This window comes from Brienomyrus brachyistius, unplaced genomic scaffold (genome assembly GCF_023856365.1).
Source record: "Brienomyrus brachyistius isolate T26 unplaced genomic scaffold, BBRACH_0.4 scaffold38, whole genome shotgun sequence".
Lineage (NCBI taxonomy): Eukaryota > Metazoa > Chordata > Actinopteri > Osteoglossiformes > Mormyridae > Brienomyrus > Brienomyrus brachyistius.
The window spans coordinates 830,546-902,634 of record NW_026042313.1 but is presented as its reverse complement, the minus strand read 5'-3'; the positions used below and the strand labels follow the sequence as shown (position 1 = coordinate 902,634).

The following is a 72,089-nucleotide window of genomic DNA, read 5'->3' as shown; positions in this document are numbered from 1 at the left end:
AGTTCGGCTTAGTGGAAAAAGCCCAATTACTAACCCTGACTTCTACTTCGCAGGCAGCCCCAAGTCGCGTCCCGGCGGGCAGGCGGCCCCAAGTCGCGTCCCGGCGGGCAGGCGGCCCCAAGTCGCGTCCCGGCGGGCAGGCGGCCCCAAGTCAAGTCCCGGCGGGCACGCTGCCAGAAGTCAAGTCCCGGCGGGCAGGCAGCCCCAAGTCAAGTCCCGGCGGGCAAGCGGCTCCACCCGGCGGGCACGCTGCCAGAAGTCAAGTCCCGGCGGGCAGGCGGCCCCAAGTCAAGTCCCGGCGGGCAGGCGGCCCCAAGTCAAGTCCCGGCGGGCAGGCGGCCCCAAGTCAAGTCCCGGCGGACAGGCGGCCCCAAGTCAAGTCCCGGCGGGCACGCTGCCAGAAGTCAAGTCCCGGCGGGCACGCTGCCAGAAGTCAAGTCCCGGCGGGCAGGCGGCCCCAAGTCAAGTCCCGGCGGGCAGGCGGCCCCAAGTCAAGTCCCGGCGGGCACGCTGCCAGAAGTCAAGTCCCGGCGGGCAGGCGGCCCCAAGTCAAGTCCCGGCGGGCAAGCGGCTCCACCCGGCGGGCCGGAGGCCCCAAGTCAAGTCCCGGCGGGCAGTCGGCCCCAAGTCAAGTCCCGGCGGGCAGGCGGCCCCAAGTCAAGTCCCGGCGGGCAGGCGGCCCCAAGTCAAGTCCCGGCGGGCACGCTGCCAGAAGTAAAGTCCCGGCGGGCAGGCGGCCTCAAGTCAAGTCCCGGCGGGCAGGCGGCTCCACCCAGCGGGCACGCTGCCAGAAGTCAAGTCCCGGCGGGCACGCTGCCAGAAGTCAAGTCCCGGCGGGCACGCTGCCAGAAGTCAATTCCCGGCGGGCAGGCGGCCTCAAGTCAATTCCCGGCGGGCAGGCGGCCCCAAATCAAGTCCCGGCGGGCAAGCGGCTCCACCCGGCGGGCACGCTGCCAGAAGTCAAGTCCCGGCGGGCAGGCGGTCCCAAGTCAAGTCCCGGCGGGCAGGCGGCCCCAAGTCGCGTCCCGGCGGGCAGGCGGCCCCAAGTCGCGTCCCGGCGGGCAGGCGGCCCCAAGTCGCGTCCCGGCGGGCAGGCGGCCCCAAGTCGCGTCCCGGCGGGCAGGCGGCCCCAAGTCGCGTCCCGGCGGGCAGGCGGCCCCAAGTCGCTTCCCGGCGGATAGGCGGCCCCAAGTCAAGTCCCGGCGGGCACGCTGCCAGAAGTCAAGTCCCGGCGGGCAGGCGGCCCCAAGTCAAGTCCCGGCGGGCACGCTGCAAGAAGTAAAGTCCCGGCGGGCAGGCGGCCTCAAGTCAAGTCCCGGCGGGCAGGCGGCTCCACCCAGCGGGCACGCTGCCAGAAGTCAAGTCCCGGCGGGCACGCTGCCAGAAGTCAAGTCCCGGCGGGCACGCTGCCAGAAGTCAATTCCCGGCGGGCAGGCGGCCTCAAGTCAATTCCCGGCGGGCAGGCGGCCCCAAATCAAGTCCCGGCGGGCAAGCGGCTCCACCCGGCGGGCACGCTGCCAGAAGTCAAGTCCCGGCGGGCAGGCGGTCCCAAGTCAAGTCCCGGCGGGCAGGCGGCCCCAAGTCGCGTCCCGGCGGGCAGGCGGCCCCAAGTCGCGTCCCGGCGGGCAGGCGGCCCCAAGTCGCGTCCCGGCGGGCAGGCGGCCCCAAGTCGCTTCCCGGCGGATAGGCGGCCCCAAGTCAAGTCCCGGCGGGCACGCTGCCAGAAGTCAAGTCCCGGCGGGCAGGCGGCCCCAAGTCAAGTCCCGGCGGGCACGCTGCCAGAAGTCAAGTCCCGGCGGGCACGCTGCCAGAAGTCAAGTCCCGGCGGGCACGCTGCCAGAAGTCAAGTCCCGGCGGGCAGGCGGCCCCACGTCAAGTCCCGGCGGGCAGGCGGCCCCAAGTCAAGTCCCGGCGGGCACGCTGCCAGAAGTCAAGTCCCGGCGGGCAGGCGGCCCCAAGTCAAGTCTCGGCGGACAGGCGGCCCCAAGTCAAGTCCCGGCGGGCACGCTGCCAGAAGTCAAGTCCCGGCGGGCACGCTGCCAGAAGTCAAGTCCCGGCGCGCAGGCGGCCCCAAGTCAAGTCCCGGCGGGCACGCTGCCAGAAGTCAAGTCCCGGCGGGCACGCTGCCAGAAGTCAAGTCCCGGCGGGCACGCTGCCAGAAGTCAAGTCCCGGCAGGCAGGCGGCTCCAAGTCAAGTCACGGCGGGCACGCTGCCAGAAGTCAAGTCCCGGCGGGCAGGCGGCCCCAAGTCAAGTCCCGGCGGGCAGGCGGCCCCAAGTCAAGTCCCGGCGGGCAGGCGGCCCCAAGTCAAGTCCCGGCGGGCAGGCGGCCCCAAGTCAAGTCCCGGCGGGCAGGCGGCCCCAAGTCAAGTCCCGGCGGGCAAGCGGCTCCACCCGGCGGGCAGGTGGCCCCAAGTCGCGTCCCGGCGGGCAGGCGGCCCCAAGTCGCGTCCCGGCGGGCAGGCGGCCCCAAGTCGCGTCCCGGCGGGCAGGCGGCCCCAAGTCGCGTCCCGGCGGGCAGGCGGCCCCAAGTCGCGTCCCGGCGGGCAGGCGGCCCCAAGTCGCGTCCCGGCGGGCAGGCGGCCCCAAGTCGCGTCCCGGCGGATAGGCGGCCCCAAGTCGCGTCCCGGCGGGCACGCTGCCAGAAGTCAAGTCCCGGCGGGCACGCTGCCAGAAGTCAAGTCCCGGCGGGCAAGCGGCTCCACCCGGCGGGCACGCTGCCAGAAGTCAAGTCCCGGCAGACAGGCGGCCCAAAGTCGCGTCCCGGCGGGTAGGCGGCCCAAAGTCGCGTCCCGGCGGGCAGGCGGCCCCAAGTCGCGACCCGGCGGGCAGGCGGCCCCAAGTCGCGTCCCGGCGGGCAGGCGGCCCCAAGTCGCGTCCCGGCGGGCAGGCGGCCCCAAGTCAAGTCCCGGCGGACAGGCGGCCCCAAGTCAAGTCCCGGCGGGCAAGCGGCTCCACCCGGCGGGCAGGCGGCCCCAAGTCGCGTCCCGGCGGGCAGGCGGCCCCAAGTCGCGTCCCGGCGGGCAGGCGGCCCCAAGTCGCGTCCCGGCGGGCAGGCGGCCCCAAGTCGCGTCCCGGCGGGCAGGCGGCCCCAAGTCGCGTCCCGGCGGGCAGGCGGCCCCAAGTCGCGTCCCGGCGGGCAGGCGGCCCCAAGTCGCGTCCCGGCGGGCAGGCGGCCCCAAGTCGCGTCCCGGCGGATAGGCGGCCCCAAGTCGCGTCCCGGCGGGCACGCTGCCAGAAGTCAAGTCCCGGCGGGCACGCTGCCAGAAGTCAAGTCCCGGCGGGCAAGCGGCTCCACCCGGCGGGCACGCTGCCAGAAGTCAAGTCCCGGCAGACAGGCGGCCCAAAGTCGCGTCCCGGCGGGTAGGCGGCCCAAAGTCGCGTCCCGGCGGGCAGGCGGCCCCAAGTCGCAACCCGGCGGGCAGGCGGCCCCAAGTCGCGTCCCGGCGGGCAGGCGGCCCCAAGTCGCGTCCCGGCGGGCAGGCGGCCCCAAGTCAAGTCCCGGCGGACAGGCGGCCCCAAGTCAAGTCCCGGCGGGCACGCTGCCCCAAGTCAAGTCCCGGCGGGCACGCTGCCCCAAGTCAAGTCCCGGCGGGCACGCTGCCAGAAGTCAAGTCCCGGCGGGCAGGCGGCCCCAAGTCAAGTCCCGGCGGGCAAGCGGCTCCACTCGGCGGGCAGGAGGCCCCAAGTCAAGTCCCGGCGGGCAGGCGGCCTCAAGTCAAGTCCCGGCGGACAGGCGGCCCCAAGTCAAGTCCCGGCGGGCACGCTGCCAGATGTCGCGTCCCGGCGGGCACGCTGCCAGATGTCGCGTCCCGGCGGGCAGGCGGCCCCAAGTCGCGTCCCGGCGGGCAGGCGGCCCCAAGTCAAGTCCCGGCGGGCAGGCGGCTCCACCCAGCGGGCACGCTGCCAGAAGTCAAGTCCCGGCGGGCACGCTGCCAGAAGTCAAGTCCCGGCGGGCAGGCGGCCCCAAGTCAAGTCCCGGCGGGCAGGCGGCCTCAAGTCAAGTCCCGGCGGACAGGCGGCCCCAAGTCAAGTCCCGGCGGGCACGCTGCCAGAAGTCAAGTCCCGGCAGACAAGCGGCCCCAAGTCAAGTGCCGGCGGGCACGCTGCCAGAAGTCAAGTCCCGGCGGGCAGGCGGCCCCAAGTCGCGTCCCGGCGGGCAGGCGGCCCCAAGTCATGTCCCGGCGGGCACGCTGCCAGAAGTCAAGTCCCGGCGGGCAGGCAGCCCCAAGTCGAGTCAATTCCCGGCGGGCAAGCGACTCCACCCGGCAGGCTCGCTGCCAGAAGTCAAGTCCCGGCGGGCAGGCGGCCCCAGGTCAAGTCCCGGCGGGCAGGCGGCCCCAAGTCAATTCCCGGCGGGCAGGCGGCCCCAAGTCAAGTCCCGGCGGGCAGGCGGCCCCAAGTCAAGTCCCGGCGGCCACGCTGACCCAAGTCAAGTCCCGGCGGGCGGGCGGCCCCAAGTCAAGTCCCGGCGGACGGGCGGCCCCAAGTCAAGTCCCGGCGGACGGGCGGCCCCAAGTCAAGTCCCGGCGGACGGGCGGCCCCAAGTCAAGTCCCGGCGGACGGGCGGCCCCAAGTCAAGTCCCGGCGGGCACGCTGCCAGAAGTCAAGTCCCGGCGGGCAGGCGGCCCCAAGTGAAGTCCCGGCGGGCAGGCGGCCCCAAGTCAAGTCCCGGCGGGCAGGCGGCTCCACCCAGCGGGCACGCTGCCAGAAGTCAAGTCCCGGCGGGCACGCTGCCAGAAGTCAAGTCCCGGCGGGCACGCTGCCAGAAGTCAAGTCCCGGCGGGCACGCTGCCCCAAGTCAAGTCCCGGCGGGCACGCTGCCAGAAGTCAAGTCCCGGCGGGCAGGCGGCCCCAAGTGAAGTCCCGGCGGGCAGGCGGCCCCAAGTCAAGTCCCGGCGGGCAGGCGGCTCCACGCAGCGGGCACGCTGCCAGAAGTCAAGTCCCGGCGGGCACGCTGCCAGAAGTCAAGTCCCGGCGGGCACGCTGCCCCAAGTCAAGTCCCGGCGGGCACGCTGCCAGAAGTCAAGTCCCGGCGGGCAGGCGGCCCCAAGTCATGTCCCGGCGGGCACGCTGCCAGAAGTCGCGTCCCGGCGGGCAGGCGGCCCCAAGTCGCGTCCCGGCGGGCAGGCGGCCCCAAGTCGCGTCCCGGCGGGCAGGCGGCCCCAAGTCGCGTCCCGGCGGGCAGGCGGCCCCAAGTCGCGTCCCGGCGGGCAGGCGGCCCCAAGTCAAGTCCCGGCGGGCAGGCGGCCCCAAGTCAAGTCCCGGCGGGCAGGCGGCCCCAAGTCAAGTCCCGGCGGGCACGCTGCCAGAAGTCAAGTCCCGGCGGGCAGGCGGCCCCAAGTCGCGTCCCGGCGGGCAGGCGGCCCCAAGTCGCGTCCCGGCGGGCAGGCGGCCCCAAGTCGCGTCCCGGCGGGCAGGCGGCCCCAAGTCGCGTCCCGGCGGGCAGGCGGCCCCAAGTCGCGTCCCGGCGGGCAGGCGGCCCCAAGTCGCGTCCCGGCGGGCAGGCGGCCCCAAGTCCAGTCAATTCCCGGCGGGCAAGCGACTCCACCCGGCAGGCTCGCTGCCAGAAGTCAAGTCCCGGCGGGCAGGCGGCCCCAGGTCAAGTCTCGGCGGGCAGGCGGCCCCAAGTCAATTCCCGGCGGGCAGGCGGCCCCAAGTCAAGTCCCGGCGGGCAGGCGGCCCCAAGTCAAGTCCCGGCGGCCACGCTGACCCAAGTCAAGTCCCGGCGGGCGGGCGGCCCCAAGTCAAGTCCCGGCGGACGGGCGGCCCCAAGTCAAGTCCCGGCGGACGGGCGGCCCCAAGTCAAGTCCCGGCGGACGGGCGGCCCCAAGTCAAGTCCCGGCGGACGGGCGGCCCCAAGTCAAGTCCCGGCGGGCACGCTGCCAGAAGTCAAGTCCCGGCGGGCAGGCGGCCCCAAGTGAAGTCCCGGCGGGCAGGCGGCCCCAAGTCAAGTCCCGGCGGGCAGGCGGCTCCACCCAGCGGGCACGCTGCCAGAAGTCAAGTCCCGGCGGGCACGCTGCCAGAAGTCAAGTCCCGGCGGGCACGCTGCCAGAAGTCAAGTCCCGGCGGGCACGCTGCCCCAAGTCAAGTCCCGGCGGGCACGCTGCCAGAAGTCAAGTCCCGGCGGGCAGGCGGCCCCAAGTGAAGTCCCGGCGGGCAGGCGGCCCCAAGTCAAGTCCCGGCGGGCAGGCGGCTCCACGCAGCGGGCACGCTGCCAGAAGTCAAGTCCCGGCGGGCACGCTGCCAGAAGTCAAGTCCCGGCGGGCACGCTGCCAGAAGTCAAGTCCCGGCGGGCACGCTGCCCCAAGTCAAGTCCCGGCGGGCACGCTGCCAGAAGTCAAGTCCCGGCGGGCAGGCGGCCCCAAGTCATGTCCCGGCGGGCACGCTGCCAGAAGTCGCGTCCCGGCGGGCAGGCGGCCCCAAGTCGCGTCCCGGCGGGCAGGCGGCCCCAAGTCGCGTCCCGGCGGGCAGGCGGCCCCAAGTCGCGTCCCGGCGGGCAGGCGGCCCCAAGTCAAGTCCCGGCGGGCACGCGGCCCCAAGTCAAGTCCCGGCGGGCACGCTGCCAGAAGTCAAGTCCCGGCGGGCACGCTGCCAGAAGTCGCGTCCCGGCGGGCAGGCGGCCCCAAGTCGCGTCCCGGCGGGCAGGCGGCCCCAAGTCATGTCCCGGCGGGCAGGCGGCTCCACCCAGCGGGCACGCTGCCTGAAGTCAAGTCCCGGCGGGCACGCTGCCTGAAGTCAAGTCCCGGCGGGCACGCTGCCAGAAGTCAAGTCCCGGCGGGCACGCTGCCAGAAGTCAAGTCCCGGCGGGCGGGCGGCCCCAAGTCAAGTCCCGGCGGACGGGCGGCCCCAAGTCAAGTCCCGGCGGACGGGCGGCCCCAAGTCAAGTCCCGGCGGACGGGCGGCCCCAAGTCAAGTCCCGGCGGACGGGCGGCCCCAAGTCAAGTCCCGGCGGGCACGCTGCCAGAAGTCAAGTCCCGGCGGGCACGCTGCCAGAAGTCAAGTCCCGGCGGGCAGGCGGCCCCAAGTCAAGTCCCGGCGGGCACGCTGCCAGAAGTCGCGTCCCGGCGGGCAGGCGGCCCCAAGTCGCGTCCCGGCGGGCAGGCGGCCCCAAGTCGCGTCCCGGCGGGCAGGCGGCCCCAAGTCAAGTCCCGGCGGGCAGGCGGCCCCAAGTCAAGTCCCGGCGGGCAGGCGGCCCCAAGTCAAGTCCCGGCGGGCACGCTGCCAGAAGTCAAGTCCCGGCGGGCAGGCGGCCCCAAGTCGCGTCCCGGCGGGCAGGCGGCCCCAAGTCGCGTCCCGGCGGGCAGGCGGCCCCAAGTCAAGTCCCGGCTGGCAGGCGGCTCCACCCAGCGGGCACGCTGCCTGAAGTCAAGTCCCGGCGGGCACGCTGCCAGAAGTCAAGTCCCGGCGGGCACGCTGCCAGAAGTCAAGTCCCGGCGGGCACGCTGCCAGAAGTCAAGTCCCGGCGGGCACGCTGCCAGAAGTCAAGTCCCGGCGGGCACGCTGCCAGAAGTCAAGTCCCGGCGGGCACGCGGCCCCGAGTCAAGTCCCGGCGGGCACGCGGCCCCGAGTCAAGTCCCGGCGGGCAGGCGGCCCCTAGTCAAGTCCCGACGGGCAGGCGGCCCCGAGTCAAGTCCCGACGGGCAGGCAGCCCCGAGTCAAGTCCCGACGGGCAGGCGGCCCCGAGTCAAGTCCCGGGCGGGCAGGCTGCCAGAAGTCAAGTCCCGGGCGGGCAGGCTGCCAGAAGTCAAGTCCCGGGCGGGCAGGCTGCCCCAAGTCAAGTCCCGGGCGGGCACGCTGCCAGAAGTCAAGTCCCGGCGGGCACGCTGCCAGAAGCATTTCCAGATTTAGACGGGTTTCCTCCCCGGGTTTTATTTATATAGTATTATCACTGGTGGTTTATGTTCATACTGTTGACATTAGAGCTGCAACTACCGACAATTTTTCTATGAATTAATCCATCGACTATTTAACCAATTGGTTGATTCACTTAACGCAGTAATTCACTTGTAACAGCGGGAGCTGATATGCAGGTGAGGGGAGCCTGAGATATTAAACACGGTTTTTTTAATTCGGTTATGGGAGCACCACATGCAGCTGTTTTGGTAGATAATGGAAGCAGGAAGTACTTTTTGTAAACTAAAAATTTATTGTGGGTAAACTTGGTATAAAGATGGTGGAGTGACAGTACTTTTATGTTGATTTAAAGCCTGACGAGTTTATTAGCTATAGTTTCAACTTTTAGTCCAGTTTTTTTTTCATTAGTTTCCATCTTTCAGTTTTATTTTGCAGTAATATCACTGGTCCCAAACAATCCCAATGCATACACACACATACTGGTACTGTCAATCAATGTATAATAAGTCAAGCTGTTTTAGGTGAACCCCATAATGTCCTGTAATAAAGCTTGTGATGAGATATCCCTCTTGTTTCTCCTTTGCAATGTGGTTATGTATAAAAACATTCAGGAAGGAATCTTATCTGTATTCTTCACTTGATGTGGGTGTCACTATTTCAGTGATGGGTCTTTATTGTAAATATTTAGGTGTTTGTCACAAATACAGATGGATAGATAATAATTACATTAATTATTTAGGTAATACACAGAAGAAATGTGATTGAAAGGAGATTAATATGATGTAACATAGACCGCCAGGCGTAATGTTCTCGCTGTCTGTATGGGACCATGTTGTTCTTACAAGTGACCCCATTGAAGCACATCTCCAGGTTTTTAATGTTTACAGTCTTCATATCTAGATCAGCATCATTGCTTAATTTCAAAATTGCACGTAGGAGCTGCACAGTGGTTAGACCTGTTGCCTGACATATGTGGGAGGAAGGTTCAAGTCACGTCTGTGGATCTTGCATGTTCTCCAGGTGTCATGGGATTTCTTCCGGTTTCCCCCCACAGTCTAAAAATATTCCAAGGTTAACTGGAGTTGCCAAATTACCCATGTCTGAGTGGTGTGTGTGCCCTGTAACAGGTTGGCACCCCATCCTGGGTTATTCCGTGCTTTGTGCTCATAGCTTCCATGATAGGCTCCAGACCCCTTGTTACCTTACACAGGAAGTTCACCATTCCTGTCCAAAGCTTTGAGGAAGTTACAGGATCCCCGTGGATCTTTGAAAAGTATCAAAGTCTGTTTTTCCCCCCTTTTTTTTTTTTCCCACGCACGTCACTGCCTATAGCACAGGGGGCAGTGTGTACCCGATAGGCCTATATGCACGCCATAGAAAAGGAAGATATAGTGCTGCATGTGCATAGCTGGTGTGTAGCAGGTTTCCCTTAAAATGGTAGAAATGGTAAATGCAAATGATAAGTACTGTGGCTTGTTGAAAAAGACAACTAATGTCTAAAAAGCGCAATACAACCTTTGTAAAAAAGTTATCAAACTGGCAGCAATGGGCTCTAAAGCCATCGATGCACATATCAAGGGAGAGAAGCACAAATATTTTGTCAATAGTCGGACAACTGTCCCCATTCAGTTTTTTACCAGTATTGTCATTGCACGCACAACCTCTACAGATAGGCCTACACCCGTTTTGGCAGTGTCTCCGGATCCCACAACAAGTAATGCCTTCAGTACATTCTCCTCAACCGACACTGAAAGCAGAAGTGCTATGGGCTTTGCCAAAACATTCACTTGTGGTAGGGATAAAACCGCTTTTCTTGCATGATTTGGACTCGCTCCATATATTAAAAGGGAGCTTCGTTGTCATGTTTGACGTAAGTATGAACAGGACCATCAAAAGAAAACAACTGCATGTGCATGTCAGGTATTGGGTAAATTATGAGAATGGCTCTCGAGTGCAGTCCTGGTATCTGGGATCACAGTACATGAGCCACTCCACCGCTGAAGACTTACTGGAGAAGTTTAAGGTAAGCCATTCAATAACATTTAAACTCATTAACGAACCCACTCTGAGACGACGAGCGAAGGAGAAGAAAGAGCAGTTGGTGGTCTTAAATGCAGATACTGCATAGACAAACAGGCGCACACATACACAAGCATACGTTCCCACCCTCATGCACACATAAACAAATATTTACACATTCACCCAACATAGAGAGATGTACACATACTCTCACTCCCCATATATACTCTATGTGGACCCCTATTTTTTCCTCTGGCGAGGAGACCAGAAGACCACCCCGGACCCTGCAGCAGCCGAGAAGCCCACCAGCCCAGACCCCGACCGGACGGCCAGCTCTTCCTCTCAGCCCCCAGCTCCAAATGTCGAACAGAGAACGGGGGTGTGAAAAGACCCCATGCCCCCCTTCGCCCACTCAGATGTGGTGTTGGTGCATGTTCTAAAGTGCTTTTAAAACGGGAAGGGCATGGCGCTAACTACCCCCTGCCAACCAACAGCTGGTGTTAGCTCAGCCCCCCCGGCCCAGCCAGAACCCCAGCCCGGAGGCAGAGCGCCCCCAGAACCCCAAGCCCGCCCCGGATTCACCAAGGAGCAGCGCTGCTGCCAGGCCGGTAACCTACGTCCGCCGGCACAGGCTCCCCCAGCAGCTCCGCCTGCAGCCACCAGAAGGACCCCACCCAAGAGCCACCAAAGCCCCACCCAGGCCAGGATCGCAGTCGCAGTGCCGAACCCCCCAGCAACCCACCCCCAGGGAACCCCCAGACGGCCCGAGACAATATGCCCCCCACGTACAACGACAATGACCAAAGCGGGACAGAACCGTGACCCCCCACCCCCACTAGGTGATGGAGCTGATCAAAGGAGCACAGAGAGATTGATCTAGTGTGGCAGCAGAAGCTGTATCAAGACTAATATGGTTCAACAATCTATCTCTATATTGGTCGATATTAAAATTATTATTTTTTTTCCAGTTCATAAGGACAGTCTTCTAGGCAATGCATAAGGCGGTGAAAGCCATGTGGATTGTGTTAAAATCTGTACTGACGCCATCTAGGTCACCCAACAAGCAGACTGAAGGAGAGGCTGGAATGGTACATTTCAGACATTTTAAGTCTTCACAGATCCTGCGCCAGAACATCTGAGTAGGTGGACAGAACCAAAAAGCATGGATGTAACTTTCAGGTGTATCGCCTTGACAGTGTGAGCAGATGTTAGAAGACGTAAAACCCATCCTGAACATCCGATGCCCTGTATAGTGCACTCTCTGCAGGATTTTGTATTGTATTAACTGTAAACTGGAATTTCTAATCAGTTTAAAGGTTTTTAAACATATCTTAGACCAGAAATTGTGGTCCCAGCTGACTGATAGATCTGCCTCCCATTTTGCAATGATTCATCCATTTTAGAAAGTGTCCTGTATATTTTAGACAGTAATTTGGGGGGTTTTAGATTAAGGAATTCTGCCACACTTTGTGGTATTTGTAATTTGATTTGATTAGACCTTAATTTTTTTTTACTATAGATTTAACTTGTTGATATTCTAAAAATCTATTCTTGCTAATCCCATATCGTTTAACTAATATGTCAAAGGGAATAAAGTATATTCCTTCAAATATATGTTCCAAGTATTTAATACCTTTACAACTCCAATCTGGGAAGTTTATCAATTATTGTTTAGTAGTACGTCAGGGTTGTTCCAGATGGGAGTACGCTTGCATGGGATTAATGAAGACTCAGTCATTTTTAGAAACTCCCAGCACGCTGTCAGAAAAGAGCTGATACTGATGCTTTTGAAGCATTCCTGGCGTTTTGATGTTTGAGCAAATGAATGGTAGATCCGAAATCTCTATCTTATTGCATAATGCCTGTTCTACGTCTGGCCAAGGCTCATCTAAGAGGGTATGTTTTAACCACCCTGAGATGTTTTGGAGCCTGTTGGCTAAGAAATAGTGGTGAAAATTAGGCCGATCTATTCCTCCTTTGTCCTTAGTCCTTTGCAGTGTTTCTAAGCTAATACGTGGGGGTTTATCTTTCCAGAGGAATTTAGAGATGGCGGAGTCCAGAGATCTAAACCAGTCAGGTGATGGTTTACTCGGGATCGTTGCAAATAAATAATTAGTTCTTGGCAAAGCCATCATTTTTATTGAGGTGACCCTTCCCATAAGTTATATGGGTACGGACTTCCACCTGACCAGATCATCCGCTACTTTATTTAAAAGTGGGAAATGGTTTAGTTTAGTTAAATCTGCCAGCCTAGGTGTAACATTAATACCTAAATATTTTATATCTCCAGACGGCAGTGGAGTGGGAGAATTATTCAGGAAGGAGCAATTAATTGGAAGAACTGTAGATTTTAACCAATTTATCGAATAATCTGAGACTCTTGAGAAAGAGTTTATTAATGTAATCACCTCAGAAAGAGTGGTTTGTGAATGCTGGAGAAAAAGTAACACATCATCCACATAAAGACTTACCTTATGTTCTACATTCCTGCGTTTAATGCCTTTAATCACTGTAGCCTGTCTAATTGCTGCTGCTAGTGGTTCAATAAAAATCGCAGACACTGAGGGGAATAGAGGACATCCCTGCCTGGTGCCCCTCTTCAGACTGACCAAACATCCTCCAGTTTCTTTCGTCCTGACACATGCTGTTGGGGAACGATGTAATATTTTTAACCAGTTTATGAAAGAGTTTCCGAAACCAAATTTGCATAAAGCTGCAAATAAAAAATTCCAGTTACTGTAACTCTATCGAATGCTTTTTCTGCATCTAGAGACAATATTGTAATTTGAAGGTTTTTATTGCATGAATAGTCTATGTCTAGATTAAGTAATCTACGTGTATTTGTTGATGAGTGCCTCCTTTTATGAAACCAGTTTGGTCAGGATGAATTATGAGAGGGGTTAACTTCTCTATTCTTTTTGAGAGAGCTTTGCAGATTATTTTAAGGTCAACGTTTATAAGGGATATTGGACGATAGCTGGTAGTTACTGTAGGATCTTTGCCTGGTTTTAGCAAGAGACTAATGTTGGCAGAATTCATATTTGGTGGTAGCCGACCATTTTCCCTGGTTTCTTGCAACATTCTGCAGAATGTTGATGCCAGAATTGTCCAGAATTCTTTATAGAATTCTGCTGGAAATCCATCTGGACCTGGAGCCGTTTTATTGGGCATACCGTTCAGGGCTTCCTGGAGTTCACCTGGTGTCAGCGGAGAATCCAGTGCCATCGCTTGATTGTCTGATAATTTCAGAAGGGTTATACTATCAAGAAACTGATCAATTTCGTCTTTAGATGCGTTTATCTGTGGTGAATATAAAGATTTCTAAAAGTCCCTGAAAGTGCTGTTTTTTTCTGTCAGGGTCATATACTGTATCCCCATGTCAGTCTTTAACAGCACATATAGTTGTTTTTTCCATATTTATTTTTAAATGATTAGCTAAAAATGACCTGATTTGTTACCATGTTCATAATTTTGCCAGCAAAGTTTTTCTATTAATAATTTCATTTAAATCTAGTTTTGCTTTGCGTATTTTATTCAGCATTTCCTGTTCCTGGGATGATATGTAGGCTTCTTCTAAGGATTTGATGGTTTCTTCTAATTCCTGGATACACTTGTTTTCTCTTTTCTTTTTATGTGATGAGAATGAGATTATTTTACCTCTCATCACAGCTTTGCCTGCTTCCCAGAGAACAGATGCTGATGTTCCAGGCAGGTCATTATAGTCTAAATATAAAGCCCACTCTTTTTTAAAATAGTTAATAAAATTTCCATCTTTAAGCAATGATGTATTAAATCTCCAGTTTCTGCTTGGTGGAATGGCCTTCTTATTTATTAGGGTTAAAGATACAGGAGCATGATCGCTGACAGCTATAGGGTGTATCTCTGTGTCTGAAATGTCACTCAGCAATAATCCAGATGAGAGTAAGAGTGATGGACATGTGAGAAGAAAGTATATTCCTTACGGGTGGGGTGAAGAGAACGCCATGCATCGCAAAGTCCGTAGTCGCTCATGTGCTGTTTAACTATATTTGTGGATTCCCAATTGCGCTGAGCAGCTGTACTGAGCCTGTCCATTTCTTTATTTAGTCCAAAGTTGAGGTCGCCCCCAAGAACAAGTACGCAATCCAGGTGTTCAGAGAGTGTGGTAAAGAAAACGTGGAAGAATGAGGGGTTATCAACATTTGGACCATATATACTAACAATACATAACTTTTTGTTAAGTATAGATAATTTAATGATTATAAATCTACCCTGTGGATCTATAATTGTGTTGAGTACTGTGAAATTGACATTTTTATGTATTAGAATGGGGAGGCATGGTGGTGCAGTGGTTAGCACTGTTGCTTCGCACCTCTGGGACCCGGGTTCGAGTCTCCGCCTGGGTCACATGTGTGTGGAGTGAGCATGTTCTCCCCATGTCGTCGTGGGGTTTTCTCCAGGTACTCCGGTTTCCCTCCACAGTCCAAAAACATGCTGAGGCTATTTGGAGTTGCTAAATTGCCCTTAGGGTGAGAGTGAATAGTGTGTGAGTGTGCCCTGCGATGGGCTGGCCCCCCATCCTGGGTTGTTCTCTGCCTCGAGCCCATTGCTTCCGGGACCGGCTACGGACCCCCCACGACCCAGTAGGATAAGCGCTTTGGAAAATGGATGGATGGATGTATTAGAATTGCTACCCGTCTTTGCCTAAAGTTATAGCAGGCTGAGAACACATTAGGAAACTCAGGTGTTTTAAGTTCATCATTTGGCAGGTCTATGAGTCTCTTGTAATAAAACAACGTCTGCCTGTAGTTTTTTAATATTTTTAACCTCTTCTCTCTGGAGCCAGCTCCATGCCCATTCCTTGAGACAATCCTTAGTGTGTCCTTAGACATGTGTGTGTAGCTAATGTAGCACATGCAAATGAATGAGGTTTGAGCGAGCTTGTACGGGCTTGTGTGTGCCCTATGTGTCTGTGTGCGCTATGAGGTCGGAGTGGTTGTGTTGACGCTGACTGCATATGTACGTGGTTGTGCTGTGCAGATGCGTAATGATTGAGGGTTTTGTGTGTGACAGAGTAGAAAAGCAGGTGATCGGTGCAGTGAAAGAAGGGGGAAGTGAGAGAGACATACAAAGGGGCAAGTTGGTGAGGGTATACGTGAGGACAAGAGAGAAGCGGAAACATTGTTAGCACTGTAGCGCTGCGGAGACTGACGGTAATGTATTTGATATGACATCATGTTCAATTAGCAGATTAACATGTATAAGCTAGAGAGATGTTAATGGAAGACGATTAGAGGAAATAAGAAAAATATATAACGGGTTCTTATCTGGACTGGTGTTAATATAACCAGGGAGTGGTACTGGGGTCGCGGTACAGCTGCCCATCCACGTACAGCTGGTCTACGGCGATGACAACTCGGGAGCCCTTCTAAATAAAGTTGCGTCGGATAGGGAGCAGAACTTTGCGTCGCTCCAGGATTTCTGGGGAACTGGTCGTTTACGCCAAAGTCCGTTCCTTTCAGCTCCCTGCCGCGGCTCTTCACCTGCTCCTTCTGCTTAAAATATCCAAATTTAGCCACAATAGGACGCGGTCTCAGTGCACCAGGCCTCTTGGCTCCCAGCCGATGGACTCTCTCAAAGCAGATGTTTTTCACAGTGTCCTCCGAAAGTTTCAGGTGGTTCTTGATAAAGGTTTTGACGGTAATTCTGGGATGCCTGAAAACACCAGGTTATTTCTCATGCTACAGGCCTGTAGATCGGCGACAGTCTCTTTTATTTTTTTATTTTCTTCATTTAGATGGGTCACATTTTCAGTTAGACACTTAACCGAGTCCCGTAGTGAGGCGTTTTCAGCAGCGAGTGTTTCCACCTGCTGCTGGTTGAATTCCAAAGATTCCCTCAGGGATTTGAATTCCTGATGTAGAATCTCGAGCAGAGCCAACCTCGCGTCGAAACTGGACAATCGTTTGTCGATTGAATCCAAGATGTCGGCAAAGTCTTTACCAGTCGGCGATGCTGTGCCAGGGGAGTCTGCCGGGCAACTTCTTTTGGAGGACGGCGTCTCGCTTTTGGCTGGAGAAGAAGCGTTTGCGTTCTTCTTCATGACTATAATGTTGAAGTACCAGTCGATATATTCCTCAAGAGATTCCAAATTCCCCTCGCTGTTCATTCAGATTTTCCACCAAGTCTCCGGCGTCTGACGTCACCTACAGCATTTCCGCCTCTGACGTGCCCTCCAATGTACTCATACTTGTACTTGCAAGATCTCAATTCTGCATTACAGTAGCGTACATTGTCCTGGAGGAAATGGGTGTGAGGCAAGGAACAACCCAGCATGGGCCACCAACATATCGCAGGGCACAGATACCAGTCACACCTACAGGCAATTTGGTAACTCCAATTAGCCTCAGTATGTTTTTGGACTCGGGGGGAACCCCACAACAACACAGGAAAAACATGCAAACTTCACACGCATGGTGTTATGGCCGCAACTCAAACCCAGCTCCCAGAAGTGTGAGGCAATAATGCTAACCATTGCACCACCATGCTGGACCATAAGTGGAAATCCAACAAGTGAAACTGATTTATTAGGGTTAAGCTAACAGACACCCAGAAAAATTAAAATGTAAATCACTGCAGTGCCGTGCAAACCTGTGTGAACAGCCAATCAGATCAGCCTGCTCTGTAGCATGTACCTCCCTGTTTCCGGTCCCTTTGTCAGTTTCTCAATGGCTGATTCAAAACAAGTGGAACCACTATGATGTTCAAACCCTTTGCTCTTCTCATTTTCATTAGTAAGCTCCTGATCACTGTAACCAGTCTGCATTTGAGACATTTTTCCCACACCCCATTCTCACAATAAGCTGATAATAATACTAATAATACTACTGTAATAATAGTATTACAGTAGACTTACTCTTTAAAGCCAGATGGCAGTGCTCACATACTGATGAATGGTTGCGTACCCAAGTGCTAGAAAGCTAGAAAGCAAACAAACTGATTCACCACTTACTCTCATGTACATCAATTAAAACTGTTTGCTCCAAGATAAAAGATAAAAATACAAAAGTAATTTTTGCTGTCTAACCTCTGTTTACTGCATGACATTTCTGATTAACTGATAAGTAGAAGATACGTTTAATCTGTTGCTTGGTGGTAAGATGTTTCCAAAAGGAGAACCACAAAGAGCACAGTCATTTTCAAGGTTATTTCTCACTGGTCAGTGTGAAAGGCTGCATCATTAATATAACGCCGGGCTCAACACAGTGACTGCGCCTGCGCTGCACTGTAGATCGCAAGCCAGGCTGCAGACCATCAGCCCTGAAAGTTAAAACAGGACTCGTATGTGTGTCATGTGTTGTTTACAGTTTTTCTCAATTGCTTTGGCACATTTTTCGAAACAGTCTTAACATTCTCTAAACTGTGAGTACAAATGTCACAACTGTTTGCAGGAACTTCAAAACTTTATAGCATGTCTGCAAAATGTAGTTACTCACCCAAAACATTTAATTCATGCTTCAAAACCTAGTTTTTGTGTCAATAATTTGGCCAAGGCCACCAAAATCTAAAGTATTTTTGTCATTGTGTGAGCCACACTGGTCAAAATGTTTAGTTGTTTTTTCACCACAACAGTCAACCATGAAAATTAAGGGTTTAAACAAAAATCTCATATTTGTTGAGAAAAGTCAATAGTATGTAGAAAAGAAATGAAAAAATCTATGAACATTTGTATTTGTACAGTGTTTATTTTTGTACTTCACGTGTATATATACAATACAAGTGTATTACTGTACATGTAAAGTAACTGACAAGAGTAACAAGATTTCACTTTACATTTCATATTTGTGTATTACCACAAATACATAAAAACAACAAATAACATTCATGGGGAAAAAAAAATATATATATATTCTTGGTGGACATCTTGTCGCTCACGTTGGTCAGGCCAAAGATTTTCATCAACATCACATCTGATGTTTTCCATTGCCACACACCGTGGAAAAAATCTCCTTGAATGCCGCACCCATCCCCTGCAATGGTCAGCTGTGATGTCCTCACATGCAGCATTCATGGCATCCAACAAAGACATCTGATTTTGTGGTCTATGATCATACACTTTCCACCTCCATGCTGAAAAAAACTCTTCTATTGGATTTAGGAACGGAGAGTATGGTGGAAGGAATTCCACTGTTATCCTTTCATGTGCAGCAAACCAGTCACTAACGCTGTTGGTTCGGTGGAAGCTGACATTATCCCAGACAACAACATAATTAGGCAAATGTGGTCTAACCAAACCTCTTTCTTGTTCTGGAATCAGGTCTCTGTAAAGTGCATTTAGGAAGGCCAGGAGAAGTTGGGTATTATAGGGCCCAATGTGTGGAATATGTGTGCTCACACCGTTCTCTGAAATGGCAGCACACATTGTAATATTGGCCCCACGTTGGCCTGGTGTGTCAATTGTGGCTCGGTGTCCAATGAGATTACGACCACGTCTCCGGCCTTTGGACAGATTAAACCCAGCCTCGTCCACAAAAACAAGAATGTGGGTCGTTTCATGTAGTTCTAACTCCATGATTCTCTATGAAGGAACACAGGAAAAAATGTAACAGTAAACGTATTTTCTTATGGGTTTCTGAAACTTACAGTAAAGTAATACAGGCATCTTAGAAATACAGGAAAACTCACTAAGTGCACACCAGTGGTTTACCTGGACATACTGGTACCCGCGATGCCTTGACTCTTTCACTGTTCCTCTCAAATGGCACCTTATAGAGCTGTTTCATAGTCATCTGATGTCTTTCTAAAACTCTGTCTATGGTGGAAATGCTGACAGAATTAATATTTGCAAAGACCTCATTGTCATTTATGATTGCACTTTGGATCTCTCTTAGCCTGATGGAATTGTTGGCTATGACCATGTTGCAAATTTCTTGTTCTTGCAGTTGGTTAAATACTGCTGCTCTGCCACCAGCGCGAGGTTGTCGTGCAGTTCTATAGAATGAACAAATAGACTTGCATTTACCTTTACAATATTGTTGTTTATACTGTAAAAATACTTTACATACTGTAAAACAAAAAAATACATATGTACCTGTTTCCCCTACGAAAGGTTTGCACAATTGATGACACTGTGGACCTGTTTACATTAGGCTGTACTCTTCGACCAGCCTCTTCCATTGTAAAACCATGATTTATGACATGATCCACAAGTGTGGCTCTGATTTCATCAGAGACTCTGACTCTTCTATTTCCACCTCTTCCTCGATTATTTCTTCCTCTACCACCACCACGTATTCTTACACGCCTTCCAATTGCTCTTCCACGAGCATGTTGCTGCAGTTCAGCATTGTGAACGTCCTCCATTCTCAAAACATTCTACAGCAGTGATTGTGCTGTGGGCAATCTACATATATATACTCCCAAAGTTGATTGGTTAAATGGTTGAGTCATATTAGAGGTACTTTGCAATTAGATTGCGATTGCAATTACAGGGCATGTGCCAATGTAGCAGACATTACAAACAATGTCAATGTTAGATATATTTTAGAATATACATTCATGTATACTAATTATGATAATTGAATAGATCGTTTTGAATGTGATGGCTTACACAATAAAAAATGTCTGAGAAGTTCTGAAGTGTTTGACAGTGTAAGTGAGAATCGAGTCATCAGTTTTGATCAACAAGCCATTTGCAATTATTTGTTGTCCAAACTGCAGACAGTTGTATGTACTCTTTGCACACATGTGCCAAAACATTTGCAATTTGCTCAAATCAATAAGAAATTCCAATCTGATGTGAAAAAGATGCGAATTGTTCAGAGATCTGAACTTAATGTTTTGGGAAATAAAAAAATCATTTGAGAACTGAGCCAAAGCAATTGAGAAAAACTGTAATAAAAATTTACAGGACAGAACATACAGTAGTGGATTCAGTTTCCTTTGCTCTTACACTCAGATAAGGTCAGTTGTCAAGTCAAGCTTTTTACAATTGAAGCAGTTGGCCAAAATAAAGCCAATTCTTTCTAGGCAGCACTTTGAGACAGTAATCCACTCTTTTGTCACTACTAGTCTGGACCACTGTAACGCCCTCTATGTTGGGGTTAGAGGCTCCACTATTGTTCACCTCCAGAAGGTTCAAAATGCTGTCGCACATGGAAATATGAGGATGTCTCCCCCATTTTAGCCTCACTCCACTGGCTGCCCGTACATTTTAGGATTCATTTTAAAATTATGTTATTTGCTTTTAAAGCCCTCAAGGGTCTTGCTCCACCTGACCTCTGTGAGCTGCTTCACCCTTACACCCCCACCCGCTCTCTCAGGTCAGCTGATCAGCTGCTCCTGACGGTTCCTAAGACTCAGCATGAGCTTAGAGGGGATCGAGCTTTTGCAGTCGCAGCTCCTAAAATGTGGAATGACTTGCCTTTTCACATTAGGGAGGCCTCTTCTCTGTCCGTTTTTAAATCTCTTCTTAAAACTCATCCTTTCTCTTTGGCCTTTGGCATGTTGTGAGATGTTGACTTTAATAGTAAATTTTATTTTAATCTTAGCCTTTTCTTTATTAATTAATGTAATTTTTTGTTTTTATTTTATTAATGGCCTTTTACTCTCATTTAATTTGTGTTCTGGTTTTTATTAAATTTATTTTACTTCGTTTTTAAGTATGTGAATGTTTTTATTTATTCCTCTGTGCAGCACTTTGGTCCATATGATTGTTTAAAGTGCTTTTCAAATAAAGCTGGATTGCACTGGATTAGAAGATGGCTCAACAAATCTCTTTCACAGTATGTAAAATTCGACAGAGGGGCGCAAGGTGACCTTCTGTCAGGGGCCCAGAATTTTTAGCTACACCTCTGTGTTACTGTGTTGTTTTTGTTCTGTTGGGTGTTGGGTTTTTCCCCTAAATATACGCTGAAAACCAACCAATCTCTGAACACAGAACAACACAGACAGCTGTGATGACTTTTTACTTGCTGCAAGGGAAGTCCGGTCCTGACTTCGAGGTGTCAGCCTCTCAGTCGAACTCAGCCAACTTCGAAAGAGGAACTCCCCTCGCAGTATCTTTTACTGAGGTACACAAACAGGATATGCGAATAACATTTAACATTGTTTATCACCATGTATGGGGTGGAAATATTCAAGCGACAGTTCTTAAGAAGGGTGATTGCTAAATTAAGATCAAGCTGCTGCAGGGTGTTATGTCTAAGAAATGGCATCTAGCAAAATGACAATAGTAAAAGTACATATTTCTCGAACAGTGGGTGTCAGCAAGAGCCGGCCCACTTATTCATTACATCATAGTGGGAGATCTCATTACAGTCAAGGTCCCACCCAGAACCCAGCAGGGGCCAGCCAAGGATCAGCCAAGGACCAGCCAAGGTCCCATCATGGAAACTGGGGAAAATTCAAGCGGCTACATCTGTATATATTTATAGAGATGACTAATTGGCTCTGTTGTAGAAATTTCCAGCCAGAGACTTGGTTCCTATATGACAAGGATATTTTATTTTTACTCGGACTGAGAGGCTACAGAAAATCATCTCTGCATGTGATCTCCCCTTTACTGCTCGAGCAGAGCACATGTACATCAACAAGTGTCAAGGCAGTAAGTGCATACAAACAACTTCTCAGGACAGTTATAGGGCCTTCAGGAGGAACCAAACTGCTGCCTCATTCAGAGATACCATTGTCTAAGACTTGCACTAAAACATTCTGAGCACTTGGGCATATTTAAACAAAGTAGTATGGCACCTGTGTCAGAATCCATCCCTGCCTTGTCCTGTTCACATGTCACTGGCCATCCTATTCTCTCCTCTGTCTTCTACCCCTTAGCCCGTAGTGTGTTTGCCTGCTCATAGGGCCACCATGTGGCTTAACGGGTCAAGTGGTTCCTGACTCCCCTTTTAGTTGTGGGTTTTGAGGATATCACAGGGTCTGTGTTTTCATGATTGTCCCCCAGGCCACCATGCAGCTCAGCCCAGGATTCTCCACCCATTCTACCTTTACTCCTTCAGCCGCATACATGAGTCAGACCTATAGGTTATTCAAATTTCGTCCTGCCAAATTTACTGGACAGGAAGTGGACACTGCAAATGAATATGTGAATACTCCAATACCTACATCTTTACAAGTTACATTAAGGGGTTTGGTACAGTAAATGGTTGTGAGGTGGGATTTCTTCTTGATGTCTGTTTGTAGCCCGTCCACCAGCAGCTGCTGCTGTATTTATCACACCAAGCAGGGAACGTATATTGCTAAGTTTTTCTTAGTTCAATTACACTTGACTAAGCTAATTAAGCTGGCTATGTTATTTACATTCAGAAGGATGCCGCCATATTGGGTTATACACAGATGCCACAATAGCTCACACTCACATTCCCTCTTCATTATTTTTCTAAATACACTCTATCCTGCCTTGTCACCTGCAACAAGATCTCACTCCCTGTATCGAGTAAAGTCTTTCTAATGGTTGAGCAGATTTCTGCTTCTCTCCTAACCATGGACATCCAAAGTAAGATGAAGCAAAATGTTAGGGAATTTGACAACACATGGTTACTCTTTTGGTAACAGTGACTTTGGTTTTATTTTGATAGATGTAAACCACATAATATGGTCTTAACCTTGTTTTCTGTCCTAAAAGCAAACTTTTGTGTTACAGGAGAAAAGTGCACAGCTGCTCGGATCAACCCCAGCTAATCAGCGCATATGGGAATCTTTTCAAAATACCATGTGAGTCTAAATACCATCTAAAGTAATATAAGCTCTTTAGATGACGCTCAAATAATCAATTCCCATCAACTTGGTGTCAGAACACAAACTCGGTGGCAAAAAAGTGAAGCACAACAGACTAAGTTGTGAAAATGAAATCTGCATGTGATGAAAGAGCATGTGACAGTATCTCGATGATTATAATATCAGATCAAACGGAGTTGGCGGTATGGCCACACTGCTGGTCCCATGTCAGTAGGGTATAGCACACCCCTGGGCCCGGATACCACTAGGATGTCACTGGTGTACCACTGTGCCGTCAGAGTGTGGTGTGTCACTCCACAACGTTGGCAGGATTGCTCTTCTCCCTGCGGCGCCACCATACGCACACGACGGTCATCTGTGGTACTGCAGAACTGAGATGTATCGCTGAACATGGTAGGACGCCAGTCGTCATCAGTCCATGCCTCCCAGTGACTACACCACTCCAATCGCAACAGTTTCTGTGCTATTGTGAACGGCAGCCTATGCATGGGACGGTGAACCTATAGTCCAGCTGATGCCAGTCATCGCGACACGATGATATAGGGTGTTGTAGAGAGTCCAGTAGCTGTGTCCATATATCAGGCGCAGGTGTCATGGGGATCTGTGATGCTTGGAGCACAATCCAACGATCCTTCCTTGGCGTGGTCTGTCTTGGATGACCAGAAACTTCACGACGTGTGTGGATGCCTCACGTGCCCATTGGTTTCAATATCAGGCGACTGTGATATCCGCATGGCCCACATGCAGTTGCACCATATGACCACCTGGCTTCATGCAAACCCGCAATGCAACCCTATCAAACTCCGTCAAGTGCTGTTAACACTGTCTAATGTGACTACGAGGCATCCTGTGTCTGGTAATTAAACATGCCAACTCCTTGCAATTCTAATCATTTACATATCCATCACTGGTCTGCACGTGTACCAAATTACATCTAAATTGGATAGTTCTGGGTTTTCAACTTTTTTTTCCCTGAGTGTATATGCCCTTCACTGATGAGAAATTCATCAACATCTAAGTCCTACATTCATGTACAATGCATATTAAATGAATATTTTGTCACTATTAGTCTTGATGTATCATTCTTTGAATGCACTCAATTGAATCCTGGACAGTGGTTCCACATGGTAAAAAAATGAATATTCTGAAAAGGAAACATCCTTCTTCGGTTGATACATTCACTTTGTATTCTGAGAAGGTTTTTCCCTTGATTGCCTTGTACAGTATGTCTAGTGTGTTTTTTGGTATGAATGTGGCATTAATCATACAATGAAAAAAACACTGACTTGTAGTGAACATGTAAAACGACAACATGCAGTGTCATCTATCCATTTTTCAAACCGCTTATCCTATTGGGTCACGGGGGGTCCGGAGGCAGGGAACAACCCAGGATGGGGGGCCAGCCCATCGCAGGGCTCACTCACACATGCACACCTATGGTTAATTTAGCGACTCCAATTAGTCTCAGCATGTTTTTGGACTGTGGGGGGAAACCGGAGTACCTGGAGGAAACCCCACGACGACATGGGGAGAACATGCAAACTCCGCACACATGTGATCCAGGCGGAGACACGAACCCGGGTCCCAGAGGTGTGAGGCAACAGTGCTAACCACTACACCACCATGCCGCCCCCATGCAGTGTCATATATAACTGAAATAAGAAATGCTGGATTGCCTGAGTTGCATGCGTGTGTGTTTTTTAATATGGGCAACATGGTTCCCTGAGATGCCTCAGTGTTGCTCACCTCCATCTCTAACACACAGCCTCAGAAATGATTTTAAAACTACTGAAAGAAATAATTGGCTACACTGCAGCTCCACTGATTTGTTTGGCACCCCTGCATGTCCTGCATTGTGTGGGGAAAAAAGTTGAAGGCTGTGTTACATACTGTAACACAGCTAGAATGCAAAAACACTTTATACTTCACATAAGATGGTGGACCTTATTGACAAAGGCAAATTTGTGTTGACCCCAGCAAGGCAGCTAGCGTACTTTGCATTTCTCACTTACCCGGATGTGACAATAAAGCGCTCCACTACAGTAAACCCTGCAGACAGCATTCCCCTGGAGGATGAGGGGCAGCCACATGAGTGTGTGGCAGAGTCTTTGGTTTACACTAAACTGAGAGCAGACTTGGAGAGCTCTCCCACTGAAAATAGCGAGATGGTTTTGTTTGTGGATGGCTCATGTTGGAGAGATGGGGATGCCTTGAAGGCTGGGTTTGCTGTAGTCCAGGCACAGGGTGATGATTTTCACACTCTCGTTTCAGAGCACAACCCTGTTCTGGTCAATTAGCGGAGATAAAGGCTTTGACTACAGCGTGCCGGCGAGGACAACATAAGACGGTTACAATCTACACAGACTCTGCATACGCACACGATGTATGCCATCTCTTTGGAGCAGTCTGGAAGCAAAGGGGCTTTCGCAAAAGTGACAGCTCCCCCATTCAGCATTATAATCAGATTTTGGAGTTGCTACACACAATGATGCGTCCCAAGCGTTTGGCTATTGTTAAGTGTCAGGCCCACCGCAAAGGTCGTGATTTTGTTATTCAAGGAAATGCAGCCTCTGATGCAGCAGCCAGGGCGGCTGCGCAGGTGAGTACTGCTGATCTTTTACCTATGGTGACTACAGAGCAGGTTTCTGATCTGGTGGCCCTGCAGGAGCGGGCGGGCCCCTATGAGGCCTCAGTGTGGCTAAAAAGGGGGGCCTCTAAGGATGCTAATGGTCTGTATCGCAACCATGAGGGACTTTTGGCTGCACCTCTGTCTCTGGTGAACATTTTGATAACGGATGCGCATGGTCTTGACCATTGCACAAGGGGGGTGGTGTTACAGAAAATTACAGAACAAGGTTTCTGGACACCATAGCTGCAAGCAATGACGGATGCAAGGTTGTCAGAATATGAGGTGTGCATTAAGAACAATTTACGCAAAGCAATCACGGCCCCAGTAGGGCACATTCCAGTGCCTGAGGGACCGTTCAGACACTTGGTGATGGACTATGTGGACATGGGAAAAACAGCATATGGAAAGCGATATATGCTTGTGATTGTGGACAGGTTCAGCAGATGGGTGGAGACAATACCGTCCAAGGACATGGGGGCGATGACAGTGGTGAAATTCCTGATCAGAGAGTCCGAGGTTTGGGATACCAACTGAAATAAGCTCTGATAATAGACCTGCCTTTGTGGGGAAAGTTAAAAGTTAGTGGTTTAACAGCTGAGAATAAAACAAAAGTTGGCATGTGTGTATCACCCTCAGTTGCAGGGTATGGTGGAGAGAGTGAATGGCACACTTAAGCAGAAGCTGAATAAGATTTGCGCCGCCATGAAAATGAACTGGGTCGATGCCCTGTCAACAGCCTTGATGGCATATCGGATGGAAACGCACAGGTGATGCATTTGTCTCCGCATGAAATGCTGACAGGGAGACCTATGCCTGGATCGACTTGGAGGGGGCGTATAAGGGACCCAGCCTAGATCAGCTGGGGGATGAATTAAAGTTGTACATGAGGACTTTAACCAAAATACACAAAACTATTTCCAAACAGGAAAAGGAGAAAGCACAGAAAGAAGACACAGACCAGGAGAAGCCAGTCATCTTTCCCGGAGATAAAGTCTACCTGCGAGTGTTCCGGTGAAAGTGGCACGAGCCCCGACGAGAGGGACCCTTCAAGGTGATACGAGCCACAGCAACAGCGGTGCAGGTAGAAGGGAGTAATACGTGGTACCATTTGAACCACTGCACTAGAGTACCGCACAAAAGAGAGAGTCACTGAAAACTACACAGAGGATGCAGTTGCCCTTGACTCAGATGGCCCTGATGGAGCTCCCAGAGGAGCTCCACAGCTTGGGGTGGAGTCAGTTTCAGGATCAGAGCAGAGTGAAGGTCAAGAGGGAGCATCGCAAGCAGACCAGCCACTCCAGACAGGACACGAAGCTGTGGGTTCTGGTACGGCTGACAGCAACGATGTTAGTGATGCTAATGATTTATCAGGCCCTTCAGGTCTGGGTGCACAGCAGGACCACAGGTCAGGTGAGCACAGGACAACTGACTTCCCTGACTCAGCCTGGTCCTTTGATGCTGAATAACCTCTCAGATTACAGTGAGCGAAAGCGGAGAGAAATGGGGGGAGATATGGGAGTGAGGAGAGTGAGTAAATTTTAGAAGGATGCCCAGGATGAAGTAGACCTGGATGGGTTAGCAAAACGTACACTTGGAAATTGGTGGTATAAATGGGCTAAGTATACCGCCACTTCATTAGGGCAGGAGGGGTGTGTGTTGTGTCCTGACCCTTCAGTTAGGGTTGTCCCGTTCCCATACACTAATAAACAGTGTGAAGAATGGGAAATGGAGAGGATTATGAGATTCTGGAAGAGTCTGTGTCAGGAGGGGCAGGCCCCTAAGAAAGTGCAGGCCCACATCTAACCAGACGGAGCGCATACCGTACTGCCCATATCAGCGTCTGATATATCAGGGAAATACTAAATATGCATAGAGGGTGGAAAAGCATTGTGGGCAGTTTAAGCCCTGGGAAGGAGGTCAGCAAGATATTATGGCGAACAAATTGAGTTTTTTTACAGCAAATTTTCCTCTCTTCACGTTGTCCCTACTGCGCAGATTAATCGTCCCATGAGCCTGCCAGCAAATATTGCTCCTTTACCTGCCGAATGCTGCCTAATTTTAATGCTGCAATTGAAAGGCTTCAAACATGATATGGGTGTGTGGGTTCTTACTAAAAAGTTATAATTCAAGTAGCCTCAATAACAGTCCATTTTGATGGCAGGTACCTGAAAGTACAACTCTGGAGGACCTTGAGAAGTGAAAGACACCTCTGCTTGACTTCATGGCCAATGCAGGTTGTCTGAGGCCTATCCGGTCAATAAGAGACGGGAATCTGCTGGAACATGACATTGTCACGTTTCAGGTCATCCACAGGGGTCAGGGTCCATTTCAGAGGTATTCTGTGTTCTGTTTACATGTACGTTAGTTAGGATCATAATTTTATCCTTTGACCATCATGGATCAAGTTGCTATTATTTCTTTGAATATAAACTAATAAAGTAACCAGTAACACATTGATAATTAATAAGTGAGTTATAAACACTGTCTACATTCTGCGCCACCTGTTCTGCTTTGAGACAATCACAATGACTGCTGACCAGATGGAAGATCTTTTCAGCATTCATCTGTCTCCAGAAGGTAGCAACAAGAGAGTTGCTGAGGAAATAGACTCTCCAGAAGGTAATGACCATCTCCAGGATGCAGAAGGTACTTTAATTGACCGTATAGTGTAGAAGTAAATGTTGTTTTTGTAAAACAAAATATACCTGTATAACAAAAAACACTGTAGCTAAAGTTAAATCCTCTTACTGGACAATCACCTATTTTAAATCGCTCTTCAGTTTTATCCGTTTTCCAAACCTCTTATCCTTCTGGGTCACGGGGGTCGGGAGCCCATCCCAGAAGCAATGGGCACGAGGCAGGGAACAACCCTGAATGGGGTCAAGCCCATTGCAGGGCACACTCACACACCATTCACTCACACATGCACACTTACAGGCAATTTAGCAACTCCAATTAGTCTCAGCATGTTTTTAGACTGTGGGGGAGAACCGGAAAACCCAGAGGAAACCGCACGACGACATGGGGAGAACATGCAAACTCCACACACATCTGACCCAGGCGGAGACTTGAACCCGGGTCCCAGAGGTGTGACGCAACAGTGCTAACCACTGCACCAGCATGTCGCCACATCCTATTAAGCTTATTGTTCAGAATTAAAAATGGGGTTATTAAGAAAGAGTAGCCTCCTATAAAATAGCCCAGCACTCCTCCCTCCAGGCCAAGAATATTTTCTTTATGGTCCAGTTCAAAATAATGTCATCTGCAGAAATACGGAGCACATGTAATTTATCTGTATTTTAGATGGTAGACGAGTGGCTGGGTGACGTCGTGGCTGGACGACTTGCAGTGTAGCTTGTTATCTGTGCGTTCTGGGCAGGCTGCTGACTTCTGATTACTTTTGGCATTTGGTTCAATGTCACGTCATTTCCAGGTGTGTCGGTGCCCAGTATGAAGCTAATCGCCGCATTATAGTTATGAAAAGAAGACAGAATAGCAAAGAAATTGAGGCAGAATTAATTCAACAAAGTATTAAAAATATTACTCAAGTAGATGAATCGCTTCTTGAGACTGAAGGCGACTGTATTTGCACGAACGAGCGTCGAAAAGAAATGCATTATTGTCGCGCAGGAGAACAAGACAACCGATGTTACAGCGAGCGGACGCTGCTGCCGCGCAGGAGAAGCGAAGCGACATTGCCTTTAAAATGAGAGATTACATTCCGTGGCAGGGGGACAGTTTACAGCACGACACCGGCATTAGGCAGCAGGATGGGTGGGTTAGGTGATCTCCCAGACTGAAAGGGATTCTGGGGACTCAGGGGACAGTGTCGCCCTGAGAGACTGAGGGCCACATCAGAGGGGGCCTGCTGTAGAGGGGCCCAGACAAGGGATGGCTGATGTAGAGGAGCCAGGTGTGGAGGTGCCACATATTGAGGAACCCTGGTGATCACACTACAGGGGGCCAAATGTTGGTGGGCCAAGAGGAAGTGGCTGGGGAGTAGAAAGCATAGATGTCTTGGAGGTGGGTAGACTACAGAGATTTATGCACCCCGGGATTCCCTCAAGTGCCTCTCAGATCTAGGATGGCCAATACTCGGTCCTCCCCAGGAGTGAGAGGATGCAGACTGGCTCCCCCCAGCCCTCCTCACCGGCTCCCTCCAAAGAGCTGTAGCCCTCCTTTTGGTGATGCCAACATCGTCCCTGCACTTCCCCCTCACACCCTCTGCCATGCGGCAGCAGACATGGCCCACAGAATGTATCAATTTTCTTTGATCTCTTGCTATATAGTTTCCTGACATATATTTGTCTTTTGCCAATGTGCATTGTGGTATAGGAAACGTACCCCAGAGCAGGACTTTAGACTAAACCATTTTCAGTAAGGATAGGTGTGCTTGGGGTGAAAACACTTTAAATGAACTGTTGAGATTGATTCATTTTATCTGTACTTTTTTGAATATGAAGAATTATTTTAGTGGATATCTCCCTATTTTAATGCTAGAGGGAGCCCCCCCCCCCAAATTTATGCCTGACCCACAAACCCACACACTGTCCACAGATGAAAACAGCGCAGACCCTGCACAGTCAGGTTTGGCAACTCCTTCCAATTTTATAGCCCAAACCAGGAGTAAAAGATGCAGAAAATCAGACCCTTCATAGAAAAATTTATGTTCAACGACACTCCATAATGCTGCTTAAAATGAAGCAATGCATGCACAAGTTAAAGCTCTTTTCGTTTTAATGAATGAGGAAAGAAATAGTTTTGGATAAAGAAATGAATTAGTCTTATTTTTTTCATGTGAGCATCCTCCTGCAGCATTTAAATCCGGTAAAGTGGCTGATGGATGGACTTGTATTAAATTTGGGAGGGTCTGAATGAAGCTCATTACCACAAATTTTCTTAAATTGGCTTATATATTTACAACATGGTGACTGCAACAATAATACACTCACGACTGTGGTGTTCTACCTAGAGCACCACTAGAGGGAGCTCACACATTCTGTCGTACTTGCCACAGTAACAAGTGATGTATAGGAACAGAGTTAGAAGCCGGTAATTTATATATAAAAAATGTCATTTCATTAATCTGACTGGGTAGGTCCAGCTGTCAATCCCACCCAGGCCTATCCTCAGCTCCGCCTCTGCGTCAGTCCATCTCTTTGCAGTCCAAGTTGTACATCTACCAAACTTGGCAACAAATTGAGAACCGTTCTGTTTCGGTGGTTGTATTTAAGGAATGTCACATTAGTAAACATCTGGACATCTGAAATGGGCAGAGACAAAATCGGCAGTACAGGCAGTCCAATGTCTTTGAAACTCCTTTTTCCTTCAGCACCCTCTTACTGCAAAACCTCAATCCAAAGTTCTCCATGTTGTTCATCTCTGTGAAACTGCAACAGGAGAGCTCTCTCCACTGGTGTTCTAATTCACCAAGGGAACAGGAAAGGCCCTCTTTTGGTAGACTGCCTACTGCAGGCTCTCTTTCCCGGGGATGAATTATCTCCAGCTTACTCAAGTGACTCTGGAAGTCGCATTAGATACTGTATCCGGAAGCAGTCCATGCTGCGCTTAGGAATGATGTCTCTTCTAGTGTAGAACTGACTGTGGAATTTACTGTAAATACCTAGCAAAAAAAAAAGCTGCCAGAAAAGTATTGCAAAATTGCTGTTAATCACTGTAAGACCCCCAGCTCCATGGGTGTCCCTACAGGTGGCTGCCCTTTGCTGCCAGGTTTGCTGTTACCTTTGTCTGTGCCCGTGTGTCAAGTAGAGCAAGATGGGGTAGGTGAAAAGAGAATTTCCCCAAGGGGAGTAACAAAGCATCTTCATTTCATTTAGAAAATAATTACAAAATGTCTTTTACAGGTTTTGTCCTATGTAAATTACAGCAATTGTCTTTTTTAAACAGAAAAATAACAATTAACTGTAATCTAGTTTAAAATATTATCTTGTATTCTATTCAAAATATAGAAGTTACCTAGCAACTGGAATTGGCAATAAATGCTATTAATACTCCACAATACTGAATGTTGTTGTAGAATGCTTTCCAAGTTAATTTTTGTATTTTACATTTGCAGCTATGCAATCTATGCATATTGTTAAGTGGTTTAAATGAGACTAAGACGAAAATGACAGCCTGAGACAGAGACCCACACAGAACAAACTCACATTAACTGGAATGACATTAACTTGAAAATTTCAGGATAATCTTCACACCCGTTAACCACTTGATGGAATTCAACTTAGTCAGAGTTGCAACAAAGTCAAGTATTTTTAAAACTGACCATATTCTAGGCTTAAAGGCCCAATTTGAAATCAGGACTGGACATAGAAATCTATTCAGAACAACATTACATTAATGTTAGAATAATGTTATATTTTTTGCTGGTCTGTGTTAATGTAATGCAACAACTCTGGTCTAATACCTCCCTGTCACTTTAATGCTGGATGTGTGTGCAATTTATAACAAGTTAGGCAAGCCATGGATTCAACCATTAAACTGCATTTTCATTCCACATTTTTTGACAGTTCTGTCCAAAATCATATTCCACCAAATCAGCCGTTACAAATTCCAATAACTTCAACCTTCAAATGTATTAAAGTTGATCTTTTTCAGTGTGTTCCTAAATCTTACGGTATAAGCAAAAGGTATAAATAAAAGATTAAGAACAATTTCCATTTGAATAGTGGAGAAGAGTCCTCATCTTTTGTACATGTCTCATGCTCAGAGTCCATCAATCGCCTGAGGAGAGAGGAGACGTGAGGATTGACTGAGTTGTTCTTCTCAGGCATCGTCCCACTTCTTTGGCTTGCAGTCTTCGTGCTGCTGGTTGGATTGATTCCAATGAAACAGTTTAAACCGCAAAATCACATTAATAAAACTTACGCTGACCCTCACTGAAGCGGCCTGGTATCTGTTTCATACCTCACTTTACAACACACAGGACTTTTTTTTTAAATTTAAAGGCACAAGTTATTTTACGTCATGGCCAACCCACGTTTGCTAGTTTAATGGCAGAAAAATAGTCAAAGCCAGGCGCCTGGTCCACAAGGGTGTACTCAGTCACTGCTGTTTTTATGGTGTAAACATGCTATGAACTAATTTTTTCAAACATTTTCTTTAAGAGCTAGGTGCGCTAGGTGGATTGCTATTATAATGATGGATTTGCCAGGCAGAAGAAAAGAATGCTTCTCTGCAGAGATACAAAAAATCTGCTTGTGCACAATGTGAAAGCGTGCGAGCAGACCATCTACAACAGCAGCAGGATTACACCAAAGTAGAGGTCTGCATTCCTGTGGAACCCACGGCAATAAAGTGCAGTGCAGGACAAACTTTCATTTTTGAATGCAGGAGCAGGAGGGAAGTGACTGATATGTTCGCAGGGAAAAAGAATGAAACAAGTGTTTTTTGTTATCAAACAATTTTTTATTTGCGTGAGTAAATACAAAATTACACAACAAAGTATAGCACGTTATCACAACATTACATTGTCTGAAAGCGCTTTACAGCATCCCCACCCAAAGCCCCCAGTGAGTAAGCCATAGGCGACAGTGGCAAGGAAAAACTCCCTAGAAGGAAGAAACCTTGGGAGGCACCAGACTCAAAGGGGAAGCCCAAACCTCCAGGGGCCGGCAGGGAAAGTCAAAAACACACACATCAGATAACTGCAACAGGTTCTTTTACATATCTTATACATGGGCATGGTACAGTGATGCAGTGGTTAAAACTGTTAACTCACACCTCTGGGGATATTCATCCATTTTCTGAAACCGCTTCTCCTGTTCAGCGTTGCTCCAGCTGACAGCTTTTGCAATTCATCTGTATCTGAATGAGGAAAAACAACATACAGGCAATACAATGGAGCTGTCAGTCACTCCTGGCACATGGAATACAGTTCTGCACTGACACCTCCGCAATGAACAATTGCATTATAGCATAGGAAACTAGTTAACTTTCACATAAAATTTAGATATAATCAAAACAGAAGCCTGGAACAATTTAAAATTTTACTAAATGGCAATATACTGATTTTAGTCACCAAACAAACTTTACAGGACTTGCTTCACTACTTTTATTTGTGTTTCTTACAATACATCTGCCCTCTCCTGGTCTGGTGGAATATCATTGCTGTAGGCAGCACCGAGCGAAACCACCCGCATCCGCAGTAGAATGCAACATGAAAGCGCACGCGGAAAAGTGAAATATCACCTAGACTTTGCGGCACAGGAAACTAGCCGACTTGCACATGAAATTTAAATTTAACCAACACAGCACCCCACAACAATGTTCACTTTATTTTAAAGAAATGAACTAATTTACTCACTAGCAAGCGCAATAATGTACTTAAACGCAGGAAAGCGCACGCGGAAAAGTTAAATGTCAACTACACTTTGCGCATAAAATTTAAATATAATTAACATAGTAGCCCGGAACAAAATCACTTTATTTAAAAGCAATATACTGACTTTACTCATCAAACATATTTTAATATACATGCAAATTTGACAAATACTAAATAATAAGATAAATTATCCGATAAAATGGGAGCAGAATGGCAACCCACCTTGGTGCAGAAAACAAGTGAAGCCGCGTCTTTCAAATCGGCAGCGTCCCACGTGCCGAGGAGTCAAATGTAATCAAGCAACACGGCCCACACAATTAAATAATAACATCATAATAATTATAGCTCTTTTATAATTATTCTATACATTATTCTATAATTAGATGAACAGACTTTTATAAGTTAAGTTGTACACCGAGAACAGTATACAACAGCATAAGCATATAACCCTTAAAGGTTTATTAATTAAAAATCACACATTCATCCTGCTTAACATAAAACAATGACTTAAAGAGACTTAATTGTGAAATGAACGCTACTGTCCGAGGGTATTTATCTCCACAAATTGCTATGGAACATAATGTCTTAAATACTCAGATTTTCAGAATGACAGAATCTTAACATTTTAAATTTTGTTTTGCGATACCGATACGTAGTGATATTGGTATGTGGAACAACGTTAAACTGTAGTTAGATTAAGTGCGTATTCACAATTTACCCGTTTGCCTTTTATCGTGACTGAGCACGATCCCCCACCCCAGCTGGTCTGCACTCCCCACATTGCAATTAACGATCCAGACCTCAGCGCTTTTGTTACCGTGGGACTTTGTTGCGTTGAAGAAAACATTAAAATGAAGTCTGAGGAATGTTACATGACACAGCTAAAATGCAAAAACTCTCTCTGGTGTAATTCACTGCATAAAACCAATAGTCTTAAGTGTGGTGCCTTCTTCATAACACTCCCTGACTTTTGTATTCATGACCATGAGATACTGTGGCCTTTTCTTCCTTCATTTGACTAGTGTTCCTCCCTTTCCTCCCAGCCTTGGTTGGTGGTTCAGGCAGCATCACCTTCTTTTAATAGACCCAGGTGTATCCATCCATCCATTTTCCAAACCACTAATGATACTGGGTCGTGGGGGGTCCGGAGCCTATCCCAGAAGCAATGGGCACGAGGCAGGGAACAACCCAGGATGGGGGGCCAGCCCATTGCAGGGCACACTCACACACCATTCACTCACACATGCACACCTAGGGGCAATTTAGCAACTCCAATTAGCCTCAGCATGTTTTTGGACTGTGGGGGGGAAACCGGAGTACCCGGAGAAAACCCCACGACGATATGGAGAGAACATGCAAACTCCACACACATGTGATCCAGGCAGAGACTCGAACCTGGGTCACCCAGGTGTCATTTATTTTGAAATTCGGTTCAAGTGCAGAAAATGTTCTAGCAGAAGTCTTGGACAATCTCTGAATTACACAGAAATCTGACTTCTTCTGAAGCTGTGAGAAATTGTTCTTCTGTAATTGTTGCATTGATATTTCTTGATGTGTGTGTGCCCTCCTTGAGCAGTAAAGGGGAGATCACATGCAGAGCTGATTTTCTGTAGTTTCTTAGTCTAAATAAAAATAAAATATTCTCTTCATATAGGCTGGACATTTCTAGAAAAGAGCCAATTAGTTATTTCTAGAAAAATATATGGAGCCAATGAAAGGACCTGACATCATAGTAGCACAGATCACTGTCCGTGGTGCTGAATTTTCTACTTGTTGGGCTGGCGCTGAACAAATAGGATAACCGGCCACCGTGTCCGTGTGCCTCCACTGATTGGCCCCCTGACATATAATTATTTTTAAGACTGAAGGGGAGAAAGATCATACAGGAAATTAGTTAACAGTAATTAGCAATCACTTATAGTTCTCATTTATAATGATGTAAATTTAAAAATGATATATATATATATATATCATTAAAAACAAAATATAATCCTGATTTAATGTATCCCTTCTGCTCTTAAAAAAGCACAATATGTCTGAAAGACAAATATGTCTATTACTCTACATGTTTTAATAATTTTGTTAATATTACCTAATTTGCTTATCTTTTTTTCTGTAATCACTCTGCATTAAAGCAATTTTTAAAACTAGCTGTGAAATTGATGATTCTGTTGTTATTCTGACTGTTGTTGCCCTGGTGCCTTAGGATACGTCTGTCTAAACATAATTGAGAGGATGGATGCATTATTCTATGGAGGCCTCTGAAGAGAATAAATGATCCCAATATTATATTGAGAGAGATGGTTAAATCAGAGCTGGATAAGATTTTAACAACTCTGAGCTATTAGTTAAGTTCTTCCCAAACGAGCTTGATGGGCCGAATGGGCTCCTCTAATTTGTAAATTTCTTATGTTCTAAGATATACAGTACTGTGCAAAAGTCTTAGGCAGTCCAAAGAAATGTTTAAAGCTGTTTATCTGGGTAGCAAGTGTACTTTGGCTTAGAACAAATAACACAATTTAACATTAGAACGTGTAAATTAAGAGGAACACAATAAAAACTAGTAATAATTTCTTCTCTTTTCTAAAAAGATACTGATATCTAGTCGGATGGCTAGATGAACACCGCTTCAGTTCCCAAACTTCTCCTCAGGGGCACCTCAGCCGTTCCATGATTTTGACAGATTGACTAGCTGTATGAGGTGTGCTAGTGGCCAAGTCAAAAAATACATGGCTGCACTGGACGGTCGCTACAAATACTAGGATGATGTTAGCAGAGGTTCTGAAATGGCTAAGCTGACACACTTTGACAGGCATAATATCATAGTTTTACACCAACACGAGGACAATCTAAACATCATTTTCTTTGACTACCTAAGACTTTTGCACAGTGCTGTACATGGAAGTCTCAATTCAACCCTATCCTTTCCTAAGTGCCATACTTCTGTTGAAAAAAGAAAATTACAGATTGGAAACCTTTTAATAAAGAAACTGTGATAGAAAATTCTTGATTATGCTAATCAGTAATCAATAATGGAATATAGATGATTATGCAAAATGCATTACCTAATCAGTAATTAACAATTGAGTTTACAATGTGTTGTTGATTTACACATAGTGGTTGAAACAATGTAATTTACTTGTCATTAATTGAATGTATCAAACAAGAATGCAAATCTGCTTAAGTAAGAAATTTCTATTTTCTATAGAGGAACTAACATGTTTGCCATATATTGCTTGATCAGCAAGAGGCCCAGGTCAAAGCAAAGGCATGACCTGAGAAGTAAGCTGTTGCAGAAGATATTATGAAATGAATGCATGGTATTGGATAACATAAAATGTAGAAAAAGAGAACAACGAGTCCTAGAATAATATAGCAAAAGGAAAAGTCCCAAATAGATAGACTTGTTCTAAGCTGATAGGTGGACCTTGAAAACGTAGAAGAAACTGGTATCTCCAAATGGCCAAACTTTCTTTGAACTGCCTGGACCTTGAAAGGCAGAAGTAACTGGAACGTCCAAAAATCCGATTTGTCCTTGATTTGTCAGATGACTGTCGCATTTTAGGCCATAAAAGATGTATGCATTTGTTGCTCGGGGAGCAGAACACAAGACGCATGCCTGCTGAGTGTCTGTTCCCTGTGAGCTCATCAAATAATAAAGTTCTGTCAAACACTTAAACATCGGACTTCGAGAAATTTCTTCCACAAAACACTCTGTTCTCGTTAACAATTTTTCAGTTATAAATTCCATATTATACACTTTCTATCCTCTTTCTTTCCATTGTACTGTCGTGGGGGGCTGGGGTTTTAGCCAGGAGATCGTTATCATCCTCCTGGCAATTACAAGAAGAACTCTCTGTAATACAACCTTATTTTCATGCACTATATTCTGTGGCATAATTCCTAGTATGAAATGAGCTGGTTTAAGTGGTAATTTTATGTTCAAACATTTTTTTTATCTCTTCCTGTATATTTTGCCAGTACTCTGACAGTTCTGGATAATCCCAAAAAATGTGGGTGTGGTCTCCTACCAGGTCACAACCCCTCCAATAAACCCCTGATTAGAGGTGCTGTCAAACGTAGAGGTGAGAAGGGGAGTCTTAAAGTATCTCATCTTAACTTTCCAATCAAATTCCCACCATGTAGGACTGTTTGTTATTCTGTGTCCTTCTTTACATGAATGAGTCCAATCTTCATCGTTAATGATAGTATTCATCTCTAGTTTCCATTTCTCTTTGATATTAACACTGTTGACTCTTTTTGTAATATTTTATAAATATATGATATAATGTTCTTTTTAACCAATCCTTTAATTGTTCATATAAACAATATATTTGTTGACTGTAGGTATCTAAAACAGTTGGGCACTGGGAGGCCACATTTGTTTCTAAGATGTTCGAAGGACATTAGATCTCCTCCATCACACAACTGATCCAACTGGTTAAACCTCTTTTCTCCCCATGTCTTAAACCCTGTATCTAATTTAGATGGTAGAAAAATCAACATTCTGTGCAATTTTCATTGCTCTTGATATTGATGAAGGGCGTCCCAGCCTCTCTCTCACTTTTCAGAGTGTTTCCTATCCAAATGTTATTCATTTTATTTACTTTCCATGTATCTTGATTAAAAATAATTGCTATGTCCAGCGGCAAATTTGGGCAGATACTCTGTTCCATTCCCACCCACTGAGCCTCCCTGTCCTGGGTTATCCATACCACTACTGATATAAGTTGGGCTGCCAAGAAATAATTTTTTTAATTAGGCAAGTCAGGACCCGCGTTCTCTTTTGGGTTTAATAGTCTTTTCAGTTCAATCCTGGGTCTTTTGTTTTGCCAGGTAAATTTGGATAACCATTTATTGAGCGTTTTGAATGTGGATATAGGGACCCCTATGGGCAGGGACTGGAACATAAAGAGAAGCCTAGGTGGTATGTTCATTCTAATGCTCTCCACTCTCCCCAATAAGGATAGAGGGAGGATTTCCCATCTTTGGAGATAATTCTTTATTTCACATAGTAATTTACCATAATTAGTTTTGTGTAAGTATGATATACCAGGATCCCTCGGTATCTAAAACCATAACTGTGGAATCAAATTTAGTATTTGCGAGCTTTAATGCAAAAAACATTCTCTGTAATATAAGTGTGGGTAGGTTACTGTAAAATTTGGACAAATCTTAAACTTAAGATGTGTAAGGTGTAGCGATCAGGGAGTTCAGTATAGGACTAAACATGCAAGGGAAGAAGTAGATAATTAGTGAAACTTTTGACCGGGCTGGAGATCTGAGGAGTCATACACAGATGTATGGCACAGCAAATATTTTTGTCTGCTTTTCAGATGGTTGACGTGACATATTTTCCGACGCGCGCTCTCTGTCCGCTGGTGGGAGTGTGCTCACCTGTCTGCATCGGGGCGGAAGTCCGCCATGCGCAATACAGAGAGCAGAGGAGAATTGTAAAGGCGCGACCATGTAGAGACAAAAATGACAAGCTTTTGCGTAAATAAGATAAATAGCATAAGGCTATTTAGTTTGTTTAATAAAAGGACAATGTATGGACTTGTTCTATAGGAAAAGTAACCATAAAAACATAAGAATTTTACTAACGAGAGGAAGCCATCCGGCCCATCAAGTACTTTTGGAGAAAACTTGCCTAACAGCTCAGAGTTGGTAAAATCTTATCTAGCTCTGATTTAAAGGAACCCACGGTTTTAGCTTGCGCTACACTAGTAGGAAGACTATTCCATACTCTAACTACACGCTGTGTAAAGAAGTGCTTCCTCAAATTCGTTTTAAAATGTTCTCCTGCTAAATTCCACTTGTGGCCACGAGTTCTAGTATGTCATGTCACTCACCATCCAGACCTGTTAGAATCTTATATAACTGGATCATGCCCCCACTTAGTCTCCTTTGCTCGAGGCTGAACAGATTCAGCCCAACTAACCTGTTCTCATAAGACATTCCTCTAAGACTGGGAATCATTCTCATAGCCCTACGTTGCACCTTTTCCAAGGCAGCAATGTCCTTCTTAAGGTATGGTGACCAAACCTGCACACAATATTCTAGGTGGGGTCTTACCAAGGAATTATACAATCGTAGCATCACTTCCTTTGACTTAAACTCCACACAGCTAGAGATGTAACCCAACATTCTATTTGCCTTTTTTATTGCTTCCCCACACTGGCGAGAGTGGGACATGGAAGCATCAACATACACACTGAGATCTTTCTCATAATCAGCTACCTTTATTTCAGTGGAACCCATAAAATATCTGTACTTTATATTTCTGCTATATTTCTGGATGTGGCAGTGTGTGAGGAGATGGAGACTCTGATAAAGTATCATAAGGCTAATAAGAACACAGAAAGGTGTAACAAGAAAAGGAGTGAGCAACTGGAGGTTCTGAGGTTATGGCAAAGGGAGAGGCCTGGAGAAAAGAGCAGAAAGTGATGAGAGAGTGATGAGTGAGAATCAGGCAGGAGTCAAAGGTGAAACAGAGCAGGAGGAGTTACGACTTCCTCTGTATCAGGGACTGTATCTGTTAGTAGAAGGGCCACCTCTGATATTTAAGGGCCACTTTCCAGTAATAGAGGGCAAGATAAAGTTCAGAGGGGAAGAAACAGAAGGATGAAGAAAGTTGTTTATATGGGTACAGGGAAGTGAGCGACCTGCGGCGGCAGACCGTGAAGGAAGGACTGCGAGGGAGTGATATAATAATAGAAGGCCAGGCATGTGGGTTTAAGAAAAAAGGGAGTGATATAAAGGTGGGGTGCGGAGCAAGTGGTAGGGCTGCAGAAGGGCTGATGCATCTGATGGACAGCCCTAACCCTCCATGTAGAGGATGGAGCCAGTTTCAGGAGAAGGAGATAGAAACGGATAGTGAGGAAGGAGTAGAGGAGGATAATGCAGATCATAGAACAGTGGGAAGCAGGAGGGCTGTGAGACCCCCGATAGGGAAACTCTGATGCTCCCCCTGGTGGTGAAAGGAGCACAGACACAGTATGTGCCATGGGCAGAACAGTCCTGGCAGACGGAGCTTGAAAATGGATGAAAGTATTTGAGGAGGAAACTATGGGACGGCTCTTGGTGATGGGGGATATAAAAGCGGTTCAGGCTTGTGTCCTGGGGGTAGACGGAATGGAGAGAATGCTGGCAGTGGTGACAGGGACTGGGTGTGGCTGAAATGAAGGTGGAGCCCGTAAAGGAGGGGGAGAGCCCAGCTGCCTATCTGCAAGCCCAAGAAAAGCGGTGGAGCACTGAGGCAGAGCAGGACCTGTAGGATTTGGTGTTTAGAGGTCTGTACCGGAGGGCACTGCAGGACACGCTCCCGAAGCCAGTGAGAAGCAGGCTAAGGCAAGTGGTGGGGCTTATTACTATTCCTGAGGAGCAGCTGATACACGCTATTGACTTGTACAGAGAGGAGGAGGACTCTGCTGAAGAGCATGAGAGGGAGCTGATGAAGAAATTGAGTCAGTCACCGCCAAAAAAACAAGGCCACTAATTGGCCTCCGGTTCCTAATTAGAACAGATGAGTAGATACAATGGATGGGGGTTTCCTCAGAGGGCACCCATTTACAAAAGCAGGTGCAAAGCAGGTGGTTTGGGTGCCGACAGAACATGAAGGAGTGCAGGCAGCGGCAGGAGAGAAGCTGGTAAGGAGTCAGTCGAGTGCAGAGAGTGTAGGAGATTTCAGAGGTTTGTGGTTGTGGAGCATGATAGGAGTGCAGTGTGAAGGGAAATAAAGGACAGAGGAATGTTGGCAGGAGATGGAAGTGCCTGAGGAGGTGTGGTTCCGCTTTGGAACCCCGCCCCTCCCATCTGTGGTCAACCTTCCCCTTCTCAGTCTCTTATTTCTGGCCAGACGCGAGATCTTCATGGTTTATGCAGCGTGCAAGCGTTTTTCCCCTCCTTGTGTTCCTGTCTTCCTGTGTACCGATCTCTGCTTCGCCTCCTTGGCTCCGAGTCATGCCTGGCGCGCTTACTGCCATCTACGATCAGCCGACCTGGATTACCGACAGCGTCTGCCGTTTCAGCCCTCTGACAGCCGACGCCGGACCCCCAGTTACATAGGATGGATGGATGGATTCGAGCTTGTATTTGAAATATAAGCATCGCAGCGGTTCTCAGGCAACAGCTGGACATATTTATTTTTCAGCTTGTTTTTGGGAAAAGCAAGAAATATAAGCTTTGTGCGTCTGTACTCTGGTCTTACTCCCTGCACACATTGATGGCACGGAAGGACAGTCACTGCAGTCACCTATTCTCACACTGACTTTCTCCTTTAAGTGCTGATACTGCAGAAGAAGATGGATCATTTGCTTGCTTGCTTAATAACCACAAGCACCCATATTGCAGAATGAATGAGACTGAATTGGATGGAAGGCCACGTCATTCTGTCTGCAGTGAAAGAAATAATAGCAGGAGTTGGAATTGATTATGATTATGGAGAAAATGGCTGGCTGTGGTGAGAAAGCTGTGGAAATTTGTGCCAATTCACATCGGTGAGGGCATAAAGGGTAATTTCTTTCAGTATGGGACGAATTCACATATTTGTGTGAGGAAGGTAACAAAAGTTCACTAAAGTACACTATATTAACTTTGAATATCCTTAATTAAAATATTATGTACAGTATAACACTGCACCTTTTAACAGGCTGCATGTCTGGCAGTGAAGGTCACATTCAGTTTGCTGAATGTATTCTGTCTTAAATGGTCGGCCTATTTTTCCTTCTGCTGGATGATGTACCCAGTTATCTTTTAAACAAAGAGTATAATGAACAAGTTGATGTTCTGTGTGTCTGATACCTGTACCTGTTTGGCAAAGCAGTATATAGTTACTGCCTACATTTTTGGCTGTGCATGTGTGATTTTGATGGGAATATTATATTTTTATATCTGTGTGTAGATTTTTTCAGCAATAATTGAGTTTATCCTTCTGTACAGTATTTAAGGTTTTGGTAATTCATGATTTATTTGTATTTGTGCAGTGTGCAGTTACCAGGTTATAAATAAACAAATAAATAAATGTGACATCAGAAGAGATGTACAATGACAGTAAAATGTGTGAAAGTAATGGAATGTGAAAAATGTGTGTGAGTCTCCACATGTATAAAGCGGCTGTATACCATAAGGAAAAGGAGCAATGGATGAATTACATAAAGTGCTTACTGTCCAAAACGACAATGAGTCATGTTCGGCGTAACATAAATATTCAGTGAGTTAACCCTTCGAACTCGACAAACGCAAGATGCGTTTTTCGCACCTATTAATCTGAAGCTCTTAACTTTGGATATGCATAATGCACAGACAAGAATCATATGTCTTTGGAATCAAGAGAACTATCAGCTAACTTCACCAAGTCACCATATCGATGTAAAATCAAAGATTTCTGCCTGGCACTAAGCATGTATTCCTCTGTCACGTCACCGGTGGGAAGTAGGACCCAAATGCAAGCTGTAGGGCAGAATCCCCTTCGTGGGGAGTTTTATTGACCACCAGGTTTGGGCACAGAGACGCAAACAGACAAGGACACAACTGGAGAAGATAGGACTGGGCACTTTACCAGACTAAGGAATGGGAAAACACAAGGAAGCTGATAGTGACTGACAGAAGGGGAGGAACATGGGGTGAGACTAATAGACACCAAGCGTGGCTCATCAGGGAGGAGAACTGGAGGGTAAGGTTGACTAAATGGGCAAGACATGACAGTAAACGCCCCCCTCCCAATCCTGTGCCCTCCGGGTACAAGGGCATCATTGAGGGGACACACAGACCAGGGCAAAACCAAGGACAACAGGGGAGACTAACCCCCAGGACACAACTCATGACAGGCCAGGTAATCCAACAGGGATGCTGACTATGGACCAAAAGACAGACAGTGGGTGTCAGTGGGTAAGTGGGAACAAAGGACACAGTAGAAGGAGACAAAAGGGAGGGATTGGGCATCAAAAGGACCAAAGACGGCACAGGGACAGACAAGGCAGGACACAACCAGACAAGACAGGCAAGCAATGGAACCAGTGCAACAATAATATGGCCAGGAGAGGGGAACCTAAAGCGGGAAGCAAGAGTGACTGGAGTGGGGGCTGGAACAGTGAAATCGGGCTAAGAGGTGAAACCAGGGAGAGCCACGGGGAAGCAAGACTACAGACCAAAGACTGAGGTATTAGGAGGGGCAAGACACTAGGTAGCATGGGAGGTAAAGTGAACAGTTCAGGGCCTCTGATGGGCTCCGGGGTGCCGCAGAAGGGTCACGGCCAGGGGGGCCTTTGGAATCCTGTCTGGGTCTGTAGAAGCTCCACTCGTCTGCGGCAGCCGAGGGAAGAACAGCATCGGTAGACGGCGAGGGGTTGGCAGAGTCGGAGGGTGTCGAGGGGCAGGCAGGACAGGAACTGGACCAAACCAGGGACCCTGCAAAACAAAAGCACAGGCCAGTACCAGCGCCATGAGGAGACCGGATGTGGTTCCTTTTGGGAACCATTGGATGGGATACCCTGAAAGACCATCTTGGACCAAGCCTGGATCAGGAGGCAGGTCTGGGTAGCATAACCTCGTTTTTTCCTCCTGGACCTCAGCCCACGACTGGATTTCTGTTGACCCTGCCGTTGTCGCGGCGATAGCCTCCTCGGCTGGGGAAACTTTGGCCACGGGGCTGACACCACGGAGTGGGACTCAGGTCAAGACCTGGAGGCTCCCACTCCATGTCCTCCGGGGGAATGTCCTCCAGGTCAGCCCCCTCTGGGCTGGCATTGTCCGGAGAGTCTGATGCCAGGCTGGTGATGCCTTAATCCAGGCTGGCTGTGCCTTAATCCATACTAAATGTAATTAAACATAATGAAATTTAAAAGAATAAAATGGTAATTAGAGGAAAATTTAACGTGTAAGTTTTAAAAAAATGGGCTTTTCCTTTTATCCAGATGTCTGCAAGCGCTGTGACTGTGATGAATGGTGACGCATGAGATCCTGAGAATGGGCGACGCTTCCAAGGATGGGTGGCAGGTGGCATTTCCCAGGAATTACAGGCAGGAGATGCCTGAGGAGCTCTCTCGGAGGGAAGACAGAAAGAGAGAAGGGAACAAGCAGAGGCTGTGGGGAGAAAAAGGCTGCAGAACCAGTTAAAGTTGTACAGGTGGATTGTACAAATGCCCTCAAGTCTTGGTCCACGAGGGTACCCGTTTTTAATTTACAAAAAAACAATAAATTTTTAATAAATCTTAATCATTTATCTTATCATTAACATCTTTCTAGTAGTTAAAACACATACAATCGATTAACTTACCTGGTGATTTTGGAACTTCCGACTCCAAAGCAAAATGTAAAGTAAATGCAGCGTTCTACTTGGGGAAAAGGGATAAATTAAAGGGTTAACTTTGGAATCTAAAACAAAAACAGCAATATCATATCAAGGGTCTTCAATACCTTTTTCCTGTGTCTGCTCCCTTTACATGTAGATACTGAATGTGAAAAAGGCAAGAGCTGGACAGGCCCTGCCTTATTGAGTTGAGGGAATGCAAACAACCCCGCATGCGAGTGGGGAGAAACCAGGCACAAACGCAGTAGGCCTCAGAACAAAGGTAGCTTTATTTCATGGGGCCTTTCCAGCCTCACCTCAAGCTGTTACCCCTCTCTCTTGGCCTTGACATGCCTATAATCCACACAGGCCACAGCATGACAAAAACAACAAAAAAAAATAAATAAATAAAAAACAAACAACAATTAGACCAAAAGAAAGACCACCAACCACCCTTTTTACTCTAATCCCCTGCCCTTATATACGGCTTCCCATTAAACTAATTGGGACAGCCCAACGACAAGGGGAAACCAGTTGGAGTTTCATGTACTAACAACATACATTACAACACATACATTTAACATGGAACACATCATAATAGCTGGCCCTTAAGCATTACCGTCCCCTGCTCTTTCACGCAGAACATCCCACCTCACACAACAAAAGCAAGAACAAACAACCTTTCTCACCTATTTCCCCCCCCCCCTTTTGTGCCAAACCTTCACCTTCCCCTGTTCCACCCTGGGCTATAAGGGAACCTTCCCCAGACGGCGCGCGCTTCCGCAGGGAACCCATATGCCGAGGGACCAGAGGAAACAGCAACCGGGGTGGAAGTTGGTGAGAGACTTCTGCTGATTTACCCAAGTTCTCCCTTTACCATGGCCGATGGATAAAACTAGAACAGTGGGTACCTCACAGCTCTAAGTTATTGCCTTGAATAAAGAAAGAAATAAACCAAACAGCACACTAAGCATGGACTATTATTTTGTGGTGCGCAGGGGATGATGGGATGTGTAGTCCGCCAATTCAATAAACTTCAACACACAATACACTACCATAAACCACTAACATCTGACTCCTTGACCCCCCAAATGCTACTACCAACCCAAGTCATAGAGAAACCCCTTCCCTTTTTACATTGATATAAACACGTACCTATAAAATATATTATGTTTAGTTTATAAGCTTATTTCATTACAACAAACAAGCACAATCCATAAGTGCACTAGGCCTAACACATGGTTCAGAAGCCTCCTACCCCACCTTACACCAGCCACATGGACACCATCTGTCCAACTGGGCAACCTCAGCGTCTTGTGCCTCCTGAAACGCCACCTCAGTTTCTTCTTCTTCCTCACATCCTTCTTCCTGAATGGTTTCCAGCCATGATCTGCCTCCTTGTGACACAATAGATCCCAAAGCATTCCCTCTACTTTTCTCTCCTTCTCCCTTAACCTCCTCCACATTCACTCCTACCTCACATCCATTCTCCTCACCTCCATTTACCATATGCATTCCATTCATACCAGCCTCCGCCCCCTCCATCTCACCATTGGAGGCCCCTTTCTGATACCTCCACATTTTCCCAAGTAGCCCTTCCCAATCCCTCCTTATCCCCCCCAACCTGGACAGTGGGGGTGTCGCTCGTGAGCACTCCTCCACACCGTCTCCCCAGTCGATCACCTCGTCACACAGGTTCCAGGCATCCCAGTACTGGGTGTTGATCCAGGCAACCGCTGTCTGAATTTGCTTTCTGAGGAGTAAATGATAGATAGCTAACCAGCTATTTACAGTGATAATTAAATGAATAAAGACCAGACAGATCTTCAACCATACACAAAATACAGTTGCTATAATTATTATAATCATGGGCGTAAACTTTACTTCTGTCATTATTATTGTAGCATGGAGACTGTGTCATTATGCTTATTTTCAAAGTTTTTCTCAGGTTCAGTGACAAAGCAGATTTTTCTTCAAAACTATTTATTGCATTTTTTGTTATGTTGTTTACGGTCAAGCCATCAACATTCAATAAAATTTAAACATGACTATTATTGTGAAAAAGATATAAAAAAAGTAATGTTTTGTATCAAAATCAACAATTAAATAATCAATTTACAGTAACTGTTCTATGCAACAAAAAAAACATCTGCAATTTAAAGCAAACTTACATTAATGAATAGACACTAAACAAAAGTACCAAATGTGTTTTTCCTGGTATCACTGGGCCCCACACTCTTACCATATGTTGTTTATGTTAAAGTTGTGCAGCTCGTCTTTCTGCATATTGCAGACTAATAGACTGTGAAGTCTGTCTTGACCCATAGTAGCCCTTAGCCATGTTTTTAGTCTGCGCAATGCACTGAAGCTCCTCTCAGCTTCACATGAAGACACTGGAACCACCAACAAAATTCTGACAAGGACCTCAATCTGGTCAAACAAGCCTGAAGGGCCAGTGCTTTGGACAGGATCTTAGTCCGTATTCAATAAGCCTTTAGGTGAAAGGAGGTGTAAGAATGAGGATCTTTCCCCTTTTTTAGCATGAGAAATATTAGCTTGGGCAAGAGGTTCAGGTTGTTGAACATGTCCAATAGGAGAGAGGACAACTGGGGCCATAACTTTTTATAGAACTCTGAAGGAAAGCCATCGGGTCTGGGACATTAACCACTTTGCGAAGCAGCCGCCATGGTGGTCAGTTCAGTTACAGTGAGAGTGATAGTGACATCTAAATCATTCACAGCCACACATTCCTATGAAGGAATGGCTAAATCCCTAAAGAAACTATTGAACTCTAGACAACAAGTGAGAGGAGAAAAGCTTGAATGCATTATTCATTTCTAGAGGATTTGCTCGTAATAATGAGACCTTGTTTGCATCAGTAGTTCAGCAGTATGTTGAGACACTAGAAATTCATACTCTGCTTGTATCGTTAGGTGCTCCTTATAAACATCAGCAGATGGGGAGAAACATATCAATTGTCAAGATCTGCTTCACGCTGTGTTAAATATGCCATCTTCTCCTTCCACAGCTCTCTATTATTGCTTACATATCAGATAATCTGCCCACTGGTATCAGTCTGCAAGGTTTCCAGCGATATGGAAACAAATACATCTGGAGATTTATTTAAAAAAAGAAAATTGGCAATTTGTTGTGAAATAAAATCAACAAAGAAAGCAACTGAGTGTTGAACCGTCAAGGACACCATGTTCTAACAAAATTTTCGAGGAGACTGGAGCATGATCTGAGAAAGCTATTTTATGATAGCTACTTAGATATTGAGCAAGAAGTCTTATCAACTAAGAAATAGTCAATTTGGGTAAACGTGTGATGAATCTGAGAGAAAAAAACTATACTCTTTTCGAGTGGGATTAAAGAATTGTGAAAACACCTGACACATTAAATTCTTTGGTAAAAGAATTTATCATTTCGACAGATTTTGAAGGCAGAGCTATCTTGGGGGATGGATGATCTAATTTTGGATTAAAGCGACAATTTAAATCACTCCCCAAGATAAGGTGATATTTAGAGGTATCAGGTACCAGTGAGAACAGACGCTTAAAGAAAATATCATCGCAATTAGGAGCACATGCGTTAACCAATAGTACAGGTGTAATGAACAATAAACTAGTAATTATGACAGATCTCCCATTTGGATCGGGAATCCACATCAGATATGCAAAGAACAAAGGGAATAGATGTATGCAACAATATTGCTACGTCCCTTGCTCTACAGCAGAAAGACTGTAGAATGATAGATGTGATCTGTCCATCCACACCTGTCGTCTGATGGTTTAAAATGAGTTTCTTGAAAGAGCATCATACGAGCCCTTCAGTGATAAAGGTATTGCAGTATTTCACAGTGTTTGATAGGATTATTAAGGCTGTTATAGTTAAAACTAAGCAATTTACAATAGTATCCCCCTACACCTCCCTGGTGAGTCCCAGGTTAATCATTACTAAGGCGTACTCCTAACTGAAGTCTGCTATGAAAATTTGGGTTGAAGGCTGTGGCGCAATATGTTAGACTGACTGAAATAAAGCAGAGAAAACGTAATATAAAGAAGTAAGGAAAATTAAAGGTTAAAATGCACGGTAATTTCTTGTCATATCGCCGCAAATGCACATAAAGTACGTACGAATTCACACTGTTACAACAACCGATTGCTGCACATATCGCTTTTAAAGGTGAATGCGTACTTGCTTACCAGTTATATCCATCCCTGCGTATATAGCTAACAGAATGTCAAACACCATTGCTGTGCTCTAGAACTTGCAAAGTAACTTGCTTGCCTGCTAGTGGCACTCCAGTACATTTCTAAAAGCCTGCTCAGGCAGTGCCATCTTGTGGTTTGTCATATGTAGAAGCCTCAACAAGCCAAAAATCAGCTACTTTTTTTTCCAAAGGACAAAATTAATTTGTATCAGCTAAATGTATGAGTTTTTATAGCCACCGAGCTTATCTTATTGGAAGACAAAGCAGGACATTCACGTATCATGTAATTAATTTAAGAAAGCGGTATTTTGCCTCATTACGCGTGTATTTAAGCTGCAGTGTGGTGGAAGCTTATTACCTTTGAATAACATTCCTTTAAATATTATGCCTCAGCTCCATTTGCTTGAATAAAATAACGCTTCCTATTGTACTGAACATTCGCTATACAATTTGTTTTTATGAAACTTTCTTTAACATTTAAAAGAAACGTAGAACTTTCTACATCTGAACTACATAGCACGTCTTCGACATTCCCCGGTTAAATGGACGTTACGCAAGAGTTATGACGTAATACGCACGTAGCGTAATACAACTCATTAGCCAATTTCAACGTACGTACTATTACATTAATGTTAAGCGGACAGTGGGAGTAGTTTCCATAGAAACAACGTAAATATTCTTTACCGTTTGCAGCACAGCAAACTCTACGAATGAAAATGGCGCTCAATTGAGCAGTTTGTTAGCTCTCCAAAATTTCCTTTTATTCTTCAAATTATATTATGCTACTTTGATTATTTACTCTTTTATACTATACTAATGTAGTACATGTCGATAAAATTATTGCATGTTTTTAATGTCATTAAAACTTGTGGTCTTTATTTTTATTGGGGGTGCTCTTATATCGAAGTGATGATGATAGACAGCTATTTGGTTAGTAAAATCTTCCCAAACTTCAAAAAATGTCACTGATCCCTAAAACGGCGGTGTAATTTGCCGGGGTGTCCACGATAAAATATGCGGAATGGTGGGAGATTGGCTATGCGAACGGAAATCCGGCACTAAACAATACAGACAGTTTTCTTTTTAATACGGCGCGAACCCGTAATAAACAGGACGGTAGGCACAGCCCGCCCCCCCCTGAGCACTGAGCGCGGACTGTACCGGTACACTGACCGGGGGCTGGGAACCCTTACGGTAATGGATGGTAAAATGTTTACCTAAAATGTTTAAGTAATTTGGGGCATTGCTTTCGTAATAAGGTAAATGCTTCAAGCTGACTATTGCATTTTTAAAAAAACAATGTTGCACAGAATTTAAAAAATACTCTTAGTTTCATCAGTGTTAACACAGTTCTCAGTAGCATTCATCTGGGTTTTCACTTGTGGAGCGCTGTTGTTTCCTATTCCATGTTAGTTATAATCGCCAGCACAGTTTTTTTTTCTGTAAACCCCACAATTTCCATTTTCCAAACCGCTTATCTTACTAGGTCTCGGGGTGTCCGGAGCCTATCCTGAAAGCAATAAACCCCACAATTATTCATTATAATCCATCCATCCATCCACTTTCCAAACCGCTTATCCTACGGAAGCAATAAACCCCACAATTACTCATTATAATCATGGGCGTAAATCGCGGAGGGGACGGAGGGAACATGCCCCCCCACCCCCATCCGAGAGTTGTCCCCCCCCCAATAAATTATTTAAAAAAACGCACTCTCTATTATGAAAAATATATATACGTATACCTAAAATAATTGTGCAAGTAGAAAATAAAACAAACCCAAATAATGCATTTAGAAACAGTTGCGTCCCCCCCCCATTCCTCACAGTGGTTTGGCCCGCTGCCTGCTTTCCCAGTTCATCTCACCTACTCTACACACACGAGTCAGGTGTGTGGCTGCGGATCTATTAACGTTGAATTCCAGTAAGTAGGGTATTTTATTCACTTTAAATAAAGAGATTATCTTTAATGTAGTTAATGCATACTCATTCATAAATTAGTTTCGGCAAAAAAGCTGATTACCGATGTAATTTCCCATGAATTTGATATATTAGCGACTAAAATATTACTTGTGTAGTTAACGTTCGCTTGTTTACAATAACTTGTTCCATAGTGCACTGCAACTAACGCGCCAAAGCAGTTTCCAATGCATTGTTTTATTTGTGACGACCTGGCATAATATTAACTTAACATTAACGGCCACAGTTAGCATATTGTTTAGCTGTGCATTTACTAAATGAGCACTGTGCTACGTCCAAACTGACCCCACTGTATTTTTTTGTATAATCAGTTTCTATTCTGTTCTTAAGTGTCTTAATTCATTTTAAATACAAATTGAAACTTTTTTTAATTCCTTGTTTTTATTGTTGTGATTATTTTATGTTAGTTTTACTTTCTTTGTGTAAAGCACTTTGAATTACCATTGTGTATGAAATGTGCTACAGCATAAACTCGCCTTGCCTTGCAGTGTCATAGGCTAGGTAAAATGACAGAGAAAAGGAAAATGGACATAGGAACATTTTTCAGTGCACCTAAACGCCAAGTAACGAAACGAAAAGTTCACATATTATGGCAATTTGGCTTTAAGAATGGGTACTTATGACTACTAATGTCACAATATCAATCGCAGGCAAAGGAGACAGAAATTATTGAGGGACAGGTAGAGCAGGGTCATTCAGATGTACAGTGTCAGGTAAGTGTGTTGTGCTTTTATTGAAGGGATAAGGACAGAATTTTTTTTTGGATGAACAATTTCTTTAATGTTTTCTGAGTTGTGGCTGTTCAGTAGATGAACATCACAGGCTCACCAATTTACAGTATGATCTGTCAATTTAACAAGTGTAATGTAAACAAGTTGAGTATTATGAGTATGGAAAACATCTTTTCCTGCATTATTTCTGCTTTAGGAGTCAGTCTGTTCTGAGACAGTGAGAGTAGAGGAAGGGGCAGATTCAGAACCAGGGAGGGAGCCGGAGACAGCAGAACAAAGAGATGATATTGCCAGCAGCAGCACAGGGAGCACAGTTTTTAGTTTAGATCTCAGTGCCTGCACAACTACCTCCCTAGTGTATCGAAAAACAAATGTTTTCAAAGAAGTCATTGACATTTCAAGAGAAATCGTATCAAGACTTTCCATGGCTAAATTACAGTCCATCAGTGTAAGGGGTGTTATGTTTTTACTTCAGCAAAGGTGTTTCAAACCAGTCCTCTTTAGGTCATAGACCTGATGCCGCTTTCGTTAGTACAGGCTTTAGAAATTGGAAGAAAGCCACTGAAAAATGTACAGCACACCAGACCTCTCAAGCCCACCAACATTATGTGACTGTCACTTAGGGGTGGGAATCTTTAGGTACTTTGCGATCCGATCCAGTTACGATTCTGGGATCCACGATCCGATTCCAAAACGATTCTTCATATACAGTACATTTTTTTTGCAAATATGCTTAATTCAAATTTAAAATTATATGTTTTTTGTTCATAGTTAGAATCTCTGTTTGACAGTATTTCAATTTTAAAAATGACAAAGTGGAATAAAGACTTGTATTGCTTTTATTTTAACAATTATATTCAGGATGAGCAATTACTAAGGACGATTGTAACAACAAATGGGTTGTTTTCAGTTTGTTTAGAACCTTTTAACAAAGGAAGGAATGTCTTTTATTTATTTTTGTTTAGAACCTTTAGAATTATCTTCAGAGCTGCAATGAATTATCTTTCAATCAGACTGCAAAAAATATCAACATACAAATTAAATAACTTAAATATCCAACATCTCACTATAGTTTATCTATTGTCGATAAGAGCAGTTGATAAGAGACTTCTTGCTCAATATCTGAGTAGCTATGATAAAATAGCTTTCTCAGATCATGCTCCAGTCTCCTCGAAAATTTTGTTAGAACATGGTGTCCTTGACGGTTCAACACTCAGTTGCTTTCGTTGTTGATTTTATTTCACAACAAATTGCCAATTTTCTTTCTTTAAATAAATCTCCAGATGTATTTGTTTCCATATCGCTGGAAACCTTGCAGACCGATACTAGTGGGCAGATTATCTGATATGTAAGCAATGATAGAGAGCTGTGGAAGGAGAAGATGACATATTTAACACAGCGTGAAGCAGATCTTGACAATTGATATGTTTCTCCCCATCTGCTGATGTTTATAAGGAGCATCTAACGATACAAGCAGAATATGAATTTCTAGTGTCTCAACATACTGCTGAACTACTGATGCAAACAAGGTCTCATTATTACGAGCAAATCCTCTAGAAATGAATAATGCATTCAAGCTTTTCTCCTCTCACTTGTTGTCTAGAGTTCAATAGTTTCTTTAGGGATTTAGCCATTCCTTCATAGGAATGTGTGGCTGTGAATGATTTAGATGTCACTATCACTATCACTATCACTGTAACTGAACTGACCACCATGGCGGCTGCTTCGCAAAGTGGTTAATGTCCCAGACCCGATGGCTTTCCTTCAGAGTTCTATAAAAAGTTATGGCCCCAGTTGTCCTCTCTCCTATTGGACATGTTCAACAACCTGAACCTCTTGCCCAAGCTAATATTTCTCATGCTTAAAAAGGGGAAAGATCCTCATTCTTACACCTCCTTTCACCTAAAGGCTTATTGAATACGGACTAAGATCCTGTCCAAAGCACTGGCCCTTCAGGCTTGTTTAACCAGATTGAGGTCCTTGTCAGAATTTTGTTGGTGGTTCCAGTGTCCTCATGTGAAGCTGAGAGGAGCTTCAGTGCATTGCGCAGACTAAAGACGTGGCTAAGGGCTACTATGGGCCACGATGGACTTAACAGTCTGTTAGTCTGAATATGCAGAAAGACGAGCTGGACAACTTTAACATAAACAACATATGCCAGGAGTTTGTGGGGCCCCGTGATACCAGGAAAAACACATTTGGTACTTTTGTTTAGTGTCCATTCATTAATGTAAGTTTGCTTTAAATTGCAGATGTTTTTTTTTTTTTTTTGCATAGAACAGTTACTGTAAATTGGTTATTTAATTGTTGATTTTGATGCAAAACATTACTTATGTGATATCTTTTTCACAATAATAGTCATGTTTAAATTTTATTGTATGTTGATGGCTTGACCGTAAACAACATAACAAAAAATGCAATAAATAGTTTTGAAGAAAAATCTGCTTTGTCATTTAACCTGAGAAAAACTTTGAAAATAAGCATAATGACACAGTCTCCCTGCTACAATAGTAATGACAGAAGTAATGTTTTTCACTGTGAGGACAAATCTTCATAAGTACAATTTGACTGTATTATTTGTGTCCCCTTCAAAAATTGCTTATGAGAAATGTTATATTTATTGTCCCCCCCTACTGTTAAATGAAATTTACTCCCATGATTATAATAATTATAGCAACTGTTTTTTTATGGTTGAAGATCTGTCTGGTCTTTATTCATTTAATTATCACTGTAAATAGTTGGTTAACTATCTATCATTTACTCCTCAGAAAGCAAATTCAGACAGCGGTTGCCTGGATCAACACCCAGTACTGGGATGCCTGGAACCTGTGTGACGAGGTGATCAACTGTGGAGACGGTGTGGAGGAGTGCTCACGAGCGACACCCCCACTGTCCAGGTTGGGGGGGGATAAGGAGGGATTGGGAAGGGCTACTTGGGAAAATGTGGAGGTATCAGAAAGGGGCGTCCAATGGTGAGATGGAGGGGGCGGAGGCTGGTATGAATGGAATGCATATGGTAAATGGAGGTGAGGAGAATGGATGTGAGGTAGGAGTGAATGTGGAGGAGGTTAAGGGAGAAGGAGAGAAAAGTAGAGGGAATGCTTTGGGATCTATTGTGTCACAAGGAGGCAGATCATGGCTGGAAACCATTCAGGAAGAAGGATGTGAGGAAGAAGAAGAAACTGAGGTGGCGTTTCAGGAGGCACAAGACGCTGAGGTTGCCCAGTTGGACAGATGGTGTCCATGTGGCTGGTGTAAGGTGGGGTAGGAGGCTTCTGAACCATGTGTTAGGCCTAGTGCACTTATGGATTGTGCTTGTTTGTTATAATGAAATAAGCTTATAAACTAAACATAATATATTTTATAGGTACGTGTTTATATCAGTATCTACATGTAAAGGGAGCAGACACAGGAAAAAGGTATTGAAGACCCTTGATATGATATTGCTGTTTTTGATTTAGATTCCAAAGTTAACCCTTTATTTAATTTATCCCTTTTCCCCAAGTAGAATGATGCATTTACTTGTAATCTGTATTATTTTGCTTTGGAGTCAGAAGTTCCAAAATCACCAGGTAAGTTAATCGATTGTATGTGTTTTAACTACTAGACAGATGTAAATGATAAGCCTTAAGATTTATTTTAAATTAATTTATTGTTTTTTTGTAAATTAAAAACAGGAACCCTCGTGGACCAAGACTTGAGGGCATTTGTACCATCCAGCTGTACAACTTTAACTGGTTCTGCAGTCTTTTTCTCCCCACAGCCTCTGCTTGTTCCCTTCTTCTCTTTCTGTCTTCCCTCCAGGAGAGCTCCTCAGGCATCTCCAGCCTGTAATTCCTGGGAAATGCCACCTGCCACCCATCCTTGGAAGCGTCGCCCAGTCTCAGGATCTCATACGTCACCATTCATCACAGAGTCACAGCGCTTGCAGACATCTGGATAAAAGGAAAAGCCCATTTTTTAAAACTTACACGTTAAATTTTCCTCTAATTACCATTTTATTCTTTTAAATTTCATTATGTTTAATTACATTTAGTATGGATTAAGGCACAGCCAGCCTGGATTAAGGCATCACCAGCCTGGCATCAGACTCTCCGGACAATGCCAGCCCAGAGGGGGCTGACCTGGAGGACATTCCCCCGGAGGACATGGAGTGGGAGCCTCCAGGTCTTGCCCTGAGTCCCACTCCGTGGTGTCAGCCCCGTGGCCAAAGTTTCCCCAGCCGAGGAGGCTATCGCCGCGACAACGGCAGGGTCAACGGAAATCCAGTCGTGGGCTGAGGTCCAGGAGGAAAATACGAGGTTATGCTACCCAGACCTGCCTCCTGATCCAGGCTTGGTCCAAGATAGTCTTTCAGGGTATCCCATCCAATGGTTCCCAAAAGGAACCACCTCCGGTCTCCTCATGGCGCTGGTACTGGCCTGTGTTTTTGTTTTGCAGGGTCCTTGGTTTGGTCCAGTTCCTGTCCTGCCTGACCCTCGACACCCTCCGACTCTGCCAACCCCTCGCCGTCTACCGATGCTGTTCTTCCCTCGGCTGCCGCAGACGAGTGGAGCTTCTACAGACCCAGACAGGATTCCAAAGGCCCCCCTGGCCGTGACCCTTCTGCGGCACCCCGGAGCCCATCAGAGGCCCTGAACTGTTCACTTTACCTCCCATGCTACCTAGTGTCTTGCCCCTCCTAATACCTCAGTCTTTGGTCTGTAGTCTTGCTTCCCCGTGGCTCTCCCTGGTTTCACCTCTTAGCCCGATTTCACTGTTCCAGCCCCCACTCCAGTCACTCTTGCTTCCCGCTTTAGGTTCCCCTCTCCTGGCCATATTATTGTTGCACTGGTTCCATTGCTTGCCTGTCTTGTCTGGTTGTGTCCTGCCTTGTCTGTCCCTGTGCCGTCTTTGGTCCTTTTGATGCCCAATCCCTCCCTTTTGTCTCCTTCTACTGTGTCCTTTGTTCCCACTTACCCACTGACACCCACTGTCTGTCTTTTGGTCCATAGTCAGCATCCCTGTTGGATTACCTGGCCTGTCATGAGTTGTGTCCTGGGGGTTAGTCTCCCCTGTTGTCCTTGGTTTTGCCCTGGTCTGTGTGTCCCCTCAATGATGCCCTTGTACCCGGAGGGCACAGGATTGGGAGGGGGGCGTTTACTGTCATGTCTTGCCCATTTAGTCAACCTTACCCTCCAGTTCTCCTCCCTGATGAGCCACGCTTGGTGTCTATTAGTCTCACCCCATGTTCCTCCCCTTCTGTCAGTCACTATCAGCTTCCTTGTGTTTTCCCATTCCTTAGTCTGGTAAAGTGCCCAGTCCTATCTTCTCCAGTTGTGTCCTTGTCTGTTTGCGTCTCTGTGCCCAAACCTGGTGGTCAATAAAACTCCCCACGAAGGGGATTCTGCCCTACAGCTTGCATTTGGGTCCTACTTCCCACCGGTGACGTGACAGAGGAATACATGCTTAGTGCCAGGCAGAAATCTTTGATTTTACATCGATATGGTGACTTGGTGAAGTTAGCTGATAGTTCTCTTGATTCCAAAGACATATGATTCTTGTCTGTGCATTATGCATATCCAAAGTTAAGAGCTTCAGATTAATAGGTGCGAAAAACGCATCTTGCGTTTGTCGAGTTCGAAGGGTTAACTCACTGAATATTTATGTTACGCCGAACATGACTCATTGTCGTTTTGGACAGTAAGCACTTTATGTAATTCATCCATTGCTCCTTTTCCTTATGGTATACAGCCGCTTTATACATGTGGAGACTCACACACATTTTTTACATTCCATTACTTTCACACATTTTACTGTCATTGTACATCTCTTCTGATGTCACATTTATTTATTTGTTTATTTATAACCTGGTAACTGCACACTGCACAAATACAAATAAATGATGAATTACCAAAACCTTAAATACTGTACAGAAGGATAAACTCAATTATTGCTGAAAAAATCTACACACAGATATAAAAATATAATATTCCCATCAAAATCACACATGCACAGCCAAAAATGTAGGCAGTAACTATATACTGCTTTGCCAAACAGGTACAGGTATCAGACACACAGAACATCAACTTGTTCATTATACTCTTTGTTTAAAAGATAACTGGGTACATCATCCAGCAGAAGGAAAAATAGGCCGACCATTTAAGACAGAATACATTCAGCAAACTGAATGTGACCTTCACTGCCAGACATGCAGCCTGTTAAAAGGTGCAGTGTTATACTGTACATAATATTTTAATTAAGGATATTCAAAGTTAATATAGTGTACTTTAGTGAACTTTTGTTACCTTCCTCACACAAATATGTGAATTCGTCCCATACTGAAAGAAATTACCCTTTATGCCCTCACCGATGTGAATTGGCACAAATTTCCACAGCTTTCTCACCACAGCCAGCCATTTTCTCCATAATCATAATCAATTCCAACTCCTGCTATTATTTCTTTCACTGCAGACAGAATGACGTGGCCTTCCATCCAATTCAGTCTCATTCATTCTGCAATATGGGTGCTTGTGGTTATTAAGCAAGCAAGCAAATGATCCATCTTCTTCTGCAGTATCAGCACTTAAAGGAGAAAGTCAGTGTGAGAATAGGTGACTGCAGTGACTGTCCTTCCGTGCCATCAATGTGTGCAGGGAGTAAGACCAGAGTACAGACGCACAAAGCTTATATTTCTTGCTTTTCCCAAAAACAAGCTGAAAAATAAATATGTCCAGCTGTTGCCTGAGAACCGCTGCGATGCTTATATTTCAAATACAAGCTCGAATCCATCCATCCATCCTATGTAACTGGGGGTCCGGCGTCGGCTGTCAGAGGGCTGAAACGGCAGACGCTGTCGGTAATCCAGGTCGGCTGATCGTAGATGGCAGTAAGCGCGCCAGGCATGACTCGGAGCCAAGGAGGCGAAGCAGAGATCGGTACACAGGAAGACAGGAACACAAGGAGGGGAAAAACGCTTGCACGCTGCATAAACCATGAAGATCTCGCGTCTGGCCAGAAATAAGAGACTGAGAAGGGGAAGGTTGACCACAGATGGGAGGGGCGGGGTTCCAAAGCGGAACCACACCTCCTCAGGCACTTCCATCTCCTGCCAACATTCCTCTGTCCTTTATTTCCCTTCACACTGCACTCCTATCATGCTCCACAACCACAAACCTCTGAAATCTCCTACACTCTCTGCACTCGACTGACTCCTTACCAGCTTCTCTCCTGCCGCTGCCTGCACTCCTTCATGTTCTGTCGGCACCCAAACCACCTGCTTTGCACCTGCTTTTGTAAATGGGTGCCCTCTGAGGAAACCCCCATCCATTGTATCTACTCATCTGTTCTAATTAGGAACCGGAGGCCAATTAGTGGCCTTGTTTTTTTGGCGGTGACTGACTCAATTTCTTCATCAGCTCCCTCTCATGCTCTTCAGCAGAGTCCTCCTCCTCTCTGTACAAGTCAATAGCGTGTATCAGCTGCTCCTCAGGAATAGTAATAAGCCCCACCACTTGCCTTAGCCTGCTTCTCACTGGCTTCGGGAGCGTGTCCTGCAGTGCCCTCCGGTACAGACCTCTAAACACCAAATCCTACAGGTCCTGCTCTGCCTCAGTGCTCCACCGCTTTTCTTGGGCTTGCAGATAGGCAGCTGGGCTCTCCCCCTCCTTTACGGGCTCCACCTTCATTTCAGCCACACCCAGTCCCTGTCACCACTGCCAGCATTCTCTCCATTCCGTCTACCCCCAGGACACAAGCCTGAACCGCTTTTATATCCCCCATCACCAAGAGCCGTCCCATAGTTTCCTCCTCAAATACTTTCATCCATTTTCAAGCTCCGTCTGCCAGGACTGTTCTGCCCATGGCACATACTGTGTCTGTGCTCCTTTCACCACCAGGGGGAGCATCAGAGTTTCCCTATCGGGGGTCTCACAGCCCTCCTGCTTCCCACTGTTCTATGATCTGCATTATCCTCCTCTACTCCTTCCTCACTATCCGTTTCTATCTCCTTCTCCTGAAACTGGCTCCATCCTCTACATGGAGGGTTAGGGCTGTCCATCAGATGCATCAGCCCTTCTGCAGCCCTACCACTTGCTCCGCACCCCACCTTTATATCACTCCCTTTTTTCTTAAACCCACATGCCTGGCCTTCTATTATTATATCACTCCCTCGCAGTCCTTCCTTCACGGTCTGCCGCCGCAGGTCGCTCACTTCCCTGTACCCATATAAACAACTTTCTTCATCCTTCTGTTTCTTCCCCTCTGAACTTTATCTTGCCCTCTATTACTGGAAAGTGGCCCTTAAATATCAGAGGTGGCCCTTCTACTAACAGATACAGTCCCTGATACAGAGGAAGTCGTAACTCCTCCTGCTCTGTTTCACCTTTGACTCCTGCCTGATTCTCACTCATCACTCTCTCATCACTTTCTGCTCTTTTCTCCAGGCCTCTCCCTTTGCCATAACCTCAGAACCTCCAGTTGCTCACTCCTTTTCTTGTTACACCTTTCTGTGTTCTTATTAGCCTTATGATACTTTATCAGAGTCTCCATCTCCTCACACACTGCCACATCCAGAAATATAGCAGAAATATAAAGTACAGATATTTTATGGGTTCCACTGAAATAAAGGTAGCTGATTATGAGAAAGATCTCAGTGTGTATGTTGATGCTTCCATGTCCCACTCTCGCCAGTGTGGGGAAGCAATAAAAAAGGCAAATAGAATGTTGGGTTACATCTCTAGCTGTGTGGAGTTTAAGTCAAAGGAAGTGATGCTACGATTGTATAATTCCTTGGTAAGACCCCACCTAGAATATTGTGTGCAGGTTTGGTCACCATACCTTAAGAAGGACATTGCTGCCTTGGAAAAGGTGCAACGTAGGGCTATGAGAATGATTCCCAGTCTTAGAGGAATGTCTTATGAGAACAGGTTAGTTGGGCTGAATCTGTTCAGCCTCGAGCAAAGGAGACTAAGTGGGGGCATGATCCAGTTATATAAGATTCTAACAGGTCTGGATGGTGAGTGACATGACATACTAGAACTCGTGGCCACAAGTGGAATTTAGCAGGAGAACATTTTAAAACGAATTTGAGGAAGCACTTCTTTACACAGCGTGTAGTTAGAGTATGGAATAGTCTTCCTACTAGTGTAGCGCAAGCTAAAACCGTGGGTTCCTTTAAATCAGAGCTAGATAAGATTTTACCAACTCTGAGCTGTTAGGCAAGTTTTCTCCAAAAGTACTTGATGGGCCGGATGGCTTCCTCTCGTTAGTAAAATTCTTATGTTTTTATGGTTACTTTTCCTATAGAACAAGTCCATACATTGTCCTTTTATTAAACAAACTAAATAGCCTTATGCTATTTATCTTATTTACGCAAAAGCTTGTCATTTTTGTCTCTACATGGTCGCGCCTTTACAATTCTCCTCTGCTCTCTGTATTGCGCATGGCGGACTTCCGCCCCGATGCAGACAGGTGAGCACACTCCCACCAGCGGACAGAGAGCGCGCGTCGGAAAATATGTCACGTCAACCATCTGAAAAGCAGACAAAAATATTTGCTGTGCCATACATCTGTGTATGACTCCTCAGATCTCCAGCCCGGTCAAAAGTTTCACTAATTATCTACTTCTTCCCTTGCATGTTTAGTCCTATACTGAACTCCCTGATCGCTACACCTTACACATCTTAAGTTTAAGATTTGTCCAAATTTTACAGTAACCTACCCACACTTATATTACAGAGAATGTTTTTTGCATTAAAGCTCGCAAATACTAAATTTGATTCCACAGTTATGGTTTTAGATACCGAGGGATCCTGGTATATCATACTTACACAAAACTAATTATGGTAAATTACTATGTGAAATAAAGAATTATCTCCAAAGATGGGAAATCCTCCCTCTATCCTTATTGGGGAGAGTGGAGAGCATTAGAATGAACATACCACCTAGGCTTCTCTTTATGTTCCAGTCCCTGCCCATAGGGGTCCCTATATCCACATTCAAAACGCTCAATAAATGGTTATCCAAATTTACCTGGCAAAACAAAAGACCCAGGATTGAACTGAAAAGACTATTAAACCCAAAAGAGAACGCGGGTCCTGACTTGCCTAATTAAAAAAATTATTTCTTGGCAGCCCAACTTATATCAGTAGTGGTATGGATAACCCAGGACAGGGAGGCTCAGTGGGTGGGAATGGAACAGAGTATCTGCCCAAATTTGCCGCTGGACATAGCAATTATTTTTAATCAAGATACATGGAAAGTAAATAAAATGAATAACATTTGGATAGGAAACACTCTGAAAAGTGAGAGAGAGGCTGGGACGCCCTTCATCAATATCAAGAGCAATGAAAATTGCACAGAATGTTGATTTTTCTACCATCTAAATTAGATACAGGGTTTAAGACATGGGGAGAAAAGAGGTTTAACCAGTTGGATCAGTTGTGTGATGGAGGAGATCTAATGTCCTTCGAACATCTTAGAAACAAATGTGGCCTCCCAGTGCCCAACTGTTTTAGATACCTACAGTCAACAAATATATTGTTTATATGAACAATTAAAGGATTGGTTAAAAAGAACATTATATCATATATTTATAAAATATTACAAAAAGAGTCAACAGTGTTAATATCAAAGAGAAATGGAAACTAGAGATGAATACTATCATTAACGATGAAGATTGAACTCATTCATGTAAAGAAGGACACAGAATAACAAACAGTCCTACATGGTGGGAATTTGATTGGAAAGTTAAGATGAGATACTTTAAGACTCCCCTTCTCACCTCTACGTTTGACAGCACCTCTAATCAGGGGTTTATTGGAGGGGTTGTGACCTGGTAGGAGACCACACCCACATTTTTTGGGATTATCCAGAACTGTCAGAGTACTGGCAAAATATACAGGAAGAGATAAAAAAAATGTTTGAACATAAAATTACCACTTAAACCAGCTCATTTCATACTAGGAATTATGCCACAGAATATAGTGCATGAAAATAAGGTTGTATTACAGAGAGTTCTTCTTGTAATTGCCAGGAGGATGATAACGATCTCCTGGCTAAAACCCCAGCCCCCCACGACAGTACAATGGAAAGAAAGAGGATAGAAAGTGTATAATATGGAATTTATAACTGAAAAATTGTTAACGAGAACAGAGTGTTTTGTGGAAGAAATTTCTCGAAGTCCGATGTTTAAGTGTTTGACAGAACTTTATTATTTGATGAGCTCACAGGGAACAGACACTCAGCAGGCATGCGTCTTGTGTTCTGCTCCCCGAGCAACAAATGCATACATCTTTTATGGCCTAAAATGCGACAGTCATCTGACAAATCAAGGACAAATCGGATTTTTGGACGTTCCAGTTACTTCTGCCTTTCAAGGTCCAGGCAGTTCAAAGAAAGTTTGGCCATTTGGAGATACCAGTTTCTTCTACGTTTTCAAGGTCCACCTATCAGCTTAGAACAAGTCTATCTATTTGGGACTTTTCCTTTTGCTATATTATTCTAGGACTCGTTGTTCTCTTTTTCTACATTTTATGTTATCCAATACCATGCATTCATTTCATAATATCTTCTGCAACAGCTTACTTCTCAGGTCATGCCTTTGCTTTGACCTGGGCCTCTTGCTGATCAAGCAATATATGGCAAACATGTTAGTTCCTCTATAGAAAATAGAAATTTCTTACTTAAGCAGATTTGCATTCTTGTTTGATACATTCAATTAATGACAAGTAAATTACATTGTTTCAACCACTATGTGTAAATCAACAACACATTGTAAACTCAATTGTTAATTACTGATTAGGTAATGCATTTTGCATAATCATCTATATTCCATTATTGATTACTGATTAGCATAATCAAGAATTTTCTATCACAGTTTCTTTATTAAAAGGTTTCCAATCTGTAATTTTCTTTTTTCAACAGAAGTATGGCACTTAGGAAAGGATAGGGTTGAATTGAGACTTCCATGTACAGCACTGTGCAAAAGTCTTAGGTAGTCAAAGAAAATGATGTTTAGATTGTCCTCGTGTTGGTGTAAAACTATGATATTATGCCTGTCAAAGTGTGTCAGCTTAGCCATTTCAGAACCTCTGCTAACATCATCCTAGTATTTGTAGCGACCGTCCAGTGCAGCCATGTATTTTTTGACTTGGCCACTAGCACACCTCATACAGCTAGTCAATCTGTCAAAATCATGGAACGGCTGAGGTGCCCCTGAGGAGAAGTTTGGGAACTGAAGCGGTGTTCATCTAGCCATCCGACTAGATATCAGTATCTTTTTAGAAAAGAGAAGAAATTATTACTAGTTTTTATTGTGTTCCTCTTAATTTACACGTTCTAATGTTAAATTGTGTTATTTGTTCTAAGCCAAAGTACACTTGCTACCCAGATAAACAGCTTTAAACATTTCTTTGGACTGCCTAAGACTTTTGCACAGTACTGTATATCTTAGAACATAAGAAATTTACAAATTAGAGGAGCCCATTCGGCCCATCAAGCTCGTTTGGGAAGAACTTAACTAATAGCTCAGAGTTGTTAAAATCTTATCCAGCTCTGATTTAACCATCTCTCTCAATATAATATTGGGATCATTTATTCTCTTCAGAGGCCTCCATAGAATAATGCATCCATCCTCTCAATTATGTTTAGACAGACGTATCCTAAGGCACCAGGGCAACAACAGTCAGAATAACAACAGAATCATCAATTTCACAGCTAGTTTTAAAAATTGCTTTAATGCAGAGTGATTACAGAAAAAAAGATAAGCAAATTAGGTAATATTAACAAAATTATTAAAACATGTAGAGTAATAGACATATTTGTCTTTCAGACATATTGTGCTTTTTTAAGAGCAGAAGGGATACATTAAATCAGGATTATATTTTGTTTTTAATGATATATATATATATATCATTTTTAAATTTACATCATTATAAATGAGAACTATAAGTGATTGCTAATTACTGTTAACTAATTTCCTGTATGATCTTTCTCCCCTTCAGTCTTAAAAATAATTATATGTCAGGGGGCCAATCAGTGGAGGCACACGGACACGGTGGCCGGTTATCCTATTTGTTCAGCGCCAGCCCAACAAGTAGAAAATTCAGCACCACGGACAGTGATCTGTGCTACTATGACGTCAGGTCCTTTCATTGGCTCCATATATTTTTCTAGAAATAACTAATTGGCTCTTTTCTAGAAATGTCCAGCCTATATGAAGAGAATATTTTATTTTTATTTAGACTAAGAAACTACAGAAAATCAGCTCTGCATGTGATCTCCCCTTTACTGCTCAAGGAGGGCACACACACATCAAGAAATATCAATGCAACAATTACAGAAGAACAATTTCTCACAGCTTCAGAAGAAGTCAGATTTCTGTGTAATTCAGAGATTGTCCAAGACTTCTGCTAGAACATTTTCTGCACTTGAACCGAATTTCAAAATAAATGACACCTGGGTGACCCAGGTTCGAGTCTCTGCCTGGATCACATGTGTGTGGAGTTTGCATGTTCTCTCCATATCGTCGTGGGGTTTTCTCCGGGTACTCCGGTTTCCCCCCCACAGTCCAAAAACATGCTGAGGCTAATTGGAGTTGCTAAATTGCCCCTAGGTGTGCATGTGTGAGTGAATGGTGTGTGAGTGTGCCCTGCAATGGGCTGGCCCCCCATCCTGGGTTGTTCCCTGCCTCGTGCCCATTGCTTCTGGGATAGGCTCCGGACCCCCCACGACCCAGTATCATTAGTGGTTTGGAAAATGGATGGATGGATACACCTGGGTCTATTAAAAGAAGGTGATGCTGCCTGAACCACCAACCAAGGCTGGGAGGAAAGGGAGGAACACTAGTCAAATGAAGGAAGAAAAGGCCACAGTATCTCATGGTCATGAATACAAAAGTCAGGGAGTGTTATGAAGAAGGCACCACACTTAAGACTATTGGTTTTATGCAGTGAATTACACCAGAGAGAGTTTTTGCATTTTAGCTGTGTCATGTAACATTCCTCAGACTTCATTTTAATGTTTTCTTCAACGCAACAAAGTCCCACGGTAACAAAAGCGCTGAGGTCTGGATCGTTAATTGCAATGTGGGGAGTGCAGACCAGCTGGGGTGGGGGATCGTGCTCAGTCACGATAAAAGGCAAACGGGTAAATTGTGAATACGCACTTAATCTAACTACAGTTTAACGTTGTTCCACATACCAATATCACTACGTATCGGTATCGCAAAACAAAATTTAAAATGTTAAGATTCTGTCATTCTGAAAATCTGAGTATTTAAGACATTATGTTCCATAGCAATTTGTGGAGATAAATACCCTCGGACAGTAGCGTTCATTTCACAATTAAGTCTCTTTAAGTCATTGTTTTATGTTAAGCAGGATGAATGTGTGATTTTTAATTAATAAACCTTTAAGGGTTATATGCTTATGCTGTTGTATACTGTTCTCGGTGTACAACTTAACTTATAAAAGTCTGTTCATCTAATTATAGAATAATGTATAGAATAATTATAAAAGAGCTATAATTATTATGATGTTATTATTTAATTGTGTGGGCCGTGTTGCTTGATTACATTTGACTCCTCGGCACGTGGGACGCTGCCGATTTGAAAGACGCGGCTTCACTTGTTTTCTGCACCAAGGTGGGTTGCCATTCTGCTCCCATTTTATCGGATAATTTATCTTATTATTTAGTATTTGTCAAATTTGCATGTATATTAAAATATGTTTGATGAGTAAAGTCAGTATATTGCTTTTAAATAAAGTGATTTTGTTCCGGGCTACTATGTTAATTATATTTAAATTTTATGCGCAAAGTGTAGTTGACATTTAACTTTTCCGCGTGCGCTTTCCTGCGTTTAAGTACATTATTGCGCTTGCTAGTGAGTAAATTAGTTCATTTCTTTAAAATAAAGTGAACATTGTTGTGGGGTGCTGTGTTGGTTAAATTTAAATTTCATGTGCAAGTCGGCTAGTTTCCTGTGCCGCAAAGTCTAGGTGATATTTCACTTTTCCGCGTGCGCTTTCATGTTGCATTCTACTGCGGATGCGGGTGGTTTCGCTCGGTGCTGCCTACAGCAATGATATTCCACCAGACCAGGAGAGGGCAGATGTATTGTAAGAAACACAAATAAAAGTAGTGAAGCAAGTCCTGTAAAGTTTGTTTGGTGACTAAAATCAGTATATTGCCATTTAGTAAAATTTTAAATTGTTCCAGGCTTCTGTTTTGATTATATCTAAATTTTATGTGAAAGTTAACTAGTTTCCTATGCTATAATGCAATTGTTCATTGCGGAGGTGTCAGTGCAGAACTGTATTCCATGTGCCAGGAGTGACTGACAGCTCCATTGTATTGCCTGTATGTTGTTTTTCCTCATTCAGATACAGATGAATTGCAAAAGCTGTCAGCTGGAGCAACGCTGAACAGGAGAAGCGGTTTCAGAAAATGGATGAATATCCCCAGAGGTGTGAGTTAACAGTTTTAACCACTGCATCACTGTACCATGCCCATGTATAGGATATGTAAAAGAACCTGTTGCAGTTATCTGATGTGTGTGTTTTTGACTTTCCCTGCCGGCCCCTGGAGGTTTGGGCTTCCCCTTTGAGTCTGGTGCCTCCCAAGGTTTCTTCCTTCTAGGGAGTTTTTCCTTGCCACTGTCGCCTATGGCTTACTCACTGGGGGCTTTGGGTGGGGATGCTGTAAAGCGCTTTCAGACAATGTAATGTTGTGATAACGTGCTATACTTTGTTGTGTAATTTTGTATTTACTCACGCAAATAAAAAATTGTTTGATAACAAAAAACACTTGTTTCATTCTTTTTCCCTGCGAACATATCAGTCACTTCCCTCCTGCTCCTGCATTCAAAAATGAAAGTTTGTCCTGCACTGCACTTTATTGCCGTGGGTTCCACAGGAATGCAGACCTCTACTTTGGTGTAATCCTGCTGCTGTTGTAGATGGTCTGCTCGCACGCTTTCACATTGTGCACAAGCAGATTTTTTGTATCTCTGCAGAGAAGCATTCTTTTCTTCTGCCTGGCAAATCCATCATTATAATAGCAATCCACCTAGCGCACCTAGCTCTTAAAGAAAATGTTTGAAAAAATTAGTTCATAGCATGTTTACACCATAAAAACAGCAGTGACTGAGTACACCCTTGTGGACCAGGCGCCTGGCTTTGACTATTTTTCTACCATTAAACTAGCAAACGTGGGTTGGCCATGACGTAAAATAACTTGTGCCTTTAAATTTAAAAAAAAAGTCCTGTGTGTTGTAAAGTGAGGTATGAAACAGATACCAGGCCGCTTCAGTGAGGGTCAGCGTAAGTTTTATTCATGTGATTTTGCGGTTTAAACTGTTTCATTGGAATCAATCCAACCAGCAGCACGAAGACTGCAAGCCAAAGAAGTGGGACGATGCCTGAGAAGAACAACTCAGTCAATCCTCACGTCTCCTCTCTCCTCAGGCGATTGATGGACTCTGAGCATGAGACATGTACAAAAGATGAGGACTCTTCTCCACTATTCAAATGGAAATTGTTCTTAATCTTTTATTTATACCTTTTGCTTATACCGTAAGATTTAGGAACACACTGAAAAAGATCAACTTTAATACATTTGAAGGTTGAAGTTATTGGAATTTGTAACGGCTGATTTGGTGGAATATGATTTTGGACAGAACTGTCAAAAAATGTGGAATGAAAATGCAGTTTAATGGTTGAATCCGTGGCTTGCCTAACTTGTTATAAATTGCACACACATCCAGCATTAAAGTGACAGGGAGGTATTAGACCAGAGTTGTTGCATTACATTAACACAGACCAGCAAAAAATATAACATTATTCTAACATTAATGTAATGTTGTTCTGAATAGATTTCTATGTCCAGTCCTGATTTCAAATTGGGCCTTTAAGCCTAGAATATGGTCAGTTTTAAAAATACTTGACTTTGTTGCAACTCTGACTAAGTTGAATTCCATCAAGTGGTTAACGGGTGTGAAGATTATCCTGAAATTTTCAAGTTAATGTCATTCCAGTTAATGTGAGTTTGTTCTGTGTGGGTCTCTGTCTCAGGCTGTCATTTTCGTCTTAGTCTCATTTAAACCACTTAACAATATGCATAGATTGCATAGCTGCAAATGTAAAATACAAAAATTAACTTGGAAAGCATTCTACAACAACATTCAGTATTGTGGAGTATTAATAGCATTTATTGCCAATTCCAGTTGCTAGGTAACTTCTATATTTTGAATAGAATACAAGATAATATTTTAAACTAGATTACAGTTAATTGTTATTTTTCTGTTTAAAAAAGACAATTGCTGTAATTTACATAGGACAAAACCTGTAAAAGACATTTTGTAATTATTTTCTAAATGAAATGAAGATGCTTTGTTACTCCCCTTGGGGAAATTCTCTTTTCACCTACCCCATCTTGCTCTACTTGACACACGGGCACAGACAAAGGTAACAGCAAACCTGGCAGCAAAGGGCAGCCACCTGTAGGGACACCCATGGAGCTGGGGGTCTTACAGTGATTAACAGCAATTTTGCAATACTTTTCTGGCAGCTTTTTTTTTTGCTAGGTATTTACAGTAAATTCCACAGTCAGTTCTACACTAGAAGAGACATCATTCCTAAGCGCAGCATGGACTGCTTCCGGATACAGTATCTAATGCGACTTCCAGAGTCACTTGAGTAAGCTGGAGATAATTCATCCCCGGGAAAGAGAGCCTGCAGTAGGCAGTCTACCAAAAGAGGGCCTTTCCTGTTCCCTTGGTGAATTAGAACACCAGTGGAGAGAGCTCTCCTGTTGCAGTTTCACAGAGATGAACAACATGGAGAACTTTGGATTGAGGTTTTGCAGTAAGAGGGTGCTGAAGGAAAAAGGAGTTTCAAAGACATTGGACTGCCTGTACTGCCGATTTTGTCTCTGCCCATTTCAGATGTCCAGATGTTTACTAATGTGACATTCCTTAAATACAACCACCGAAACAGAACGGTTCTCAATTTGTTGCCAAGTTTGGTAGATGTACAACTTGGACTGCAAAGAGATGGACTGACGCAGAGGCGGAGCTGAGGATAGGCCTGGGTGGGATTGACAGCTGGACCTACCCAGTCAGATTAATGAAATGACATTTTTTATATATAAATTACCGGCTTCTAACTCTGTTCCTATACATCACTGTTGTTACTGTGGCAAGTACGACAGAATGTGTGAGCTCCCTCTAGTGGTGCTCTAGGTAGAACACCACAGTCGTGAGTGTATTATTGTTGCAGTCACCATGTTGTAAATATATAAGCCAATTTAAGAAAATTTGTGGTAATGAGCTTCATTCAGACCCTCCCAAATTTAATACAAGTCCATCCATCAGCCACTTTACCGGATTTAAATGCTGCAGGAGGATGCTCACATGAAAAAAATAAGACTAATTCATTTCTTTATCCAAAACTATTTCTTTCCTCATTCATTAAAACGAAAAGAGCTTTAACTTGTGCATGCATTGCTTCATTTTAAGCAGCATTATGGAGTGTCGTTGAACATAAATTTTTCTATGAAGGGTCTGATTTTCTGCATCTTTTACTCCTGGTTTGGGCTATAAAATTGGAAGGAGTTGCCAAACCTGACTGTGCAGGGTCTGCGCTGTTTTCATCTGTGGACAGTGTGTGGGTTTGTGGGTCAGGCATAAATTTGGGGGGGGGGGCTCCCTCTAGCATTAAAATAGGGAGATATCCACTAAAATAATTCTTCATATTCAAAAAAGTACAGATAAAATGAATCAATCTCAACAGTTCATTTAAAGTGTTTTCACCCCAAACACACCTATCCTTACTTAAAATGGTTTAGTCTAAAGTCCTGCTCTGGGGTACGTTTCCTGTACCACAATGCACATTAGCAAAAGACAAATATATGTCAGGAAAATATATAGCAAGAGATCAAAGAAAATTGATAAATTCTGTGGGCCATGTCTGCTGCCGCATGGCAGAGGGTGTGAGGGGGAAGTGCAGGGACGATGTCGGCATCACCAAAAGGAGGGCTACAGCTCTTTGGAGGGAGCCGGTGAGGAGGGCTGGGGGGAGCCAGTCTGCATCCTCTCACTCCTGGGGAGGACCGAGTATTGGCCATCCTAGATCTGAGAGGCACTTGAGGGAATCCCGGGGTGCATAAATCTCTGTAGTCTACCCACCTCCAAGACATCTATGCTTTCTACTCCCCAGCCACTTCCTCTTGGCCCACCAACATTTGGCCCCCTGTAGTGTGATCACCAGGGTTCCTCAATATGTGGCACCTCCACACCTGGCTCCTCTACATCAGCCATCCCTTGTCTGGGCCCCTCTACAGCAGGCCCCCTCTGATGTGGCCCTCAGTCTCTCAGGGCGACACTGTCCCCTGAGTCCCCAGAATCCCTTTCAGTCTGGGAGATCACCTAACCCACCCATCCTGCTGCCTAATGCCGGTGTCGTGCTGTAAACTGTCCCCCTGCCACGAATGTAATCTCTCATTTTAAAGGCAATGTCGCTTCGCTTCTCCTGCGCGGCAGCAGCGTCCGCTCGCTGTAACATCGGTTGTCTTGTTTAAGCAGACTAAAAACTCACATTTCTTGTTTATTATGATATTTTACAGTCAAAGTTAAGATTAACATCCTCCTGTAATACGTCGCAAATGTGACACTTACTACTATTTCATTTAAACGCGACAATAATGCATTTCTTTTCGACGCTCGTTTGTGCAAATACAGTCGCCTTCAGTCTCAAGAAGCGATTCATCTACTTGAGTAATATTTTTAATACTTTGTTGAATTAATTCTGCCTCAATTTCTTTGCTATTCTGTCTTCTTTTCATAACTATAATGCGGCGATTAGCTTCATACTGGGCACCGACACACCTGGAAATGACGTAACATTGAACCAAATGCCAACAGTAATCAGAAGTCAGCAGCCTGTCCAGAATGCACAGATAACAAGCTACACTGCAAGTCGTCCAGCCACGACGTCACCCAGCCACTCGTCTACCATCTAAAATACAGATAAATTACATGTGCTCCGTATTTCTGCAGATGACATTATTTTGAACTGGACCATAAAGAAAATATTCTTGGCCTGGAGGGAGGAGTGCTGGGCTATTTTATAGGAGGCTACTCTTTCTTAATAACCCCATTTTTAATTCTGAACAATAAGCTTAATAGGATGGGGCGACATGCTGGTGCAGTGGTTAGCACTGTTGCGTCACACCTCTGGGACCCGGGTTCAAGTCTCCGCCTGGGTCAGATGTGTGTGGAGTTTGCATGTTCTCCCCATGTCGTCGTGCGGTTTCCTCTGGGTTT

The 72,089-nt window shown here is 45.6% G+C and overlaps 1 long non-coding RNA gene across 2 annotated transcripts; it reads left to right on the top strand.

The window, feature by feature from the left end:
- Positions 1-50,951: 50,951 nt before the first annotated feature.
- LOC125722360 (uncharacterized) lies at positions 50,952-57,170 on the top strand. Of its 2 annotated transcripts, none has more exons than XR_007386332.1 (3): positions 50,952-51,000; positions 54,556-55,046; positions 55,155-57,170. It is a non-coding gene; the product is annotated as an uncharacterized LOC125722360 (long non-coding RNA). The 2 variants fall into 2 exon arrangements; XR_007386331.1 differs by adding an exon at positions 51,707-51,769 and having other exon boundaries at positions 50,965-51,000; positions 54,556-57,170.
- The last annotated feature ends 14,919 nt before the right edge of the window (positions 57,171-72,089 follow it).